The 72,089-nt window shown below is 36.3% G+C and overlaps 2 protein-coding genes across 2 annotated transcripts; one reads left to right on the top strand and one right to left on the bottom strand.

Moving 5' to 3' along the window:
* The first annotated feature begins 29,956 nt into the window (after window positions 1-29,956).
* Window positions 29,957-33,050, top strand: LOC132303541 (cinnamoyl-CoA reductase-like SNL6). The gene is made up of 5 exons (XM_059800839.1): window positions 29,957-30,147; window positions 30,270-30,427; window positions 32,060-32,254; window positions 32,379-32,710; window positions 32,803-33,050. The coding sequence occupies exons 1-5, from the start codon at window positions 30,015-30,017 to the stop codon at window positions 32,897-32,899; spliced, it is 915 nt and encodes a 304-aa protein (XP_059656822.1). The 5' UTR covers window positions 29,957-30,014; the 3' UTR covers window positions 32,900-33,050.
* An 813-nt stretch (window positions 33,051-33,863) lies between these two features.
* LOC132305125 (putative nuclear RNA export factor SDE5) lies at window positions 33,864-42,127 on the bottom strand. Its single transcript, XM_059802804.1, has 4 exons — window positions 41,557-42,127; window positions 39,910-39,935; window positions 39,195-39,272; window positions 33,864-33,983 (listed from the first exon to the last, which is right to left on the bottom strand). The coding sequence occupies exons 1-4, from the start codon at window positions 42,125-42,127 to the stop codon at window positions 33,864-33,866; spliced, it is 795 nt and encodes a 264-aa protein (XP_059658787.1).
* Window positions 42,128-72,089: the final 29,962 nt, after the last annotated feature.

Below are 72,089 nucleotides of genomic sequence, written 5' to 3'. Positions count from 1 at the left end.
TACATTCCACCTCCACTACAAGGCCAAGGTTCCCAAGGTTTTAGATCATCATATCAATCATAAGGAAACCAATTTTCAAATTCTCATTTTCCTAATCAACCATCATATTCCCAAGGAAATGTTAGAAGTCCCACTTTTGAAGAGAAATTTTTGACCGCTTTAGGCACTTTGGAGGCAAACATACAATTGCTTCATTCTCACTCTCAATCCATTGCTAAGCTAGAAACCCAAGTGGGGCAAATAGCTAGTACTTTGAATGCAAGAGAGAAGGGAAAAATGCCTGTGAATGCCCCACAAAAGCAACAATATGTTGTGGAGGCTCATTCCTCATCGGAAGGTCACACAATAGAGCATGTCAATGCGGTGACTACCTTGAGAAGTGGAAAGATTGTGGACAACCAAGTGGGTATGTCTAATGAAGAGAGTGAACCGGTGCAATCACGAGTTGACACCCGTCCCGTTTTATATCATATTCCTCCTTCATTGCATGTGCATGACCATATAAATGAGAATGTGTTGAAAAGTGATTTGAAAAGTGATTTTGAAAAGAAAGATGTGCAAAATGATTTGAAAACTTCTTATGTTGAATAGACTTCAAAGAAAAATTCTGAAAAGGTTTTTGAACCAAAAGCTCCATTTCCTGATGCCTTAAAAGGATCCATTTCAAATGATAAGTAAAAGGCCAAAATCAATGAAATCATGGACGTGTTTAGGCAAGTGAAAGTCAATCTTCCACTTTTGGATGCAATCAAGCTAATTTCGGCTTATGCCAAATTCTTGAAAGACTTGTGCACCCAAAAGCGGAAGAACAAAAGCCAAGCACCTAGAAAAGTGGTCTTAACCGAGCAAGTAAGCTCAATTTTGCAGCGTAACACTCTCCCCAAGTTTAAGGACCCTGGTTCACCTACTACTTCATGCATTATTGGTGATTATATCATTAATCGGGCACTTCTTGACCTAGGAGCTAGTGTTAATCTTCTTCCATACTCGGTATACGTCAAATTAGGCTTAGAAGACTTAAAACCAACGTTGGTAGTTTTACAACTTGCCGACTGATCAATCAAAAAGCCTAAGGGTATCATCGAGGATGTATTGATTAAAATTGATAAATTCTTCTTTCCCGTTGATTTCGTTGTCATTGACACGGAACCGGTCCCAAATCCTAAGAGCCAAATTCCCGTTATCCTTGGCCATTCTTTCTTGGCAACCACGAATGCCAACATCAATTATAGGACAGGGATAATGAAAATCTCATTTGGCCATATGTAAGTAAAGTTGAATATTTTTAATCCAACCCCCAATTCATTTGACAAGCATGAAGAGATTAATGTTGTAGAAAAATGTCATGATCTTAAAAGTGAAGGAATTGAGCTTTTGTGTGAGACTAAGGTTTCAAAAAGTCCATTTTCAACCTTGAAACCAAAGAAAGTTGTTTCAAAATCCTGTTTTGAAAGGGCGTGGAAGCCCAAAGATTGCATTGACCAAGGACCGAAAACATCTTTTAAGCTTAATCCAACAAGTTCCTTAAAAAACCATTTGTTGAGTGGAGTTCAAAGCACTTATCACCCCATTGAGGAGGGGATGCACTACAAGATGTTTGATCCAGGCTAAAAGAGCCCAACGTCTTGCTAGAGACGTTAAAGACTAGCACGACATTTCGTAGGGTGTCATCTATCTTTAATTTAATTTCTTGCGAAGTCTAGATACTTGTTTTTGGTTCATATGCATTGCCAGGAACTGTGATTAGGATTGCATGCACTTTTATGTAGAAATTGAGCATTTTTCATAAGTTTGATCGATCTCAAAGGAGAGTTCGATCGATCGAACTTCTACCTGCATCCAACACTTAGAAAAAATTTCGACCTGCATCCACCTGCATCCAAATCACCTCTCTGCCCCATCGTTCGAACTTATTCTCAGATCGATCATAAGTCCTTAGATCGATCCAAACTTCAAGTTCGATCGATCTTAAGTTCCAACACTTAGACAAATTTTTGAACCCAAAAACCTGCATATTTTTGCTCTCTGTCAGATCGATCGAACATTTTGTTCAAATCGATCTCTGTTCTTCATCTTACCATATTTGACTTTGTTTGACTTTTTAATTTTAAAAATCCAAAAATATTTTTATTTTATTTTATTTTCCAAAAATCCCAAAAAGATTTTATTTTATTTTAAAAATCCAAAAAACTTTTATTTCATTTTTAATTTTCAGTTTTTTTAATTTAATTTAAAAAATATATATATCTTCAGTTCGATTAATCTGAGGTTTCAGTTCGATCGATCAAACTGGTTCAGGAAAGTTTTTAAAAATGAAACCGAGGGTTTCAAGATCGATTTCAAAGATCGATCTAACCCTCTTCCAAACCCTATCCCTCATCACCGCTGCACCCAATCTTCTCCATCTCCGGCGAGCTTCATCTCATCTCGAATCTATCTCTCTCCTCTTGGATTTCGCATCTCACCTCTTCGAGTTTCCACTTATCTCTCTTGATTTCTAGGTGAGATCCGAATCCATCCTTTTGATTCAAGCTTCGATTTGATTTATACTTGCTTTAAATGTTAGATCCATGCTCTTTTAATGTTGAAAATCACCATTGATGAGGCTTGAAGTTTTTTATATATATATGTATATATGTGTATATATGATTGTATATATGCTTGATTTTTGATTTGATTTTGGGAGTATGGGCCTCGTATAGGTGAATAAGATTGTTGATTTGTGTGTTGATGGGCCCACGACCGAGTTCGTGAAGGCCCCATGTTATCCACATCACAGATCTGTGACTGTCCACGTTCTTCGCAGAGTTCGATCGATCGAACATATTTCTTAGGTCGATCTAGTAAGATCGATCGAACTTAGTTTCTCAATTTCTCAGATTGATAGAGTGAGATCGATCTCACAATTTTTGTGATCGATCAAACTTCACAGATTTCATACACACATTCCATGCATCTTATCTTATGTCTATGCTATCTCATTCATGCCCAATGCCTGTGATTTTCCACATTGGATGCATTTCATACTTATATTGATTAGCATGCTTCACATACTGTCACTTGTATAGATTCATGTCATATATGTTTTGTCTATCTTACTTGACATACATCATTCTATTTCGTACTTTAAATTCTTTATTCTGGCACTGACTTCCCTTGCAAGTTTTCAATTATTTTCAGGCCATGGCTAAGCGCAAGACTGTAGCCCGCGGACACTATCACCGCTGGGGCAGGCACACTTTCGATGACGAGGCCGATCCTTCTTATACACAGGATCCTATACAGGAGGAGCCAGCAGAGCTCTCATATGCACAAGAGGAGCTATTAGAGCCTACTCCACCTCAGTCACCTTCTCATGCGGCTGAGGCTGAGCATTCCCCATCTCCTTCTCAGGCTCAAGTTGAGTTTACACCATCTCCATCTCCTTCACCAGCTCAGCCAGCCCAGGAGCTTGACATGCCCGCATCCAGATATACACAGATGTCAGTGGCCCATGAGTCAGTTTTTGACATACATTATTTCTCTAAATCGGTGCTAACCCAATCCGCTTATGATGACATTATCCAGAGGGGCCTTGCAGTTATTCTTGCGCCAGTTACTAGCCCTGTGTATCCGAGGCTCATATAAGTGTTCTTCCAAAACCTCTAGCCATCCCTGCGTACCACGGTAGAGATGATTACCATCATTGATGGCCACCAAATCTCTATCATAGTGGACACATTATCCACATCTTGCCACTGCCCACATTTATGCCCTCCGGAGCTTCAGGAGATATATCCGAGGCTATACAGGCCTTCTTATGCCGACATAACAGTTGCTTTGACAGGCCACTATGCCGCTGGCGAGACATTCGCCACCCACACATATCTTCAAGATGACCTGTGGTTCATTGACTCTGTATTGTTCCGCAACATATACATGGCCGGGCACAAGATTCAGAGGCGAGGAGATTATTTGACAGCCCTATACGTATTCTATACAGGGCACTGGGTGTCTATCCCCGCGCTCATCTGGAGCGTGATGAGGCAGCTCTATGATACCTACATTAGCAAGGAGCGGCCCAAAAGGGTCAAGTTCCTTCTATTTGGCCACCTCATCACCTAGGTCCTACTTGATTAAGGATATTATTTCCAGCCAAGGGAGAGCCCAGAGAAAGGTACCTGCAACTTCCGAAAAAAGGATTGGGACAAGAGCTATAATGCTATTATTGCCCGATTACAGGAGGACGTCGCACAGGCGGCAAAGGATTTAGAGGGCGAGGCCCCAGCAGCAGTAGCAGACCCGGCAGCGGTTGACGCACCAGTTGATCAGGTTGCCGAGCGCATGGACATTGATTTAGAGTGACCTGCAGATGACGCAGAGCAGCATTCTCCAGCTGGGTTGCCAGTACATGAGGAGAAGCAGACTCAGGATTCTCATTCTTTAGATTCTTATGTACCTAAGGCTCCCAGTCAGACCCCCGGCTTTGGAGAGCGCCTTCAGGCTCTTAAGGATGCAGTGGTTGCTATGCGAGCTGATATTACAGTCCTCAGAGCTGATACTGTTGCCCACAGAGCTGATTTTACTGCACTCCGCACAGATATCACGACTATGTTCCGAGATTTATCCAGGGATGTCTGCGAAGCACGCCCTGCCAGTCTTGCCTCGTCCACCTAAGATTCCCAGTTTCTTTTATCTTTTCATATTACATCTCTGTCATTCATACTTCATTTTTGTCACAGTATATTATTTTTTACAACCGGGTCTGTCGGCTTTGACATTTTTATGTCCCTGTACTCTATTTTTTATATATATGCTTTCTTTATGGATGTCATATTTTCATATTCTTATTGTTATCTGTTTGACTCCATCAGGTGCATCACAGTGACTTCAGTGAGAGAACATACTGCCCAAAATTTTCAGGACCACAGTTAATCCCAAGTTTGAGGGGACTATGCCACCCACTTTGGATACTTCAGTCCACGCCATTCTTTGCCTTAATTGCACTGGTATACTCTTTCCCTTTGTTCTCTTTGCACATTGAGGACACTGTGCCATTTAAGTTTGGGGGTAATGGTGCTTTGCAGTATTTGTTTTTAAATTCAAAATTTTGACCATGCTAGCGACGATTTCGATCTTTTGAGGACTATATTGTTTAAAATTTAAAAATTGCTTAACTTGAGAGTCTAATACTCCTTGTATGCCTTGTGGATGCCATTTATGAGTAAATTTTTCAAAAGATTGATATCTTGCTTGCACTTGTGGTCCACATCATCTTGATTTTGTAATTGTTTTGAGATTCACTCTAGTCTTCTACACTAGCACAGGTGCACACTAGCATTCATTTGTGGGGTACATACTTCGTTGATTATTGAATTAGTTATATCCTAATTGAGCTAGTAGTGCATTGAAAGCTTTCATTCTTGATAAAGGTGGATAACAAACCCTTTTCATTGAGTAGCCGGGATTCTAGCCTTATCAAGCACTGAACTTCTCGCGCCGAAAGGTAGAGGGCCCAAGCTCTAGGTTAATAATTGAATAAAAAAAATAAAAAAAATAAAAAAAGAAAAGAAAAGAAAAAGCAATAAAAAAGTGAGGACTTCTCCCAAAAGGTGAGAAGTGGGAAATGATTAGATGGAGGTTGTCTTAATTTATAACCTAGTTGATTTGAGCTTGTAAGTCTGTAGGGGTGTTTGAACGCCTAATGCCCTAAAGCCGTCTGGTTTGGGTGTCATTGACCTAACGCTCGACCTCATGAATCGCTAGAAAGCTTAATATATCAACACATTGTACCATGCTTCTATCTTTGATCCTATAAAAAAAAAATTAAAAAAAAAATAAGCGCACCTAGAACAATAAAGCTTTAATAAAAGGTCCACTTTTTGTCTTGATGATCGGTATTAGATTTGTGTACTAATTTGAGGGTAAGGATGTGATTAATTCTTTAGTTGACTTAGATAGCAATACATTTGATGCCGGTCCACTCAAAAAGGATTCTAGAGTTGTTTTGATTTGCATGATCATTTTCTTGATGTGTGGAGGACCATATTTGCTTGCTTGATGTTGAAATTTTGGGAGATTGCTTGGAAATGTTTGAAAATTTACATACTTGAGGTAGTTTTCTCTTAATGCTTGTTTGCAATATTGGTCCCTCTTTAGAAAGAATGAGCTTAATGTTTGTGGGTATCATTTCTGGAAACCCTCACGAGACTTCACTCGTCTACTAGGGGTAACCTAGGGGTTTAAAAGGCTTGTTGCATATGCTAAGTGCAATCGTGTTCCCTACGAAAGTGGCGTTATCCATTTATTGTTTTATAGTTCATAGTTGTATGGTTGTTCGTTTCATTCCTTTACTTTGTAGTTCATTGCTAGGGACTAGCAATATTTAAGTTTGGGGGTGTGATGAGCGCTGAAAAGTGCGTATTTAAACCCCTTAAGCTTAGTTATTCTAGAACATTTATCTATCTTATTTTACCGTTTTATATTGATTTCGTGTTTTTTCCATTTTCAGGTATTTCTCCCCAAAATAAACTAACTCAGCCAAATAAGAGCATAATTGAAGCAATTCTGGGATTAATCAAAGAAAGGAGCAAAGTGAGCAAAAGGAAGCAAATGGTAGAATTTCAGCAACTTCGATCGATCTCAAGAAAAGTTCGATCGATCCAACTTTCATCGATCTCAGCACTTCAAGATAGATCTGAGCTATGTTTGTCCTTATTCAAAGATCTCAAAAGTTTGATCGATCCAACTTCCTTCTTCGATCGATTGAACATTCTTATCCTTATCCAAATGATTGATCTTATCCAGTTGTATCACCCTACCAACAACTTTTGTCCTTTTCCCAAAAATATCTTCAAAATATCTCAGATTTGTTTTTATCTAAAAAGGCACTGCCATTGATGATCGATCCAACTTCAGTTCGATAGATCTCAGCCATGTTTGATTGATCCATGTCCAAGGTTCGATCGATCGAACTTCCTCTAGTGCGAAAAAGTTTAATTTCTAGCTCACAAAAGTTGTCCTTTATCCAATCATTGGGGAATATTTACTGTACGACCCTAGCTCATTTTGGGTGTCATTTAACCTACCTATATAAGAAAAAGGATTACTTTTTGTAACATGGAACATAGAGGATCATATTGTATTATCTCATATCATACCATACCTTATAAAACTCTTTGGGAGGAAGCAAAGAAGATGAGGAGGCTAGAGACACTATTGGAGACTCTTCATCAACCAAGGAGCAGATTTCTTCCATGGAGTTTGCCCTTGAGTGTTGGAGGACATCATCCATAAGTGGCTAGACATCCTCTTGGGGCTAGAGTTAGCCCTAAACATGCTTTCTACTTCTTGATTTATGTATTTTTGAGGGGATTTGTATTGTAATTTATGTCTTTACACTTTTATATATATAGATCTTGTTTCTTCAATGATTTATATGGTTTAATTCTTCCAATTGATCATTCATTCTATCCATATGTCTATGTATGCTAGAATAGATGTTCATGTGTTTGTCTCTATTTCTTGTGTTATTGATGCATGTCTATGTGTGTTGATACTATAGATCTAGAGATTGTCAAGGCATAGTGCTTACTATCATGTTCTTGTGGTTTATTTGATGGTCCATACTCATTTCTTAATGGATTGTGTCTCTCCCTTAGTTTAATTAGTTTAATTTCATGTCATTAGCTTAGTTGTAGTGTAGTTGTTAAATGGGAGGACAATCCATGCTTGTTGTTGATGTTCCATACTTATGAAAAGCAAGTAACATGTATCTCTAACCTTGTGATGTATTTGGATTTTGAGCTTAAAGAAAAGATTAATGGCTTAATTTGATATGTTGTGTTATCCACCATGTTGTTTAGACAATATATGCTTAATTTTTCATCCATGCTTGTTGAAACAACCACATACACACACTTTATTGTAATACATATTCTTCCCCTCATTAATCATTCATTAAAGGTGTAGAAAAACTATGCTTAGTGGTGATCTCTAAACCCTAAGATCCCTCTCTATCTTTTATTCTCTCTATTGCATTATTGCTTACTTTAGTTTAATTTGCATCTAGTTTAATTCAACCAACCAACCACTATTTTGATCACTCGACTTACTAACCCAAATTTTGATTCCTCAAGCTAGTAGGATAACTCAATCCCTTGAGACAATCCCTTCTCACTCATACTACATAGCATAGGTGTTAAGCGGTTTATAAATTTAAATGATGGTGCCCACTTCACACTAATTTCCAAACTTAAAATTTTGTGCATTGTTTTGTGTGACCTACGAGCCCGACACCAAACACATGATCGAAGCGTATCCTCCATAATCTGATTAACCTTCTCAGTCTGTCCATCAGTCAGAGGATGATAAGCAGTATTAAGGTGTAATTCTGTACCCAAAGCCTGCTGGAAACTCTTCCAAAAGCTTGACACAAAGCTCGAATCCCTGTTCGAGATAATAGACAACAGAATGCCATTCAATTTCACAATCTCGGTAATGTAAAGTCTCTCCAACTGCTCTGAGGTAAAGTCAGTGCGAATAGGCAAGAAGTGAGCTGATTTCGTCAATCTGTCCACGATGACCCAAATGGAATTGTGATCCTTGAAGGAATTTGGCAACCCTTCAACAAAATCCATAGAAATGCTCTCCCATTTCCACTCCAGTATCAGTAATGGCTGTAGAGCTCCTGGCGGCCTCTGATGATCAATCTTGACCATCTGACAAGTACTACATTGAGAGATAAAAATAGTAATGTCTTTCTTCATACCTGCCCACCAAAACTGCTGCTTCATATCTTGATACATCTTGTGTCCTCCTAAATGAACAGAAAACTCAGAATGGTGAGTCTCAATCATCACATCCTTCCTCAAATCATCAGCAGAAGGTACCACCAAATGGCTCTTGTACCTCAAACCTCCATTAGTCCTAATATAGTAGAAAGGAACCTCTCCAGAAGCTATCTCTACAACTTTGTCAATACACTGCTGATCCGTGAGTTATGCCTTCAAAACTTTGTGAATGATAGAATGTGTAACTACCATGCAAGCCATGAAAACATCTGATAATTCATCCACCTTCTTCAACGCATTCCACTTAGTAGTGAATAGAGTGGAAAGACTACCAACAGGTCGGCGACTGAGTGCATCCGTCACCACATTCGCTTTCCCTGGATGGTACTGTATATATAAAAAAAAATGATAGTCTTTCACAAACTCCAACCACCTGCGCTGTCTCATATTCAGCTCCTGCTAAGTGAATAAAAACTGCAAACTCTTGTGATCGCTGAATAATCTGAAGGACTCACCCAACAAATAATGCCTCCAAATACGTAAGGCAAAGACCACAGCTGCCAACTCCAAATCATGTGTTGGATAATTAAGCTCGTGAGGCTTAAGCTTCCGAGATCTATACGAAATCGGTCGCTCCTCCTGCATCAAAACACATCTAAGACCCTGTAAAGAAGCATCCGTGTAAACCAGATACTCTATTTCGCTCTATGGGATAGACAAAACCGGTGCAGAAGTCAACTTAGTCTTCAGCTCATCAAAAGCTTTCTGACAATATTCATCACACACGAACTGTACACCCTTCTTAGTCAGATGAGTGAGTGGTCCCGCTATCTTGGAGAACCCCTGGATAAACCTCTTGTAATATCCTGCCAATTCGAGGAAACTCCAAATCTCAGTAGGTGAAATAGACTGTCCCCACTCAACCACTGCTGAAACCTTGGCTGGATCCACTGCTATTCTCTTTTTTGACACCACAAGACCCAGAAATTTCACCTCCCGCTACCAAAATTCACATTTCTCGAACTTGGCATACAACTGGTGCTCATGAAGTGTCTGTAACACAATCCGTAGATGTCTAGCATGATCGTCCTCAGACCTAGAATAGATCAAGATATCATCATTGAAAACAATGACAAACTGATCCAAATAGACCCTGAAGACTCTGTTCATTAAATCCATAAAGACCGCTGGTGCATTAGTCAACCCGAACGGCATCACACGAAACTCATAAGATCCATATTTGGTGAGAAACGCTGTCCTCGGAACATCCTGCTCCCGAACCCGAAGTTAATGATATCCAGACCGTAAATCAATCTTAGAGAAGTACGTAGCTCCCTTCAACTGATAAAAAAGATCATCAATCCTGGGTAACGGATACTTGTTACGAATAGTAACCTTGTTCAACTCCCTGTAATCTATACACAGCCGAAGTGAACCATTCTTCTTCTTTACAAATAAAACCGGTGATCCCCAAGGTGATGTACTCCTGCGTATAAAACCCTGGCTGAGTAGCTGCTGAATCTGATCCCTCAGCTCTCGTATCTCCACTGGTGTCATCCTATACGGTGCCCTAGCAATAGGTGTAGTGCCTGGAGCTAAGTCTATCACAAAGTCAATCTCTCGACTAGGCGGCAACCCTGGAATCTCCTAAAATACATTCAGGAAATCCTATACAATTGGTATATTATTCAATGATACAGTAGTCCCCTCCTCCATGTCCTCCTCCATATGGAACAAATAGGTGCTAGTGACGCTGCTAGAATACGGCATAGCGATGACGTACATGTCCTGACTAGGTATAGTGAAAACAACTGACATATCACAACAATCAACTTGGGCATGGTAATGCGATAACCAATCCATCCCAAGTATCACATCATAAGTGTGCATATCCAGGACCAAAAGATTGGCTAAAAATCTGAGTCTACCAATATCTAGTGTCACAGGCCCATCACTCTCATGAATAATGGTTGTATTGCCTAACAGTGTAGAAATACCCTGTAGTCTACTGCATACCCGAGTTGTTATCCTAGACAAAGCAACAAAAGATCTAGCTACAAATGAGTGTGTAGCACCCGTATCAAATAAAACACATCCAAGTAAACCATGAATAGGAAACTTACCCTCAACAGCCTGAGGTGCCTGCATATCCTCTGGCATGGTGTACACCCTGCCATAATATAGCTGCTGCGGTGCCTATCCCTGAGGCTGCGGCGGTGCCGGTAGTGCCGGATATGTCTGTCCCTGAATCCGTGGAACCTGTGGAGCTGGTAAAGGCAATAGCGCCCTCTGCCCCTGCTGCACATGTTGTCCTGTCCCTATTTTGCTTTAAGATACTGCTTGGAAGTATGGCCATACTCTCCACAAGTGTAGCAACTACCCTAGAAAGTACCAATTGGCCTCTTCTATCAGTTAGCCTGTGGCTGACCCTGTCCTGCCTGTGGTCCCCCATTCTGCTGTCGCTGAATAGGTGCCACATCCTGGGAACATCTGAACTACCCTTGTGCTTCTTCCAAGGCTGTTGTCCCTGGAACTTGGTCTTGTCATTCTGTCGGTGTCCATTCCCATTCCCTTTCTCAGCTAACTGGTTAGCAGAATCTCTATCACCCCGCTTCTCACCCTTGGCCTATCTGAAGTCCACGGTTAACTGATACTACTGTAGAAAGGCGTCTACCACCTGAGCATACGTAGTATAGGCTGGACTACCTGTAATAGCTTTCTTGATAGACCACATCAGTCCCTTAACAAAACTATTGCGCTTCTTCTCCTCGGTATCCACCTCTTCCGGTGCAAAAAGAGATAAACGCGTGAACTGTTGCCCATACTCTGCCACTGTCATGTTCTCCTACTGCAGATTAAGAAAGTCAATCTTCATAGCTGTCCTGACTGCATAAGGGAAATACTTCTCATCAAAGCGTGCACTGAACTGATCATAAGTCAATGCCATCCTCTCCTCTGTGGTGGTAACCGACTCCCACCACTGTAGTGCATCCCCAACTAGCTTGAAGGTAGCAAGTATCTGCTTTTGCACCTCCGTGCACTGAACCAAGCAAAGATGTCGCTTGATGTCCTGTTTTTACTGGTGAGCTATTTTCGCATCAGTGGAACCCGTGAACTTAGGTGGGCTCCCCTTTGTGAAAGAACTCCTAGCCTTCTCCCAGGTATCAGTCTAAACAACCAATGCTGGTAACGGTGCTGGCTGTACCTGTACCTGAGGCAGATTCTGAAGTGCAGCGGTTACCCCTGCTTCTATAGCCCAAGCAATAAGGTCATTGATGTGAGGAGGAAACTCTGGATCTCCTCCCTAATCCCGAGTCTGCTGAACATACTCCTGCCTTCATAAAACTGGCCATCATCCTAAAACTCTAGCAAATGCTATTCTTCCTGACGCCGCAGGCGTTCCTGTTGCCTACGTACCGCTTCCCTTCGTCGCTGACTATTCCGTCTAGTTCTGGCGTTAACAGACATCAGTACGATTAAACCGGACCGTAAAAGAATACAATGAATCCTAAACTTAAGCTCTAAATAATAAAGAAAATGTTACGCGAAAGTCTTAATACAAAACATCCTAGAGACACTTGAACCTAGAGTGCTCTGATACCAACTGTGATACCCCTCGGATCCGAGACACGGGTTGATCAGGCCCAGGCCCAAACCCAAGGGAAATATCAAACAATTAATATTTAATGAACACATAATACAAGTTGAAATAATACGAAGTAAATAAAAATAGCTAAAAAGAATTCTAATTTAAAATCCTCAAAATAATCTTGCTTAAATCCATTAATCCGAAACCTCCAATTACATAACAACTTGGGAATCCATCTAGTAGACCTCTAATAAAAATCCAAACTATAAAATAAAACAACTGTAATCAAAATCCAAAGTTAATACGATAGTAGTCCTACCTAGTCGGTGGAATGGAAGTCTGTATTCGTTCTGAACAACCAAGCTCTAAACCTAGAACTAACGAGTACATGAAAAATAAAAGAGTGGGTTAGGCCCACATGCAAGTCCTATTCTACTACGATCCAAACATAAACGCGATACGCAGATACATCTTAGATAGACTCAACAATTTCTAGAGTAGTCCATATATGTATAAGTACACACTATAGGATGCTCACTAGCCCAATAGGTTAGTCTCAGCCTGAGTAGAGATACCATGTAAATCGCACATAATGTAGTCATGTGTACCTAAACCTACCAAGGAACAACACCTTTGTCCAGTTATCCATCCTCGGCGATATACGCACCCTAACCATGGTCCTGAGACTCAAGCTCATACTATGGCACCATAATGATATGTATATAAAGTCCGTATACTCCTAATACAAAATATCATCCATCTGTTGTAGTGGTCTGATATAAGTATAACAATTCATTCAGAAACCAGAAAGGTCATTCAATTCTTCATTGATATGACACAAATATGAGTAGGACTGAACCTTTATGGTAAATCCACACCTCAATCCAGAATAGGTAGATTATAATGTTTAAACTAATCCATACTTAGTATGCCACCGTCCCATACCGGTGCATACCATCCTCCATCTAGTATAGTTGACAAATCAATAATAAATACTCATCAATCTTACTCCAAAATAAGAACAAACACAGTCTATTATATGTATGACCAATTTATGCATCCAATTTAAGACTTAGAAATCCCATTCCAGTCCTTTAAATTGACAAAGTAAGACTACGCATTTAACTCTTCCAAACAGTCCATAGATTTATGTAGTTATATAAATTACCACATCAAGCACTCCAATTTAAGCATAAATATTTCAAATAATCAACTATGCTCAAAACAGTGTTACAACATGATTAACAGTATTAAATCATTTAAATACAAATTGGTTAAAACATTCAGTAAGCAATTTAAACTAACTGTCCAACCTTCCACATGTAAGCTTCCTGTTTAATCCTATGTTGTTTCATGCTTCAACATAATTATATTAACATGCTTCCCAGTATTTCTACATGCTTATAACATTTATATAAACCATGATCTACAATCTATACAATTTAAAATTAATCCAAACTGCCCAACAGAACCCCAAACCATCGAAAAACCACAAAACCGAAGGAAAAACTGCCTCCAAAATAAGGGAGCCGGCTCCACCCATGTGGGAGCCGGCTCTCTCATCCGTAGATCCAGCTCCCCCCTTTGGTGAGCCATCTCTTCTCCATTGAGAGCCGTAACGCTTTTCCGGTTGTCTTCTTCGCCTCCGGTGACATGCAAGACCCTCTATACAGTTTTTATTTAACTACCTAGGGTTCTAGTGATGTCCAAAATTAATGATAAACATGCCACCAATCCCAAATATACAAAGGTTATACAAGATTAAAAACCAACGCAAACAGATTTTCAAGCATGAATACCTTTCAATCACAAAACAGTTTTAAATACAATGATTTAAACTTAATTTAGACATGCTTGTATGAATAAAATAAATTCAGTTTTAAGTCCTGGAGACCACCTAAGCATGCACAGAACACAGGCTTGAGGGAAAGAGTAAAATAGAGACTTGCCTTTAAGACTTTAGATTAAAAGCTCTAAATGTCGTCTTTATCAACTCCGGCAACGTCGGTTGTGTTAAATGACCTTTGCTGCTCCTAGTTCAGTCTAGTTGCACACACCAAACTTCCCTCCTTGATTTGGTCTTAGCTTAAGCCCAAAACCCTAACCTTCCTCTCTTATCTCCCTCTGTAATTCTCTGTATCTCACGGTCTCTCTCTTTTACAGAATTTGGCTTATATTTCTAAAACCCTAAACCCCCGTATTGCTTATATTTATAGGTGTATAACAATAACCCTAGTCCATGAATAATTAGAGACTAAGCCCTAATTCCAATACTAGTCGGCCCATGAAACAATCTAAATTGCAACATACGGCGACTTACTATACAAACCTTAAGTCGGCTACATTAAATTGTAAAACCCTAACTGAAAATACATAAAACAATCTAGCAACTAAATAAATTAAATAATTAGCAGTTAAATAATTACCACAGTTAATTGTAATTAAAAATAATACAATTAACACACAATAATTAATCAATGTAAATAAGTCAAATAATACACATAAAACAATTAAATCAATTTTAATTCAAAAATCAATTAATAAAGCAAATAAATAATTAAACAACCAAAATTAGCAATTAACAAACAAAAAGACAACAAAATAACAATTAAAAATGCCGAGACTATCCTTTTCAAATTAGGGGTACTACAACCATATTTGTAGAAAAAACAGATATCTACTATTTGCTTACTTGTAAAAGAAAGTAAATGGACTATATTGTCTAATGAAAGTACCTTTTTAGATGTATTGCATTCCATGGATGCGCAATTGGACGTCCATCAGCTTCAGCCAACCGGTAAGCTCCTTTCCCTACCACCTTTGTGACTCTACAGGGTTCAGCCCAATTGGGTTACAATTTCTTTACATGGGCTGTTTCCTGCTTCAACACCCAATCGCCTACCATAAAGCTTCTGAACCTGACTCGCTTGTTATAACTATTACGCAATTGTTGTTGGTATGAAGCAAGCCTAATTGCTGTTGTATCCCTCTTTTCTTCCAAAAGGTCGAGGCTATGCTTGAGCTGTTGATCATTGCTTCCTTTGAGCACCAAATGTGTCCGAAGAGTAGGAACGGCTCCGAAGAGTAGGAACGCCTACCATAAAGCTTCTGAACCTGACTCGCTTGTTATAACTATTACGCAATTGTTGTTGGTATGAAGCAAGCCTAATTGCTGCAGCATCCCTCTTTTCTTCCAAAAGGTCGAGGCTATGCTCGAACTGTTGATCATTGCTTCCTTTGAGCACCAAATGTGTCCAAAGAGTAGGAACGACTAACTCCGAAGGGATAACAACTTCAAACCCATAGGCCATGGCAAATGGGCTTTCCCCCATCGGCCTTCGTAGGGTGGTTCGATATGCCCAAAGCACCTGAGGTAGATTCTAGTACCACTTTGATTTGAGCTTCTCCAACTTTTTCTTCAGGCAACTGAAAATGGTTTGGTTAGTTATTTCAGCTTGCCCATTCCCCCGCGGATGGCTAACTGCGGCCAACTTCTACCTGATCCCATGCTCGGCGAAGAATTTTCTTGTGCTTCTGTTGTCTAAGTTCGGACCATTAACCTTTTTGTGAAGTAATCGGCGGATTATATTGTTCAATAGAAAACTTTTTACTTGCTCATGGGTCACGCTTGAATAAGCCTCTGCCTCCACCCATTTTGTGAAGTAATCTGTGGCTAACAACACGTATTCCTTTTGCTCCACAGTTTTGGGTAAAGAACCGACCATATCAATCCCCCATTGTGCGAATGGCCATGGGTTCGCCATTGCGTGCAAATCCTCAACAGGCTAATGTTTCATTGGACCATATTGATGGCATTTGTCGCATCTCCTAGCATACCCTTCAGCATTCCGAGCCAAGTATGGCCAGAAATAACCTTGAGTTAGGACCTTATGTGCTAAGGATCTGCTGCCGGAGTGGTTGCCACAATCCCCATCGTGGATTTGCTTCAATATTACGAGGGCCTCAGTGGGGCTTAAACATTTCAGGTAATGACTTGAGAATGACTTCCAATACAATTGATTATTGATGATAGAATATCTGGCTCCAACGAGTCTGAGTTTCCTTGCCTCGGCTTTCTGGTTCAAAAGAGTTCCATGCTTGAGGTAAGCTTCTAGCAGATCCATCCAGCATGGTTCTCGTGGAATATTTGGAATCATTATTATCTCCTGCCGAGGGCTTATGTTAGGTTCGTCCAGGATGTCAATTGTATTATCTGGACCAAATCTTCGTCTGAAGAAGATGCTGCTGTGGCCAACTGATCTGCTTCAGAATTCTCATCACGAGGTACTTTGTGGAATTTGATTTGATCGAATCCTCGTGTAGCACTCTCCACAGCCTCTTTGTATGCTTTCATTCTTTCTTTTTTTGGCTGATATTTGCCTGTCACCTGATTCATAATAAGTTTGGAGTCACTAAAAACCTTTAGACACCTTACCTGGAGCTGGTTTGCCAACCGGAGCCCAGCGAGCAAGGCCTCATACTCGGCTTCATTGTTAGTAGTAGGAAAAATCAGACAAATTGATTGTTGTAGCTTGGTGCCTTCAGGGGTTGTGATAACGACTCTGGCCCCGGCACTAGTTAGGTTCGAGGAGCCGTCTACCCGAAGCTCCCATTGTGGCTCGAGAGGGTCTGGCTCTTCAGGTTTATCTTCATACTCAAGGAGGAAGTCAGCCAATGTCTGTCCTTTGTGTGACACTTTTGGTTCGTAAGATATATCGAAGGAACTGAGTTCAATTGCCCACTTAGTTATTCTTCCGGACAAGTCTGGCTTGGAAATAATAACTTACATGGGATAGTTGGGTAGGACTATAATGCTATGTAACTCAAAATAGTGTCGAAGCTTCCTCTTTGCATACACCAAAGCTAGTATGATCTTCTCTGTTTTGCTGTACCGTGTCTCAGCATCTGTCATCGTCTTATTTGTGTATAAGACTGGGAACTAATTCTTCCCTCCTTCTCTGATCGGTACGGCACTTGTGGCTATGCCAGAGTTTGCTAAATACATGATAAGAGTATCACCAGGCTTCAGAGTAGACAGAATTGGAGGTTCAGCCATGCAGCACTTCCATTGATTGAGAGCCACTTGCTGTTGAGGTCCCCATATATCCTTGTTCTTGGATCTTATTGCATTGAAGAACGGTTTGCACTTATCTGACAATCGCGAGATAAAGTGGCTAAGAGTTGCGATTCGGTCGGTTAGAACTTGTACTTCCCTGTGAGGTTTTGGTTCCTGATTTTGTATAAGGGCCTGAGCTTGAGCCAGGCTTACCTCTATTCCCCTCTTGTTGACAATATGGCCGAGGAACTACCCTAAAGAGACTGCAAAGGAACACTTAGAAGGATTCAGCTTCATGTTATACTTTCTCAAAGTGTCAAAGATTTCTTGGAGGTGCTTAGGATGATCCTCCTTCTTTATACTTATAACCACCATGTTATCAATGTAGGCCTCAACCGTCTTTCTTAGCATCTCGTCGAAGATCTTGTTAACGAGACACTAGTAAGTCGCCCCAGCATTTTTACGTCCTAAGGGCATGACTCTGTAATAGTAGGTGCCTTTATCTGTTATGAAGGTAGTTTTCTCTTCATCCTCTGGATTCATAGGGATTTGGTTATAGCTGGAATACGTATCGAGGAATGTGAGTCTCTTATAACCAGTGGTAGCGTCAACCATCTGATCTATTTTGGGTAGTGGAAAGCTGTCCTTAGGGCAAGCTTTATTGAGATTGGTAAAATCTATGCACACCCTCCATTTTCTATTCTTCTTTTGTACTACCACCACGTTAGAGAGCCATTGTGGATAGTGCACTTCTCAGATGAAGCCTAATTAAAGCAGTTTGTTTACTTCTTCAATAATAATTCAATTGCACTCAGGAGCGAACCTTCTGTGTCTTTGCTTGACTGGCTTGAATACCGGATCCACCTTCAAGCTATGGTATGAGACTGAAGGATTGATTCCTACCATGTTTGAATGATCCCAAGCAAACGCATCTGCGTTCCGTCGAATGACATCAACTAACGCTTCCTTTTCTTTAGCTGTGGGGGAAGAGCCTATATAGGTGACTTTCTGGGGATCGCCGAGGATTACTTTAACAGCCTCGAGAGATTCCTCGGTAGGCTTTGTAGCCTCAGTTTCATCCTCCGTTTTCAGTTACTTAGGCAGAGGGCTCTGTAATTGTTATTTGGATATACCCCCAGGAGTCGCAATTGGTTGGGACTGCTTAACCATCTTCTTTGCTTAATTCTGTGTCAACATGTAGCATTCTTTGGCAGTGACTTGATCTCCCCAAAGATTAATAACCTCCTTATCGTCCGAAGATAAGCATCGCATCACTTGATGAAGGGTAGATGAAACCCCGTTCATTTGGTGGATCCAGCCTCTTCCTATAATGAGATTATAAGAATGGTGGATCTCCGTTAGAATAAAGTTCTCCTTCAGTGTCTTCTTTGTCGTAGTAACGAATAAATCAATCACCCCAAGTGGGTCCACCTTTATGCCATCAAACCCCATCAAGGGACTAGATGTAGGCCGAATTGATGATAACGGGATCTCCAGCTGCTCAAAGACTGCCTTTATGATAATATTGGCGCTACTACCTGGGTCATCAAAACCCTTTTGATCATGCAATTTGCCACCAGAAGGCTGATGACTAGTGGATCCTCGTGGGGGAGTTGAACTCTGGATAAATCTCCATCGCTGAACCCAATACTGATACTGCCCGAAGTGATAGTGTTCACCGAGGATAACTTCCTTAGCTTATGGGCTGCCCTCAGTCTGGATCTATATACTTCTTCTGACTTTTAGTCATTTTCTGATCTCCCATGTATTGCGTGGATGACCTTTACTTGATTACCTTCTACTTTCTGAGGATTGACATCCTGAGGCTTCACGTAGTCCTTCGTTGTAAGGTAGTCTACCAACTCACCCCTGACTATCATGTTCTCCACCTGCCGCCTAAGGGATCTACAATCATTGGTTGTATGCCCATAATCTCTATGGTAGGCGTAATGCTTACTCTTGTCCCTCTGCTCCAATGGTTGCCTCATTGGCTGAGGAGCTGCGAATCTTATCTTATTTTCTTAAAATAGCCAAGCCAAGGTTGTGCGAAGAGGTGTGAACTTTTCCTCTGTCGTTTGCTTCTTCTCAGGCACCTGAGTGATCGGTGCTAAGGCATACTAGCTTTTTTGACTTCTTGGATTTGAAAATTTTTCCCGAGGCTTATTCTCCACTGTGACAAGGGTGGCATGTTGTTCTCGGTGGGCTACATTCTCCTCAAGGCAGATGTAGATCTGTGCCCTAGCATTGAGAGTCTGCATATCCGGAGGGGAATATTTAACTAAGGAGGTATGGAACTTGGTTCCCTGAATCATTGCAAGCTTGAACGCTTCTATTGCAGTCGCAGGATGGCAATCTGCTATTTCCAAGGCCTCCATGTTAAATATGGACAAGAAATCCTGTAACGTTTCTCCTTTCTTTTGCCTAATGGTGAAGAGGCTAACGATACTCTTCTTTTACTTCTTGTTTCCGCAATACTGTGCTAGGAACATAGTGCACAGAGTTTCGTAGTCCGGGATGAATTTGTGTGGCCTATTTCTGAACCACTCCAATGCAGCTCCTGTTAGGCTAGTCGGAAAAAACCTTACATATGAATGGATAGTTGTGATTGTCCAGAGCTTCCTTTTTTGCATAGTGATTGAGGTGACGAGAAGGATCTCCCGTACTATCGAACTGGGTAAAGGAAGGCATAGTGAATTTCTTAGGTCTGTCAACAAGGTATATATCATCGGTGAACAGAGTCTTCACTAGAGAGTTCTTATGCTCTCTGGCCATCTCGGCGGGCGTCTGAATGCTCAGGAGTCTTTTTCATCAAAGGCCTCATATACTCCTGCGCCATCTGGAATGCCATTAAACCATACCGTAAGCTTACGGCTGGACTCGGCCTATTCGTCCTGTGTGCAACGAGGAAGATTATCCGAGGCAACCGCCTCGGTCCTTGTCCTCTACTCTTGCTGAACTTCGTTAGACTGAGCTTCATTGGGACGTGCCCTATTGGCTTAAGGCTCATTAACTAGAGGAAGGTTTTGATTGAGGGGAGGTGCTGCCGCATCACCTGGTGGTGGCTGTGGTGTCAACTGTGCCATCGCCGTTCGAAGGGTGTCATTTTGCTGTTGAAGCAATGCAATCTGGGCTACGCTGGCTTCGTTTGCCTGACGAAGCATTTCGAATTGGTGCAAGAATTCTTCTCGCATCTTTTGCATTAACTCCATCTGCCGATCAGCCGCTGCTGCAGATCCTCCGTTTGATATTCCAGATCGTAATAACAAAATTGATTTGAAACAAAAGCGAGAGTATATTTCTATACGGTTCCCACAGACGGCGCCAAAGTGTAGGTGCAAAATTTCTCTCTATTAAAATAAATAAAAAGAAAATTACAACTCACTCAAAACAAGCAATTATAATACTCAGAGAAAAGCGTATATTGCTCGATGCCTTTTATTAGAGGTCTAGGCCTCTAATTATACACAAAAAGGTGATAGAATTATGATAGAACTCGCATTGCTTTCCCTCCAATACATTCCATATACAATCCTCTTTCTTATAATGTTGTTTCCTTTTATACTTCTTTCCATGCCAGACTTCCCTTTTTATAGAACTTCCTTGTATAGAATTTACCTTCTATGATGAATCCTTTAATTGGCAGAACTCGTTCATTCTTAAATAGCCTGGGCTGAATGCATCTTGAACCGGCTGGGCTTGAATAATGGGCTGGAAAATCAGGACCAGCAATCTTGATAGAAAGGAAGAATCAACTTGGGCTCGTTCTGGATTGGGCTTTTCTAATTTGGGCTTGATACGGATTGGGCCTTCGCAATATAAAGGATATAAATTTATAGTGAGATGATGTGGACGATCTTTATTGGAGGTGGATTTTTCCCTCCACACCACGCTTTTACAAGATTATTGCAGTGCCTCCACTATTGGAGTTCAGCGGTGGAATTCTCTGGTGGTTGTTTAATGGTGCCATTAACGAAACCTTCTTTGTTCTTGATGTTGAGAGCTATAAGCATGGCACGGCTCCATGTGCTATAATTTTCTTCATTCAGCAACTGTGTGACGAGTACAAGCCCAGATTGATCGGAATGATGAAGGTAAAGAGGATCATTTGGATTATCAAACTTGCTGCCCTTAGGCTTGGCTGAGTTTTGAGTTTTGCCCATTCCTGCCATGTGTATCAGCTAAAAGAAAGTAGGCAATTTCTCGTGTGTAAAGGAAAAAAAAAAAAATTCAATAGCGTGGTTGCTTTGATACTATGTAAAAAGGAATGAATTTTTCTATATTTGTTCATTAATAATATGGGAATATATATACAATACAATAAGTAATTTAGATCCTAAATTAGTGCACATACACTATAAATGCCCATTTACAAAAATGGAAACGAATCAGGTAGCAATCCCAGTTCTTGTGCAACTTCAGATTTAGTTGACTTTACATTCCTCAACATAACAAATAAGGAAGCAATCCCAGTTCTTGTGCAATCCCAGATTTAGTTGACTTTACATTCCTTAGCAAGAAGGAATATAAGCGTAAAATATTATATGAAAATTTGATGTTAACCTATATTTAAATAGAGCTTTTCTTGTATATTTATTTATTAGTCAGAGTTAACTTTTCTCGTAAATCTATTTTTGTTAGAGTTAGATCTATCTTTTACATCTCTCCCACATTCCCAACACCTTCAATTGATAGGGCTAAGGGTTGTTTTTTTTTTTATTTTTTTTTCCTTTTTCTCATTGGTGGAAAATATGAAAAATAAATATTAAAAACTTGTGAATACTACAAATTTCGATTGGGGCAGTTTTGTGTCACTTATGAGTTTATATTGGTTTGTATATTGTTTTTCATATTGAATAAAAGTTAAATGTTTGATTGATGTAGATAGACTAGGATTTCATATTAAGGTTTGGTATGGAGAGTTGTGGGGGGAAGAGAGGAGGGGGGAAGGGAGAAAAGACAGTCGTGTGAAAAGAGGGATTTTAAAAATTTTAAACATGGATAGAAAAAAAAAAAAAAAAATTGGATTTAGATTTAACCTGTAAGAAATTGGATAATAACCATTATTTAAAATTATAAAAATTTGGATATGTGTCTAAATTGTATTGAGGCACATCAACTGGGAGGATAAAGTTCATCTTGTAGTCCAAAACATGGTCTAAGTATACCATATACTATAGTATTACTATTTAAACATTATGTAAAAATATAAGTGTGTGTGTATATATATATATATATATATATATATATATATATATATATATATATAATCACTATTATAAAACATTAATCTATATATATATATATATATATATATAATTTCTTATAATATATAGTTTTATATAATAAAATAAAACTATACAAAAATAAAAGAATCTGATTATAAGTCGAGGTTATAATTTGATTCTATGTCATTAAGACAGATTAGCCCCTCTACGGTGCTAACGGATTCAGTGGCGTCTATCTCCCACGTATAAAGATTTTTCTTCCTTCGGTAGTAGCACTGCAAACCAAAGAAATGGGCGAACCGACTCAATGTAGTACTCTCTCTCTCTGAAGTAGACTCGAACTCGAACTCGAATATAGAGACTAAGACTCGAACCCACCGATTAAAGATCGAACCCACAAGAAGAGAGAAGGAGGAAGAGAATTCAGAAATAGAGAAGAATGATTTCTGAATGGTGTGCTTTACAAATGAACCCAGGGGGGGGTTTATATAGGCATCAAGGTACCTCTTCAGAAAGGTGCAACCATTGGTTCATAATGGTTCAGAAAAAATTGAAAGGTGGTTTGATTTTAAATTCAAATTGAAGCACTGGTTCGAACCAGGTGCACTATGTATGAAGCAAAGTACACTGAACTTTGACTCAGGCTCACACCCTTCACTCTACCAAGACCCAATTTACTGAACACCCCTGGCTTTGTGACTCCCCCGTCCAATAGGTCTTGACTTCAAACTTACTCCTTAAACCTTGTAGAAGGATTGCTGGTAGATCAACAACACTTCGCAAAGCTCTTTGATCCATTCAAGGTGTGTTCTAAACATCTTTCTTCTTCAAATCTGAATTTGTTGTAAAAACAATGAATTCTGCTTTTCAGAATTTCTGAATCTTTAATTATGCTCCAATTTCGATGAGATAGAAAACAACACTACTAAATCACTCTTGTGTTTATGTTGTGTTTATGTGTGTGCTCTTAAAAAAAATTAGAAAAATTAGATTGATTTTCTAAATAAAAATCTCACAAAGATGGTTCTCAATTATATCTGAATTTTGTATGCAAAAGGCCGTGAAATCCTAATTAAGAAAACATGTTTTTATAGACTTTCAAAAACCTAGATATGCCTAGAAAATAAAATAAATTCGTGCATAGGATTTTGGAAGGAAGTCTAGACCAAAAAGGAATCAAAACAAATTAGGAAACTAAAGTTACCTAAGCAGATCTAAAGCCTTGAACCAGTTCCGGATTTGGCTACCGGTTCTCAATGGACAGAAACAAATCTTCAAAATTCCAAAACTTCGTAAGTGTTTTCACACACTCACATACCTTTCTAAAGCATTGTTCTCAGGATCCCGAAGTGTATTAAAGTATGAACACTTGAACTCCTTCAATTCCGCATCCGATCATCAATCTTAAAATTCTAAACCGAAATTTTACAACTGGATCGGACTTATTTTGACAACGAAATTAGCCAATTACAAATATATATTTTTCACAATCTCCCCAATATATATATCTATATCACATAAACAACAAAAAAAAATAGTCTTTCAAACACACTATCATTGCCATCTCCCACCCACTACCTACTAAACTTTGGCACAAACTTGTCTGGTTCAAACATTTTGTTCCAAAGCACTCTTTTTGCTTATGGATTGCAGTTCAAGAAGGGTTTTCTACTCGAGATAAACCATCAATGAAATTCAGAATGCAACCAAAATGTATGTGTTTTGTGCCTAAATGATGCAGAGAGTCATGAACACATATTCCATCAATAATGCTCATACACGAAATCAATTTGGGGAAAATTACAACAAAAATGTGGGTTCTCTTCAAACCCTAATTCATGGCAAGGATTCCTAATATGGGCATCCTCGAACTGGAAACAAAAAGCAAAATTGAGTAAGATTTTTACTAGCTTGGAAGCTCACGCTGGCAAGTTTTGTCTGCCATATATGGAGAGAACGCAACAATAGGCTCTTCCGCAACAAAAGTTTGCCTCTGGCTCAGACCTTCAATGCAGTCATCAACTCAGTGAGGTTCAACCACTTATGCACCCACCATAGCCAACTCTGTTTTTATGAACTTGTTGATGAATCCTGCCTATGTTTATGGGCTGAGTAGGCGATTCAGGTAGGCCATCTTTTGGACAATATGGATTGTGCCCAGTTTGTGGGCTTTCGTTTTTGCTGTTAAAGGATTAATCATATGCGTAAATGGCCCATATATGTAATTAGTTCTTCTTATGTATTTTTATTCTCACTTATTTACACAAAAAAATAAATAAATAAATAAAATAAAATAAAAATTCTCACAGAAATTCTAGAGGGATTATAGATAATAATTTAAAGACCGAATTCGACCGAATTCAATTTACAATTGTTTGTTCAATTGGTTGTCTTGTGGCCCAAATGTCAAATTCCAGTTAATATCCTCCTTAGGAATAGCTGGACTGACAACAGATATGCTACAGTCCCTTTAGTCATCTCCAACAACCAATGAAAATGCCTAGACACTTGGACATTCTGGTCCATCAAGTGTTCAACATATCCACTATGCCACCTCCCACTCCTCACCAAGACAATTTAGTTCAATGGACCCATCCCCTAACTATTCTCTCTTATCACCCACATGCACCTCTCTCCATTCGCAGTATCGGTCATAGTCATGATATCAGTTGCAGTTTAACAAACTCGAACAAAGTCAGTATAAACTAATCGATACGAATAGCATATCAGACTTGAAAAATGATCGCGTATCGACCAACCGACCGATACTTTGTGTATCGGACGATACGGCAAACCATACTCTCCATTCACCCATGGTACCCTGGCATAGCCTGATCAAATTAAGTGTTTGCATGATTTGGTTTGGATTTGGGTTCATTAAAAAAATCAACCTAATTATCATAATCATTCTCTAAAAGTTGGAATATTCAAACATATATGATGATGGAATCAACAGTTTTGAATAGATTTACAGATTGGGCTTTAATGTACAACGAATCTTCATATTTGAATTTTTATATACATAATCCATGCTTCCCAATCAATCTCTAAACAATTTTAATTTTCTTATTTATTTATTGTTATTTAAATACTCACTCACATTTCACGTTTCAAGAATTATCCATTCCACAGCTCAAAACTCTCACCTCTCTTTTGATCGAGGAAGGAGAGGTTATAAAATTTATAAACAACTTTGAACTTATAAAATTTTATACATAAAATGTCACAACCCGCTCCAAGCCATGTATATAAAAGGAATATGACTAAAAATGATCTCAAATGACTCAAAGAAAAATGTGGTAGTTAGTCAAATTTTTTAAATGAACAACTAATATGAAACATATAGATAGTAAAAATTAGGTCGATCACATAAATTCTTTCCTTTTATATACTATATCTCTCTTAAATCTAGATTTTTTTGAGTTGTTTTTAATTACTTAATTCAGAGTGAGTTTTGGTTAGCCTCTTTGTTACTTGGCTTTTACACAAACAACTCTTCCTTATAAATAGATATTTAGTGATTAAATAACCTTTAATCATTATTTATCTTTTACCTCTTCTAATAATTCCTATCATCCTTATTTTATGATTTATATATATATATATATAACCTTTAAGGTCAATGAAAGGTACTTCAAATTCAATGTATCTAAATCAATCTAAAAATTTGAAAAGGATTATTATATAATAAAGAAATCTACAGTGAACCCCATTAGATATAAAACTATGTAAATCTTAATTTATACGTTGTTTTTAAGAGCAATGAAAGATACTTTAAATTTAATATATCTAAATCAATATAAAAATTTGAAAAGAATATAATATATAAAGAATAATATAGCGAACCTCATTAGAGGGCACAATTTTCATATGGGGGATTGATTCGCGTGAAGATCGCAAATAATAATTAAAGTGCAATCATAGCATTGCAGACCATCGTATTGAGTTGTCTCATTGTGGTTGGGAATTAGGGACTCACACACTCACGATAGATAATTGACTCTTCATTTTCGTCAAAAGTGAAAATTTTAATTATTAATATATATATATATAATAATTAAAATTTTCACTTTTGACTATATATATATATATATATATATTGTGTTACATATATTATTAAATCAAATAAAAATATCCACTCATTTTGGTTTCATTCAGATTGATATATGTATATTTAGATGTCTAAATTAAAATCAAATTTATTCTAACAGTTTCACTGTTTTGGAACCAAAATTGAAAGGCTTAAAACATTGCACATTATTAATGACTATAACTAAACCCTAGTCACTTTGTAATTTACATAATTTTTAGTAAGGAGTATCGCTTTCACGCTGAGAGAGGGACTAAACTCTAGTCTCCTCTTAATTTACACTGTTCGAATTTTTACTATTTGTGATTTAATTTTGTCTTTTTCACGTTCTTATTCTCGCTCCCGTTTTATGTGACTTAAGTCAAAAATTTCTTTTTAATTTTCTTTTGCTTATATTTTTCTCAATATTGTGTATACCAGCAAAAACCTATTTATGAAATAAGAACCATTAAAAGAGATGATCCCACTAATAAAGTTAATTTGATATTGTACCAAAAGCATGGGCTGTGATGATCAGATGGTGAGAGAATTCCTATCATATTTAATATACGAAAGGGTTATAATAATGGTTACACAGTAACGATATATATATATAAATAAATAATACATTTTTTAAGCTTAGTTTGAAGATCAAATTAAAATTAGATCTGCAATAAACTTTATTAATTGCTAATAGTTTGTACGTTTCTCTCATCTGCTTCTTCTGAACTGCAATTTATGTGAATTTGACTTTTAAAGAAAGGAGGTTACTACTTTACCATGTAATTTGGAAACAAGAATTTAAATAATATCGGCGGATGGACCATTGCTGTCATCAAATTATTGAGTGAATATTCTATTTTATAATTTTCTTTCCATTATTTACATTTATATATTTATCTTCTTGTCTCTATAGTTTTACAATAATTCCATGTAATGCAGAAAAATGAGGAAGAAATCATTTTGTTCCCAAACATACGGATATATAGATGTGTCTCGTTGATATCTTTGGTGTTAAAGACATACTCATACATTTACTTTATTACCCCTCTTTTTTTTTTTTTTTTTTTAAAAAAAAAATTTTAAACAAAAAATGAATAGGGATGACCAAAATTTCCACCCCCTTTTATACATTCACTTTATTATCACCTTCTCCTCCCCCTTTTTTTTTTAAGGAAAAATAAATAGGGATGGCAAAAATCCATATTATTGATGATGGTTTTAGGGAACCGATTATGCAAATAGTGACGAGATAGGAGTTGTTTTGAAAAAATCGATGAGTTTTGTGTCGATTTTGGTGTGGCCCTACCCTGTTTGGGACAGTTTTGGAAAACTAATTATGTAAATGGAGAACAAAAATAGGGGCTGTTTTGAAAAACCCGACCAATTTTAGAGCATTTATGGAGTGAAAAAATCAAACAAAAATGGAGAATGAGATTCCCATCACAAACCACCTCATTGTTGTCCTAGGAATGAAACTCCACTTTAAGAGCGAAGATGACATCATTCAACACGATATTAGAAACATGATATAGAGTCTAAGCGTATCAATCTCATTAAAGTAATATTTCGATTTATTTATTTCTTATTTTATATAGAATGGATTTACCTGGACCAATACATGAACACATCATAAAATACTTTTGAGATTTTCATAACAAAATTTCCCTTATCAAACCACATAAATTTAGAAAGAAAAAAACAAAAAATGCATAAATACTCCATGTATAGATAGGTTCATAAGCTGGAGTCCCCAATTATCATCAATAGACTTCAAGTACTCTAACTATCAATTGTTAACAATATTGAAATTAAAATGCATAAATAAAGCAGTCAAACCAACTTTAAATCAGGTAAGAAGTGGTGAGACTTTAATCTAGTAAGTCTCATTTTAATCTGTATAATTCATATGACAAGATTAAATTAAGTGTAAGTATTGAAACCTTCGGTGATATCAATAGTCAAGTGGTTGGTGATCCGCCCTAAACCCTACTTCCCTGTACGAGGTCAGAAATTCAAGGAAGAAAAAAAAAAAACAGTGTGTAATAAAAACAATACATGTAGATATAAAAAGTAGATGTCAAATTGATGATGTGAATAATTGTACCAACTCTTTTACACAGATGTAAAAAGCTTTACAGTTGTACAGTGTAAGCCTATGTCGGTTTCAGAAAATTGAAGATGAGTTTCTTCTTATGTTTGTTTATGTCCTCACCTGCCATTGGACCACTTCTTATTATATATATATTTCGAGTTTTGTTTTATAAGAAATTAACCAAGTGGTAGCGAGGGATCTTCTAGACTTCTACTAGCAATTACTCCCAATTAGGTGTTTCTTGTGGTGCTGTGGATATCCTCCTCCCAACAACACACGTCCCCACCAAACCCCTCCTATCAATCAATTAATACTTCTTAAATGCATGCTCTTTAGCCCCGATCTTCCGTCCTGTACAACATTGTATTAGTATAGTTTACAATTATATAGTATAACGGATTCGAATGAATATTAATACAAATCGATCGAATCAATCGATTATTGATAATTTGTAATGATATCGAACATTTAAAAAAGAGTTACGAATTGATCAATACGACAAACTATGATTAAAGTAGTAATTTAAGATCGAATTCATGTCATATGATCCACCGTATCGAATTCAGTTATTAAATCATTATTAATTGTGTTATAAAATATTTTAACACAATTATATCTATTTTTAATACATTAAATTAATATATTTTATTTAAATTAATGTGTTAAAAAAGAAAATACTCCTTCCGTCTTAATTTAAGTATTACTTTTAAAAAATAATAATTTTTAAGGGAACATGTGAAATATATATTGTCTTCATAAAAAGTTACTAATTTTCTCTTTAAATTTTGAATATTCAAATTTAAAATTTTAGACATATAGAGAAATATGTGATATATACTACTTGAAAAGAAAAAAAAAAAAAAATTTGAACAATTATTTTGAGACAAATAAAAAAAAGGAAAGTATAACACTTTCTTTGAGATGAAAGAAATAAATAACTATTATAATGAACACAAAATGACACGGAAAAGTCTACGGTACCCTGAAAACATAAATCGGATATTATAGGCTTTCTCGAATTGTACAGGAGAGAATCCAGATGTATTCTCTCTGTGTCTAGCTGACGCGCACAGCTAACAACCACTTCCCAACCATTTACTAGGCACGCCATCTAAATGCTATAGCTCTCCTTCCCCTTTTAAATACAAACTCAGTAATCTAACTTTCTCAGCCTCAAACGTCTCCTCTCTCTAAAACTTTTTCTCTCTCATGGCGCCAGCTTCTCTGAACCACAACACCAAAACAGTATGTGTCATGGATGCTTCAGGACCCTTGGGGTCAAACCTCGTCCAGAAGCTGCTCCAAAGAGGCTACACAGTGCATGCCACGGTTCAAGATCATGGTTTGCTCGTACCCTTTATTGTTTATCGATCTTATTTATTATATATATTAATTATATATATTTATTGCACTGATTATATATATATATATATATATATATATATATATTGGGTTTTTTTGCAGTTGAATATCAACCATTCAATGGTCTCTCTTATGATAGCAAGAAGCTGAAGATTTTTCGTTCTGACCCTTTTGACTACCACAGCATAATTGATGCATTGAAGGGCTGTTCTGGGTTGTTTTATACATTTGAGCCTCCTCAAGACCAACCCAACTACGATGTACGTTCATACATACATACATATATATATATATACTTGTAATTAGTTTTGTGAATGAATAATTAATTTTCCCCTATATTTGAATACTAATTTGAACGGAAATACATGAGTGAGGTCTAACATGTCTTGTATCTTCAATCATTGAATTAGAGTTTATGAAGGTTTGCTCATGAGTCGATGGATGACAAACTTTTATTAAAACGATATAATTTTGGTGCACAACTTTCTACGAGAAATTCCTCTTGCCATCGTGAATTAAAGCACTTTTATTATACTTTGTATTTTAACTAAAATATATTAAAGAACTTTACACATTTTTTTATTTTTCTCTCTCTCTATATATATATACCAATAACATGGAACGATCTAAGAAGTTGTGTGAGGGGCAGCAAAAGTGATTTTTTTTTTATTTTTCTCTTTGTAATATCCAGGGAAGGGAAGTAACATAAAATTTTCCTAAGTATATAATTCAAAAAATATATATATTAAAGATACATAATAGTAAAAAAATTCAGCGGGAGCATCGATCCGTCCTTGATCAATAATAATATAAATCAAAGTACAATAAAAAAAATTGAATGAAATATTGCACTATTTGTTAATTCCACTTATATCATTTATGTCTAGCGTCTTATGCAACCGAATATAACATGCGCGTAAAAAAAAATAAAAAATAATAATAATAATAATAATTGTCAGTATCAATATAATATAATAAATTTTTTGGTTAGGATTATGATATATAGAAGTGCTAGTTTTAGAGGGAACATTATCCTAAATCCTAATTAATGACAAGTGCCCTAAAGTCTCACGAGCTGGCAGAAAACAGTTGCACCAAATCATTTGTGCTAGTTGTCTCATAATTGTCTCCATATTGGCTTCTATATCTCGACTAACTTTATGTCTCTTTCGCTAGGAACAAGTTTGTCTTTGTGCAAATTCTCGCTTACCTATCAGTATTATGAGATCGGTATAAGTAGGCGGGAGTTTACCATATAGTTATAAATTCAAAAAGTGAATAGTTACGAAATTTTGATGTTATAAAAAAAAAAAAAATACAGAGTTTGTCTTACTGTTTTAGGTTGGTATATTTATTTTATTTTATTTTATTGGTAAGGTATATTTATTTAGGGTGGAATATTTATTGCTTCTTGATTCCAACCTGCTGGGGTTGCTCTCTTTCTCAGTCTGATATTGACCATAATATATAAAATTATCAATTAACGTAAGCATAGATGTGCACTCATGAGTTTTTCTCCAAGTCCTAGACCTTTTTTGTCATTTTTTAATAGGATGGTTTTTCTTTATTTTATTTTATTTTTTTACTTTTATATTTTTATTAGTGCAGTCAATAAATGGTTGAAAATTTCAAAACTAATTTTTCAAACCGATGTGATGGCAAAAAGAGATTTTAACCTTTTATGCAATGAAGGGGACTCGCACTAGAATATAATTTAAACGTTGTCCTTTTTGTTATTTGAAATATCAGCAATTTGTAAAAATTATTTAAGTTTAACCAAATAATTTTAAAATATAAGATTGAAAGTTTTTGTTCCTAAAATTAGACATTTAATTGTAATATTTTGAAGAAAAAAAAGTCATTTATTTTAATAATAGTGATTTATTTTTCAGGAATTTATGACCGAAGTGGAGGTAAGGGCAGCACACAATGTATTGGAAGCGTGTGCCCGAACAGACTCCATTTATAAGGTGGTATTTACGTCCTCAGCAACCGCCGTTGTTTGGAGCAACGATCGTAACTCATCATCACCATCAGATCTAGACGAGAGACATTGGAGTGATATCAATTTTTGTCGCAAATACAAGGTAATATATATACAATATAATCTTAATTTTATTATATTGTATATATTTTTATATAAATTCCATTTTTTTGCACAACCATTTCTGTATATTGATTTACAATTTTGCCCCTGGATTGTGTGGGCAGTTGTGGCATGCTCTCTCCAAGACACTAGCAGAGAAGACTGCCTGGGCCTTGGCAATGGACCGAGGGGTGAGTATGGTGTGTGTCAATGCAGGATTGCCGATGGTCACTGACCGTTCGGTCACCACCTCGTATCTGAAAGGAGCAGCCGAGATGTACGAGGACGGTTTGTTCGTGACCGTCGATCTCAATTTCTTGGTGGATGCCCACATTTGTGCCTACGAAGACATCTCATCGTACGGACGATATCTGTGTTTTAATCAAGTAGTTGATCGCACTGATGATGCGGTCAAGCTTGCCAAAATGCTGAACCTTGCATCCCCACAACCTCGTAGGTCAGTCGTTGATCAGTATTGAATTTGGTGGTATATATATAAATATATATATATGCTTACATTGTAAATTTGCCCTTTGTTATACTCTACAGTTACGACCAGGATAAGAGGATAATCCAGCAGAGGATAAGCAACAAGAAACTGAACAAATTAATGGTTGATTTTGAGAGTGGGCCCCAGGAGGACTGATTCACAGCCGAACATCAAAGTGTAAACATAAATCATCCAGCTGTTTTGATCTTTGACAAATAGTCAAAGTCTTTTGTAACACTTCAATGTTGCCCCTAAGTTTGTTAATCATAGATAAAAAATAAACATTACTTGCATTGTTTATGCGTCATTGTCTAGTTTAATGTTTATCAATGATTATGAGTCCTACCCAATACTCCAAAGAGTGTCGGGCCCTACACTTATTGTGGTGTCAGGGCCATCAGTCCATATCTGCTTAGTTAGAACTGTATTCATTAATTGCATTCTTATCCAAGTTGAGTGTAGATGTTAGCTACAATAATAGAGACCAAACTAATACTACTAAGTTAGGATGATAGAACATTTTGTGTTGGGTTCACAAATTGAAATTAAATATTTATTATCATAGTTCACGAGTTATTCTTAAATATTCTCGATTAGGGTTGTAAATGAGTCGGGTAGTGGGTTGTTTGGACTTTACTCGAGTTAGGTTCAAAATGTTGACTCCGAAACCCCAAGCAAATACTGCTGTCCCACGTTGATATAAGTTCACATAGCTCTAAAGTATTGCAACCCAAGTTGCGAACAACTCAAAAAAAATTCAAACAATTTTTACTAGGGATTTGGTCCAGCGGTAAGGAGAGGGCCTTGAATCTAATATGACTAGGGTTCAACTCCCCAACGCTACATTATAGTTCCTGACTAACCTTGTGCTGTAGCTGTGGGGCTGGTTGCAGTATCCCCAGTTTGTTATCTTAGGGTGGGTTCAAAGGGACCTGACCAAGGGAGTTCTGGGTATCCAAAAAAAAATTACCAACTCCCTGGGTAATTGACACGCATCATCATCATCATCATCATCATCCTTGCTTTAGTTCTCTCTCAAAGTTTTTTATTTACGTGCCATTTCACCTACCATATTTAACTTTTTAAAATCGCTCTTAATAACATCATTACAGGTGATCTGTTACTCCTTTTTAGCAAAGCTCAAACGTTTTGGGTTGATTTCATCTATTCGGATCACAATTACCCAACCATCCACTTCCTCAGTCCATTTAATGGATTCTCTCTCCAGAAGCTTCAAAACCTGCAAAAGAATTTCAGAATTATATCAATTTTCCCCTTCTTTCAAGTACTCAGCTGAACAAGTGAGGATGATGCAAACATGTACCATCAAACTACATTGAACAAAATATGGGGAGAGCGAAATAACCATGGCAAATGCATAGGTATAACATGGTTCCAAGACACCAATTTTTAGACATATACCTAATAGTGGGTCCAATGGAGAAGACAAAAACATTTCTCTTGTTCACCTTAGGTTCCTCTGCCGAAACTTTCTGAATATGCAGCTTTGTTACATTGATGGGTTTAATTTGTGTAAAACCCAAACTGAACTTGCTACATTATTCCACTATAACACGTAAAGAAAAATGCTTCCAATGCTTCAGTAATGTCTTTCCATCTATTTATATGTAAAATATGCTTATCGGGAACCCAGACAAACACCAGCACCCACCACCGGTACCAGAGAATTTAAGAAATGTCACAGAAATATGATAATATGTGGTTTGCCTAACATTAACATTGGAGATGATGATGTTAAGATGAAATAAAAGAACATGTGGTTTGACTAGGACTACGTCCTTAAATAGGGCAGAATAGAAAAACATAATTCATATAGCCAACCTCTCAAGTGGTCGAGAAAAAGCTTTATTGAGTTGAGTTTTACGGTGGGAAATTTACAGACTTGACAAAAAATCTGCTCAATTTCTTAATACTTAATTAACGTGAGTAGAGTTAGTAAGTAATAATATGATAACATGTTTGACTGGGGCTGTGATCTTAACTATAGTCCCCAAGTGGCCAAAAATAGTGATAGAGAAAGTTCCAGTTAAAAACCATCATACCAGTCATTTCCGGGCCTGTCTTTTGGCATCTTCAGCCGATGGTAGATCCGATAACAAGAAAGTTTGAAATTGTGCAAGTAAGTGTGTCACTATGTGCTTAATACAAACTCTTATTTTTGTTTTTTTATAAAAGACGGTGTCCTCCCTCCCTTTGGAAAGCGAGACTAATTCTTTTAGATACCCATAATCACCCGTAAACCACGGGTAAATCCACAGAGGTTTTTGACACCCCCATAAATTAAACAGAATACCTCTGGGTCATGCTCAGAGACCTTATGCCAACTCAGTTACTCCGTGGAAGTTTTCATAATATAAATTGTTTATAGATGACACATGGCAAAATAAAGGTAACTTGTCAATTGTCATTGCTATGTAGTTGATTACAAACTGTCTAGATGCTAAACTCCATTCACATGGTTTATAAGATATCTCTAGCCCACCAATTAAGGTGATATATATCCACTCCACATGAGTAAAATAACCAAGGAGAAAACAGAGGAATTCTTATTTATTTATTTATTATTATTATATTATTATTTTTTGTGGGGAAAGGATAATAAAGTGTAATACTAAAAAAATAACAATTACTATGGAATTGTTTTCAAATCTAAGCATTAATATCAGTACAGAAAAAACATAGAAATTATACCTCTTCTAGAAGTTTGTATGCTCGTTGTATGCTCGTGCATGAGCAAATGCGTCAACAGCCTGCGAAGCAGTTGAAGTCTGAAAGTATTACATTATTATCACGTTAATACAAATGATTGAATAATAACACTAAAAATATTAAATCTGAAATAAATGACCACAGTAGAAAGTTTCTGAAAGGACTTACAGCTTTATAGTATTCTTTCATTGTAATCCAATACTCTTTAGCAGCTTTGCGTAGCGCCTGATAACCATCCTCTTTATCTTCATTTTATAGTCAGAGACGCATGCATATGTACCAGAAAGCATTCACTTTAGCAGGAAAAAGAAGTATAAAAGGGAAGTACATAAACATTTAACTTACTCATGCAAAATTAAGCCATAAACCAAATGGCATCTACTTAATAATGAGTTATCAGTATTAGCGTCACATTGTATTTACTTTATAATACATGTATACAATTTATTTATAACTTATGAATTATAATTATAAACGACAACTGAAAGATAGAAAGGACGAAGGAATATCATATATGTGTGCGTATGTAGATTTGTATATTTCCATACAGCTTAATAGATCATGGTGACTCCTCTCTTATTCCAGTACTCTCTCTTTAAAACCTTCATACACTCGTGTCCTTAACCTTTTCTCCCAAGTATGGTTATATATATTATGTAAACCTTTATGCTATGTTTGGGACTGGAATTGGAGGAAATTTAGTTAAAACTTTAAACTAAATTTGTTTCAATTCCAAATCTAATCCGCTGATTTGATACTCCCAAACGCAACATAAATTTATTTCTCTAAGGTAACACTTCTTTCCACACTACAAGAAATTTGATGCTCCCAAAAGTAACATAAATTTATTTCTCTAAGGTAATACTTCTTTCCACACTACAAGAAAGTTGTATCAAGCGTACGAGATTCATTCATTACACAAGAGTGTCAAAGACATGATGTCCCTGTGTCCAAAATTAAAAGTTAAAAATTTAAATTTTGAACAAGTCAAATGATGTGCCGGATACATGTTCAGGACTGTTTTTTTTTTTTTTTTTTTTTTTTTTTTTTTTTTTTTTTTGATAAATATATGTTCAGGAATGTTTGGGAAGTGTCAATGTCAAACATGTGTCCAACACGGACAACTCTGCAGGAATATCCATGTTTCTTAGCTTATATAAGAAGATTTTTCACTCCGAAGGCATACAAAGAGGAAATTAGCAAAAAGTACTATTATAATTTTATCAGTATGAAAAGGGCCAATATTAGATTATAATGTCGTTATATGCTACCCTTTCCTAAAACAATTAACTATTAGAAGAACCCCAATTTGGTAGAAGGAAGGGTTCATGAACAGAAACATCACAGGCTTCCAGCACTCATGATATGGGGCTAGTTTACTGATTCAAGGTATTGATATATTCAGTGCCTATGCACCTCTTACAACAATTTAATACGAAGAAACTTCCTTTCAAGTTAATATGTTTATATAAATTATACAAATTAACTCATATTAGTTTTCACGAGAATTACGAAATTCACCCTTTTTTTTCCTAAGGTTACGAAATTCACCCACACCAGAGAATAGTACTTTTTTACTTCTCTTCATTTTTTACTTTAATCCTTTTTTTGCCGAGAGAGAGAGAGAGAGACTCCCAGAAAACCGTGTTAAAATCCAAGACATGCAGAAAAGTCAAAGAACAAGCATCTAGTGATCGTATTCTCTATATTCTTTGCAATATCTACACATCTTCAAGGGAGAAATACATTTTCTAATAGTTATTAACACAAACTCGAAGTGAGCTAGTAGTACATGCTAGAAATGAATTTACAAACACGAAAGGATGTCTGGAATTCAAGGCAAGTAATTTACAAGAGACCTTTTTTCCTTAGCAAACCTGGATCCCAGAAATGAGCTAGTAGTACATGCTAGAAATGAAACACATACCTTCGAGCCGAATTTACGTGGTCCGATTTTTCTTGACATAAAGGAGATTCCAGGTCTGAACATTTCTCCATAGGCTGCTATGAGAGCTTAAATCAGATCTATAAAACAAGTATAAACATCAAGATAAAAAACAATGCCTATATCGTACACATGGTATCCAATGCATTTGCTCTAAATACTTGATTCATTTAATTGTTTATCTGAATTCAACAAATTTACTTGGCATATTCATAAATAATTTCCAAACAGCCTACACAGATCCTTTCACTTCCACCGACTCTAGGGACACAAATTTTATACACCATAGGTCATCTTACTCATTTTCACTGCCTTACCCATGTTCCTTGTGACCTCTTATTCTTGTAGTACCCTCAACTGTCTCTCGTTGTTGCACATTATCTCCCATCTGATCTGATTTTCTAATTCATCTTCATGCAATGGTAACTCTTAACTTTTCAAGATTCACTCATTTCCTAATCTATTTGTATTTCAGCCATCCATATCAATGTCTTCTTTTCAACTTCGACTACTAATATGTGGCAAAAATTTAGCAACTTCCATTTTTACAATGTTACATTCCTGAAACTGTATAGTTGGAAATTTCTACGAATGAAAATCAACACAACTTTTTAAAGAAGCCACAAGGATACAGTGAGATTTTGTTGAGTATATATGACCAAAAGATTACAAATTCAAAGCTTTCAAATACATGAATGCACCACTATGTTCATACATTCAATCTATCAAAGCAACTGCAGAATGCATATATTACCATCCAATGGTAGCTGACATCATACAAAATAGCAGATATAGATATTACAACCAAAACCCTACAATTTATAATGGAAAACACCGATTCCAATAAAGAACATTTACCTAATGATATTATTCCACTGCATGTGTTACCTTAGAGACCTTACAGGAAAAAAAAAAAAAAAAAGATGGATAAAGAAAAATAATACTGGAATGAGGACCTTATTAAATTCAATTGTAGTATTGATCTAATTAGCATTAGATAGCCTTGGATTCTCTCAAGATACAGATTACATAGAACCTATTGTCTCAATTCTCTAACAACCACCCTAAAGAATGGCAATGATAGAGAAGTGAGCACCATAAGAATAAAAAGGAAATAGAAAGACCAGGGTGTGCCCCACAAGGGGAATGACGGTGGCTTCACTCTCTCTCTCTCTCTCTCTCTCTCTCTCTCTCTCTGCCTCTCACCCTATATACATTATGCACATTCAGCTTTCAGTTTTTATCATATTTTGATTGTTGAAAGCTATAAAAATCTCCAGATATTAATATTAAAGTAAATGGAACTCAAGAAATTCGACAAATCCAATGTAACTATCCTTAAAAAATTATGTATATAACTCAATCTAGGTATTTCCTCTCTTTTCTCTTTTTGATAGAACATTCATATTAATAATCAAGCATCAACTTTAGTGTATCTCCTCCACCTCCCAAAGAGGAGGTTGAGCATCCAAAACCTAATTCAGACAAAGTGGACGTGTGAGTGTGACTTACCCTTGTGAATGTGACTTACCCATAAGGAACAAACAAACATATCAAACATTGATACCAATTCATAAATGATCGTAGCAGTTCGACTCAATTTTTATATTTTCCACATCAATCTTGAACATCAAGTTTCTTTGCAAATGCATAAACATAAGAGCTAGTCACTGGACCAACACAGAAGTAAGGATTGATATTACATTCAGCCTTTTTTAATCTGCAAAAAGATCAAAAATTATTTATTGGTACTTGAATGTTTAGGACTACTCTTACTTTTTGAGCACCTACGCTTAGAACATCTTCACTCTTCTCCAAAGAGGATGCTGTTAGATCGACAAGTTTCTCCATGCTCTAATGAACACCAAAAGACAAAAGATCAACAGTTAGTTAAAGGTAAACAAAATATCATATGACAAAGTTGGCCAATTTTTTGTTTTCTAGCAGTGGAAGATATCAGTCCTGCTTTTCCTATAGATGCTTATTATGTAAATTATGTTACATTAAAGCATCCACCTGTTCCAGAAGCACTAAGAGTAGTCCTGTTAGGGTTACCTCATCTGTATGACACTTTTACAAAAAATAAAAACCATTCACAATGGAAGTACGTTGAAAAATAAGATACTGCTACAGAGTGCACACACTTTTGCATGCTTGTGCACGGCATGCATTTTGGCTTGTCGCACCCATGTGCCACACATGCAAGAGCAAAAGAATGTGTACTAACTACTAAACCAAATTAAAAAAACATCTGAAAAACAGATGACATTGGAGACATTGTATGCGAACAAAAAAAAATTCAACGGAAAAGACACCTTAGCCTAGAAAGTCATACACCTTAACAAGTTGAATCAGAAGGCCAATTACTAGTAAAATACTTAAACTTACCAAAGCCCAAATACCACGAGGGCCAAAAAAAAAAGAGGAAAGATAATTATTAAGTTGAGGGCAAAATTGAGTACCTGAAATCTTAAAATGAATGTGCACTTACCTTTTTTACATCATACCCACATACCCCTGCAAAAAATCAAGACAATTTATGATTACATATGATATCAACCTCATCGAGTGAACTTAATATGGAAAACAAGAACATTGCAGTTATAATCTGAAGAATGAGAGGAAGAGGCAAGTACCATCTTAAGTTTGATTATGTTCACGTATTAAGCAAGTGATGTAAAGGTTTAACTACAATAACCAAAGCAAACAATTGAGAAAGTAACACCTAGGGCATACAAGAATACAGAGGATGAAATTTGATTGATAGTACGAAATCCGAAGAGAAATTAAAAGGAGACACTGCTCATCTGCATTGAAAATTTGTGGTGATGATTGCATCATAAAGTAAGAATAATAAAAATTCAACACTACTTGAATCGGAATCGTATTGATGAAATGAAACCAATTATGAAACCTTCAAAAATAAAAAAATAAAAAATAAATAACAGAGCATATGAACACAATTTTATGGAGATGTCGGCATTTCAATTGAATAGAATTCTGGGGCATTCTTAATTTTGAGGCAAGTATGAAGTAAATATTGGCACAAGATGTTATGCATTAACCAGGGTTGTTAAAATCGGGATTCAAAGTAGAATCATTTTGGATTCTGTAGAATCGGATCGTAAATCGTAAGATTCTACCAAATTAATAAAAATACAATTCAAACTAACTTTTTCAACAGAAATTATTTTCAAAATAAATAAAAAATAAGCCAAACACACAAATATATATATATATCTATATATATATATATATATATAAAAGAATAAGTTCATATAAAATTATTAACAAATTCTTTTAAAATTTAATTTATTTAGTTTTTGGAATGTAATACAAATTTTATATAAATGTAAATATTACATTGGGCTTCAAAAACTTAAAGTTTGCAAAGCCCGTTTGGCCCAGTTGTATAATAGAACAAATAGAGCCCAAGAGAAGTACAAGCCCAAGACCAATATTTTTTAGGCAAGTCTCAACTTGCCCATCTGTTGAGAGTGAAATTCCCCAGCCAGCGCAGACGAACTGAAGAGACCAAAATTCCCCTGTTGCAATTCCATAGCGGCAGCTCCTATCGTCTTTTTCAGGTAAGCTCTCTTAGCCTCTTGTTCCCTCTCTCCTCCTCCTCTGCTTCTTCTTCACCAAAACCCTAGCATTCTTTTTGTCCTCGGCATCTTTCCTCTTCTCGGAGTTGTGCTAGAGGACGCGAAAGAGATAGAATTGTTGCACTGTGATAATCGATTTAGGGTTTCTTCACAACTCTTAAACCCAAAACAAGGCCATAATCATGGATAATTCAGAATCGTTGGGATCGTATAGAATCATACGATTCCACGGTTTTACGTACGATTCCGGCGATTCAACTCACGATTCTGCCAAAGCCACGATTTTCCTGCGATTCGGATCAATTTGGGCATTTGGATCGTAAAATCTCACGATTCTATGAGTTGGAATCGCGATTTTAACAACCATGGCATTAACTACTACCAAAAGACACTTCTGATAATAGATTTCAAGTCATAAATCACATTTATTTCGTAAATACCAGTCACATGCTCAACCACAGAGAAGCTGAAACTAAATTGTAATGCTGGCAGCACTAGTAAGTTTAGATGACACACGAGTTAAGGGTGTTTACCAAGAACTTCTCGAATTACATCCATGCCAAGTTGAAAGCCATCTCCAAGCGTTGCAAACAGAAATTTCTCAACATCCTTGTGCATAGTTTCATCCCTTGCTGCAATGTATGGTGGAATTTTTTCATCCCAAATCTCAGAGATGGGCAAATCCTCTGAATTTAATTTCAACGGTTTGTTCAGTTCATACGATTCATTTTCCATAGGCTTGGGCATAGCATACTCCTTTCCAATCACAACTGCAACAGTACCCATTGACACTGAACATTTTTTTGGCTTTGATTCCATAGAACTTCTTTCTGCAAAATTTGGCCTGTCCAAGATATTGTCGGATGACTCTTCCGAAGATGCACTTAAACCCTTCGATTCATTCTTGGATGAAAAAGTAGAATTGCTTTCGTGCATATTACAAAGTATTTCGCCAGCCGTGTATACATTGCGTCCTGCTTGACAATAAGCGGAGGCAATGTCCTCCAGCGAAACCATGGAGCCAAAGGCTTCAAGCAACTGTTCCAAATCCCTTTTTTCATCATCATAATATGAAGTGCTTGAGGGAAGTCCTTCCGTTTTCATCCTTCACAACATAAGAGAGAGAAACATCTTTAATAAATTTGTGAATCAAGCAGCACAAAGGGATGCTCACCCAAACACTTGCATGCTGTTTTTTAATTAATAGTTTACAAATAAATCATAAATCATGATAATCTAGTACTGTAGTATGTGGATAGAGAAAAAAATCTTGTAACTTTATAAGTAAATATTGGAAATGAGAAGCTATTTATACAATAAGCTAAATATGGCTAGCATGAATAACAAATGCAAAACAGCAGCACAAAAAATAAATAAAAAATGAAGAAGATTTGGGAAGAGACGTGATAGTATGGGTAACCAAGAATATTGTGTTATGCAAAAAAACATAGTGCAGCCAATTCAAAAGCAATTGACATAGGGCTCTGTCGAGTTCGTTTGGAGGAACCTAGTATCATGGAAGCAAGGATGGGATTAAGAAACCCCAGTATGCGGTAGAAGCCAAACACATTAATTAGACAGCTGAAACACTTATTCAACTCCAATGATGGAATGTTTGGTTGATCTGGTGAGTATGAAATTATATATTAACAAGCCTGTCAAATTGGCCCAGTTATCATAGATCAACTTGCTCCTCTTGTTTCGGTTGTGGTTTTGTGGAGTCTGATTAGGTAATTATTTTTTAAGAAGATTTAATTATATGGAAACTTCAAGAGTACTGAATTTTGGGGAAAAATTCAGTTTCCTAATCTGTTTTAACTTCCTTATTGGTTTAAGGAAAATTCAGTTTCCTAATCTGAGTTAACTTCCTTATTAGTTTTGGATTCTACAAGAGGCAAATTCTTGTAGGAAAAGTTTAGGAACTCTATAAATAGGGTGAGAAAGTTAGAGAAAAATTTGTGCCAATACAAGAGAGAGCAATTGAGAGAGATTGAGAGAGAATTCTCCTTGTAATTCTTCATTTTTTTCATAGTGAATTTGTTCGGTGTGCTCCATGGACGTAGCCTTAAATTTTGGGTGAATCATGTATATCTTGTGTTCTTGTGTGTGAACTTTTTTTTTCTTTGTGATTGCTTAATTATTCCTCGAACAACGTGCATTGTTATTTTACGTTTCTGCCACAACAACTGGAATCAAATTCGGTTGATTGTGTAGTGCAACTCTAACAATTGGTATCAGAGCCTTTGGTTGAGAACCTAGGGTACAAAAGATGTTTGACGAAATTCCGAAAGTCTTTCGATCAGATCTGTCCGTTCGATTGGGAGTAATGGCATCAGAAGATAAGACATCCACCTCCATGATCAAGAAGTTGTTCAACATGAAGATGGTCGAAGGTGGTAAGTTCAGCGAACATCTAAATGCGTTCAACGAGATAGTTGGGCAATTAGAGTCTGTTGATATCGACTTCAAAGATGAGGTCCGAGCACTGCTAATTCTAGGGCAGTTACCCGAGAGTTGGAGTGGCACAGTTACAGCGATCAGTAGCTCTGCAGGGAAGACTAAGTTGAAGTTTGATGAAGTTGTGAGCATGATTCTGACTGAAGAAATTAGAAAGCAAACAGTAAGGGTTTCCACCAGTGGTTCGGCGTTGAATGTTGAAAGCAGAGGCAAGGGTTTAAACAAGAAGAAGGGCAACAATAATAGAAACAGAGGCAGATCCAAATCAAGGAATGGAAGGACACAGTCTCAAAATTTCAGGAATTCCACAGATCTCAACGACGTTGAGTGTTAGAATTGTGGAAAGAAGGGACATTACCGTGTTGATTGCAGACTTCCAAAGAAGGGAACCGAAAGAAAAACTAAAGCAAACTTTGTCTCAGAAGAATCAGATGATGCATTGATATGCTCTTTTGAGAGCAAGGCCGAGTCATGGGTTTTAGATTCTAGCACATCGTTTCATGGCACCTCAAATAAAGAGCTATTTAATAGCTATGAACCGAGTAACCTTGGCAAGGTGTATCTTGGTGATGACTAGCCTTGCAGCATCGTTGGTAAGGGTGAAGTGCAAATCAAGTTGAATGGGTCAGCTTAGAAGTTAAAGGATGTGAGACACATCCCTAACTTGAGGAAGAATCCGATTTCGGTGGGACAATTGTCAGATGAAGGTTTTGTTACAACTTTCAATGGAGACTCGTGGAAAGTTTCTAGAGGCGCTATGACCATTACACGTGGTAATAAATCTAGCACTCTCTACACAACTACTAGTGCTTGTGGGTCTATAGCAGTTGCAGAAAATAAAGAAGATCATAACCTTTGGCACCAGAGACTAGGTCATATGAGTGAAAGAGGGCTCAAGATTATGCACTCAAATGGGAAACTACTAGGCATACGTGAAATTGATATTGACTTCTGTGAGAGTTGCGTGATGGGCAAGCAAAAGAGGGTCAGTTTCAAGAAGAGTGGCAGAGATCTCAGAAAGGAGAAACTTGACTTAGTTCACACAGATGTTTGGGGACCAACCACTGTTTCATCCATTGGCGGAAAATCTTACTTCGTGACTTTCATTGATGATCACACGAGGAAGGTATGGGTTTATTTTTTGAAGCACAAATCTGAGGTATTTGATGTGTTTAAGAAATGGAAGGCCATGGTGGAGAATAAGACAGGTTTGAAGATCAAGAGGTTGAGATCAGACAATGGTGGTGAGTATGAAGACACTGGGTTCAAGAAGTTCTGTTTTGATAATGGGATCAGACTAGAAAGGACTGTGTAAGGAACCCCACAGCAGAATGGGGTGGCAGAACGGATGAACCGAACATTGACAGAAAGAGCCAGAACCATGTGCATACATTCGGGTCTACCCAAACAGTTTTGGGCAGAAGCGGTCAATATAGCATCTTACCTAATTAATCGTGAACCATCGGTGCCTTTAGAGCATCGAATACTAGAAGAGGTATGGAGTGGCAAAGAGGTAAATCTTTCATGGTTGAAAGTTTTTGGTTGTATTGCATATGCGCATATTAGTGACCATGCTAGGGGAAAGCTCGACCTAAGTCACTAAAATGCATATTCGTTGGATATGGCGGAGATGAGTTTGGTTATCGACTCTGGGATAATCAGAACAAAAAAATCATCAGAAGTAGAGATGTGATTTTCAACGAGAAGGTGATGTACAGGGATAGAGATGCAGCACAGTTAACTAGTCCTATACAGAGTAAGCCTGAGTTTATTGAGTTGGATGATGATCCAGAGAGCATTGATGCAGAGCAGACAGATGAGGGTTCTTGGCCAAAACTCACAGAACATAGTTCACCGCAGATTCCAACTCCTATGCCTGCACCTAAAAGGTCTACACGACCTCATGTACCGAATAGGAAATATTTGGATTATATGTTGCTCACAGATGATGGTGAGCCTGAATGCTATGATGAAGCATGTCAGGTTGAAGATGCTAGCAAGTGGGAGCTTGCAATGGAAGATGAGATGAAATCCCTTATCTCCAACAAAATATGGGAACTAGCCAAGTTGCCCATGGGGAAGAAAGCTCTTCACAACAAATAGGTGTATAGGGTAAAAGAGGAACACGATGGTTACAAGAGATATAAGGCAAGAGTGGTGGTCAAAGGCTTTCAGTAAAAGCAAGGTGTGATACCCCTTGGATCCAAGACACGGGTTGATCAGGCCCAGACCCAAACCCGAGGGAATATCCAACAATTAATATTTTAAAGTGAACACAGAATATAAGATAAATTTAAGAAATAATAGTTTAAGCTGAAAGAAATCTAAAATATAAAATCCTTTAAAATTAAATACTTAAAATCCCAGATAATAATAATCTAATTCCAAAACCTCAAAGGGTACAACTTGGGAATCCATCCTGTGGACCCCTAATAAGAAAACCAAACTAAACTGAAAAGCTAAGAGAAAACCATATGAATAGAGCTCCTATGTCGTCGGAAGAATGAGTGGTCGCCTTTGCTCTGCACGAATAAGCTCAAACCTGGAACTGACGTACACCTAAAAAATAGGAGTGGGTCAGACCCACAAACAAGTTCTATCCTACTACAATCCAAACAGAGACTCGATACGCATATACACTCTAACCAACTCAATAATAACTATATAATCCATGTCTATATATATATATATATATATATATCCACACTATGGACTCTCACTGGACTATGATACGGGTCTCAACCTGAGTAGAAGGTAACATGCAAAACGCACCTGAGTGGGCATGACTACCTAAGCCTAACATGATACACCTCAACCAGCATAGCCAGCTACGCGTTCTATTGCATATACGCTCCCTAACCATTGACTCTAAGACTCAAGCTCAAGTCACGGTATCATAATAATATATTTAAAATCCGTTCCTATCCATCCATAGGAAATTCAGTAAGTCGTTCAGCTTATTCAACCACACAGACTTATATAAGAGATTCAGTAAGTCGTTCAGCTTATTCAACCGCACAGACTTAAATATAAGGAGAATTATGATTTTTATAATCCGTACCCTTATTCCAAAATAGGTAGGATTTAGCACTTTGGGCTAATCTAAACCTAGTATGTCACCGTCCCATACCGATGCATACAATCTAATTCATCCAACAATTGATAGAACAAATAACAATTATAACTATCAACTAATCCATAAAATCCACAATTGATAATAGAAATATTAAAACATAAGCACCAATTGTTCCATTTCAAGCCTGTTAAAATTTCATAAATTAACAGTCTTGATCAAAACCACTCCGCACAATACATTAATTGATTTTACAGATTATACATGTAAACCAATTACCTCCAAGCAAGCATAACAGAATATAAGAGTTCACATGCTTAGTTTTATAACACTGTAACATAATTAACTGTCAAACCATTACTAAGAATTGCTATCCTAAGATTTAAGCAATTTAAAGTACTATTCATCCAGAAACAGTAAACCACTTTAATTCCAAATAAGCATATTATAATATAAATATTCACACGCTTATTTAATATCACAAGAACCTGATTAATAGAGAAATTTACTCAAAGAATTTCTATTTAAGATTTTAAGAAATTTTAAAATCCTTTCCATCCAAAAACAGTAAACTAGTTTAATAAACAATTGTCTACGGTTCAAGCCCGAGCATCCGTTGATTTATTTTTCATTAATCCACTCTCTGAAGGGTTAATAAGACTTAGAACACCTCAAAATACCCAAGTATAGCTTCCTCCATAATCTGAAAATCCCAAAATCCAAGTTCCGTAGCCAAACAGGTCTCAGAAAAACCAAAAACTGGAACCCAACTGAAAGAGCCTGCTCTTCTTTGCTAAGAGCCGGCTCTCCTAGTCTTGGAGCCGGTTCCAAGTCCCCTAAGAGCCGGCTCTTTGATTTTAAGAGCCTGCTCTTTGTTTCCAAAGAGCCTGCTCTTTAAACTTTGAGCCGTCTCTCTTCCTGTGTCTTCATCGTTTTCAAATCTGGTGAGTTTCTGATGAACTGACCTTCATCCCTAGGGTTCCTAAGTGTTTAAATTAGATTCCAGTGTGATCAAGAAATATTTTAATTCCTTATTCAATCAACGATATCAATTAAATCTGAATTGTGACATGAAGAATTTAAACTGGGATAATTTTCCATTCATGAACGTGCTGTTCAAGTGATCACCCACGCGAACTATATTCAGTTTAATATTTTCCCTAAGGTGTTCCAGAACTAATTTAAAGGTTTTAATCATCATCTATCATCAATTAAACCATGGGATAAGCAAGAAAATTAAAACCAACAAATAACAGTTCATAAAACACATACTGCTAGAAAAACATACAAACATGCGAACCAGTTCAATTTTTAGTGTTTCATTTACCCCTGGAGTTGTATTAGACGTGCAATGAACACGAGCCAAAGGAAAAGAGCTAGGATTAGAACTTGCCTTTGAGACTTTTCTTCAAAATCTCTACGTCGTCTTCAAAAGTTCCGGCGATTCCTACTGAAATCCCTCCTCTGTTCTTTCTCTACCTCCACAGACGTGAATAGGGTTCTAAAACCCTAGGCCTAACTTTATTATGTTTATTTATGTGGTGGCCCTAGTTTTTAGGCCAGCGTGTCTTGTGATAAACAGAAGATTGACCCGATAACAGATCCGAATGCGGAAGCAAAAACAGAAAACAAGACTCTAAGAAGTCAAAGTGACCTTCCATGAGGTCGTGGAACTCAATGAGAATTAATGCGGAAGCAGCAGATAGAAAATATGATGAATAAGCCCCCAGGGGTAAAATGGTCTTTTTACATGGAAATGACGTCCCTAGAATGTATATCATTCCCAAAATACATCCGCAACTTCCCATGAAGTCACGGAACTCAAAAGAAAGTAGCGGAAGCAAATCACAAGAAAGTCACGGAATTACTTTCTACTCAAAAGAAAGTAGAATATGGATTCGGGTGCCACTGAGCACATCGCTAGAAAGACAATGAAAAACTAATTAATATGGACTCAAGAATCGCATAATTCGGAGTCCGGATGGAAGAGAAAAGTCAAAACAAAGTTTTAACGCCGTCAGGCCGTGAATAGTAACCTAGGCAAAATACTGAAGTTCGTGTGCCGTTTTGAGGTTCTAAACGATGTTTTCTGGAAAAACACGAAAAAGAAGCCCTCCTTAAAATAATTTTTTCAAGCTGGCCATATGAAAATAAAAATTTATTTTTGACGTCAAATTCCCAAAATGCCCTTACAACAGACTTTTTCAAATACTGTAGGTGCGCATAGGAAATCAGATTTGACGCGGGGTTTTTGGGTCCGAGATGACATTTTATGGAAAAATGTTGTGAAGAAACCCCCCCTAAAATCATGTTTTCTATGTGATCATGTCAAGACTGGAATTTATTTTTTAAAGAAAATTCCCGAAATGCCCCTAGATCAGAACTGAACAAGAAGGCAAGAGTCGCTACAGTGACTGTCCTGATCTGAGAGCGGAAACGAGCTAGAAGATAAATTTTTCTGGAGAAACACGAAAAGAAACCCCTCCCAAAATTGAGTTTTCTGCCTGACTAGCGAGAGAATTCAAAAAAAACTCACTGTAAAATGCCCCTCCATGAAATCTGATCATGAGGGTCCAAAAAGCTACTAAATGAAAAACAGAAAGTTGAACTTTGCAATAGATTTTCGGCACCAAGATGACATTTTCTGGAAAAATACGAAAAAGAAACCCCCCTAAAATCACGTTTTCTAAGTGACCATATGAAGACCGAAAATTATTTCCTGAAGAAGAACCCCAAAGTGCCCCTAAACCAGATTATGCAACAAAATGTCAAAATGAATCCCTAGGAGGCTCAATTCACAAAGTAAAGGGTTTTTCCCGGAAATGATCTTACACGCAGACGTAACTTACCTAATTGGACGTGCTACAATGGTTCACGGCTTAAAAATACCACCGATGCAAAATTTGACCCCCCAACGGCCAAAAGGGGGAAAATGCACATGAAATGGAAAATTTGAAATTTAAAATTGACAAATGATTTCAAATTACCGTTTGGCCCTTTGCCACACTTCATACATGATTAATGAGACCGAGTGGAGGTGCCCGAACACACTTTACATCACCCGATTTGAAAATGAACCCTTTAAGGCTCGGTTTCTACTATTTAGCCCAAAAATGCAATATGTGAACTAAAATGCAAAAATGAAAACTAAATGGTGTTTGGCCATTGGCCACACCTCACATATGGTAAATGAATGCTAAAAGATGAATTACATACACAATGTACACACCGGTGCGAAAATGACATATCAAAACCCTAGTTTTCATACTTTTCTCATTAAAGGCAAAATTCAACATTCATGAATATTCATGGATTTCAAATAAAGTTTGGCCCTTAGCCACAAATTATATACATAGAATGAATACCAAAAAGTGTGCTTAAGCACATAATACAAGTTTGGAATCAAATATACACATTTAACAAAATGGCTACAAATGGCATTTCAAGTCAACCTTCACAAGAATGGAAATCTTCAAGTCCACAAATCATCCAAGCATAATGAGAATCTCAAAATTGATTCCTGTACCTGAAAAATGTCCCCACTACGTGGGTGAGTAACATAAAACTACTTGTAGGAGATGAGCATGCATCGACCTAGCATTTTACAATTTTATCACTTTATGGTGAAATATGTTAAAGGGGTTCATGCCACCTAATGTCTATATCAAAATGAGACTCAGGAAGCATCCTAAGTTACCTTAGAGTGTTTTTAGCATAAATCACATTATTCATGCATTTCAACAACATAGAAACATGTTATACAAAACAACAAGATATAGATTCTCAAAGTCATCAACTTGAAACCTAAAATACAAAAACAACAAGAGTGGGTCATGCCACCTAACGTCTATGTTCAAAATGAATCCATGGGATCATTCCTAAATTACATTTGAACATCAAAATACAAATCATGATATCGATACAATTTACCAACATTGGAACTTCCAATACAACGCATAAAGCATGATTTCTCAAAGTTAACATCTTCCAACTTAAATGGTAAATCAAACAAAGAACAACAAGTTACGATATCATCTAGTTATCAACTGGAAAAGAAATGCGAAATCAACCAAAGTGGATACTTGGACGTCACGCCGGATCAGACCGACACCATAGTTACTTTAGGGTTACTAGCCCACGGGTAACCTCCCTATGTGTGCACTGGACTATATAGAGGGACAATCCCCTGTACTAGAACCAAGTCCTAGCCGTAGCCAAACAACGACATCCCCAAGTTTCCAAAATCAACAAGTTGTGCAACAATGTATATATCAACATGTACATACAAGATATCAACTATCTACCAAGCACAACCAAATTTGGAAATATATACAATACATGTACTAAGTCCACAACTACTATGGCATGACAAATGTCGAATCTTCAGTGTGCGATTCGTTACACGCTATAACAATATCTTTCAACATTGAAAACATAAGCTCATGAATTTAAATATAACAACAATGTTATCAAATGCTCAAATGTAACCAAGTGAATACACAACAAGTCCAAGTCCATGATTTAAACATAGAAATAACTTCCAAGACGCAATTAAATCCATGGAGCAATTAGATAGAATTTAATTAAATAAACACAATTAAATTCTCTAGATCCCAATTCAATTCCAAATAACCTCAAATTAATACATATTAAAGAACATAGCATGGTCATCACCTATATCTATTCTAAAACTCAATTAGGTTGTTGGAGCAATAAAGTGGAATTTTAATTAAATCATGCTAATTTAAATCCCAAGGTTCTAAAGCAACTTCAAATGGCCCCAAATTACTATATGCTAGTAAATAAGTCATGATCATTACAAATATCAAGTTAAAAACTTAATTAAGCCAATGGAACCATTAAATAGATTTTAATTAATCCTTTTAATTAAAATCTCTAGATTTTCAAACTCATCTAAATGTTCTCAAATTAATATATGTTAGGGAACATGCCAAGGCCAATTGTAATATTATATTACAAACTTATTTCATGCAAGTTACATCTATGTAAATTTTATTTTCACCAAAGATAAATATTAAATAAAAGTTTCAATTCTCATTTAAATGATTCCAATTTAATATATGTTAACAAGTATACCAAGGCCTAAATTACTAGCATACCACACTTTAATTCCAAGTTGTATATCATCATGAGGATTAAATCTCAAACAAAGAAATTAATTCAATGAAAGGTTTCAAAACCTAATCAAATATTCTAGATTTAATATATGTGAAAGTATATGGCATGCACATCAAGAATATCAAGTCAGAATTTCAAAGAAATGAATAGTGCACTTGGAGCAAATTAATTAATCAAATTAATTAATAATTATTAGATTTCAAAATATCTCCGATTACTTTCAATTTCACATATGTTGAAGAGTGTATTAAAACCTAACATAATATGCTAACACATATTGATTTCAACCTAGATAAGGCTACATGAATTAAATATTTACTCAAGAAAAATATTAAATAAAATCTTCTTTACTTGTCCAAAAATTCTCAATTTAATATATGTCAATGACCATATCAAGGGGTAATATAATTCCACGCCACATGTTTAAACAAAGCTGTAATCAACCGGGAAAATCAAATCCTTCACAAGAAAAAATAAATAATAAAATATCTAGATTTGTTACTAAAGCATGTAAATAAGTTGCATAAACATCACTAGCATGCAATATAACAAGAATAATAACCTATAACACCCCTTACCTCAATTTGAGATGGAAATCTCAAATCCCTACCGAATCGAAACGGCTCCGAATCCGATAATACTTCGGGGTTTTGTCGGGGACAATGCCGTGAACAAGAATCCCTAAGAAGCCCTATGAAAATCACAACTTGAATTCAAACCCGAACTCAAGAAATGGTCAGAAATGGATTCTAATAAGGGGGAAAGAAGCGCGTAGTCAAGACAAACACAAAACGCAAAGGCACTATGACTTTATAACAAAGGGAAGGAGGTTTAAATGAGAGGGGATGGGTGGCAGCCCCCTTGGGCTGCCATGGGAGCTCCAATTCGTGCATGAAGGGAGGAGAAAGTGAGTTTTTAATTTTATAACCCCCTATTTATAGTAAAACCCTAAAAGTACCTCGAAAGGGCCCCGTTGGGTCCAGAAAAGTGGAATTTAAGCAGACGCACTCAAACGGAAAAACTCCATGAACAAAAAAGATTTAAAATGAGAAAATATGAACAACAGAAGAAACAACGTCAAAAACTGAGTCCCGAGTAGAGAGATATGCCCCGAACAAGTTCGGCGGCAACTAGGGTCAGAAACTCTGAAACTGGAGAAAAACGACCAGAAAGAAATTACAAGAGTACAAAACTCGACAAAATGTGAAAATGAATTCCATACGAGGATTCAGGCTCCAGATGAGGCATTTTGCAATAACTTTCGTTAATTGCACAATAGCCCCTACAAAAAGGGTTAACTGCAAAACTACCCCAAAATGAAAATATCTTCCAAAAGATATTTTCTTAGATACCCCTAAAAGAAAATATTTTCAAAAAATATTTATGAAAAATACCTCAAGAAAAGAAAAAGATTCTGAAGAATTGTGCATCCATGCCCTTATGGACACCGGGAGCAACTAAAGTACTTTCTTGCAAAAGTAAAGATACGTATTTCATGGAAACCACTTAGGATGAAGGCACGTGAAGTCAAAAACCAACTCCAAGCATGAAAAGTGAGGTTGTGCCAAAAATTGACACATGGGGAAATGACAGAATAAGGAAAATGACGAAATAGGGAAAATGACGAAATAGGGAAAATGCCCGAAAAGTGAAAATGTGGAAATAACTCGGTCCTCAAAGGAAGTTGTCAATCCATACAAAAGAGTCTCGGAAACCAATTCGAAGCACTCGAGATGACACTAAGCGACGAGAAACAGAACTCAGAAGGGAAAATTAAACCGAAAAAATTTAATCGTAAAATTTCAGAAAAAAGGGAAAGGAAGGAAAATGATCGGGTCGTTACAATTTATAGAGTTATTCAAAACCTAAATTAATTCAAGCCCTTACAGAATCCTAGTCGGCCCAAAGAAAACTTAATTAAAACCTACGTCGGCTACATACGTGACTTCTAAAAACAAAAACCTTAATTATATTTTCATAACTAATAATTAATTAAAACATTTAATAATCAATTCAACTAAAAGAAAACAATAAATTCTACTAAAGAAAATATAATGCAAACAAATCAAACAATTTAATTTAATACAACAATTAAACAAGTCATGTAACTTAAACACACAATTAAACAAGTAATAAGCAATTCAAATAAACAATTAAATAATTTAAAATTCAATTAAAGCAAATCAAACAATTTACAATTAATTCTCAATTAAATCAAAACAAATTCACCATTAAATAAATAAAAACGCAACTTAAACAATTAAATAAATTCCAGGTCTATCATTTTAAATTAGGGGTATTACACAAGGCATTAACTACACAGACATTTTTTCTTCGGTTGTGAAACTGAGTACCATTCGCTCAGTTCTTAGCATTGTTGTAGTAGAGGGGTTGCACCTTGAGCAGTTAGATGTCGAAACTGCTTTCCTCCATGGTGACCTTGAGGAGGAGATTTACATGCAACAACTGGAGGGTTTCTCAGTCAAAGGGAAAGAGAAACTAGTGTGCAAGTTGAAGAAAAACTTATATGGTTTGAAGCAAGCCCCGAGGTAGTGGTACAAAAAGTTTGATGGTTTTATGAAGCGACATGGCTACAACAAGTGCAACGCTGACCATTGCTGATACTTCAAGAGGTTTAAGTCAAGTTTCATTATCTTTCTACTTTATGTTGATGACATGTTAGTGGCAGGTTCTGATTTTGAAGAAATCAGCAAATTGAAGAAGCAGTTGTCTAGTGAATTCGAGATGAAGGATCTTGGTGCAGCGAAGCAGATTCTTGGGATGAGGATTAGCAGAGACAAACAGAAAGGTACTTTGCAGTTGTCTCAGGCTGAGTACGTTGAACGGGTTCTGAAGAGGTTCAACATGAATAATGCTAAGGCGGTGAGTACTCTCTTAGCTAATCACTTCCGATTATCTCAAGATCAGTGTCCGAAGACAGAAGATGAGAAAAACTTCATGGCTAAAATTCCATATGCCTCAGCTATTGGAAGTTTGATGTATGCCATGGTGTGCACAAGACCAGACATTGCATATGCAGTGGGAGCAGTAAGCAGGTTCATGAAGGATCCGGGCAAGCTATAGTGGGAAGCAGTAAAGTGGATATTGAGATATCTACGGGGTACCACAAACAGATGCCTATGTTTCAAAAGGGGCGATGTAACGGCCTAAGGTTTTTCAACCCTGTGTGTCAGTGAGGAACCGAAAGATGACCCGATAATGGATCCGAATTGCGGAAGCAAAAGATAAAATGACATCCCTAGGGACACAACATGTTTCTAGGACACCAAAAAGACCCTCAATGAGATCACGAAACCCAAAGAAAACAAATGCGGAAACAAGATTTCAAAAATGGACAAAAAGGAACCCAAGGGTAAAATGGTCATTTCCATCCTAAAAGTGAGTACTACCAAGGACACCGTTGGAAAGAAAATGAAAAATAAATGAATTTAGACTCAAGAATCACTTGATTCGGAGTCCGGATAGCAAAGATATCAAGTCTTGAAGTCGAAGGAAGAAAAACCCTATCCCAGTTCAAGCCAAAAACTGACACCCCTCCACTAAAATTTGAATAACTTGAGCTACCAAAGGAATCTGAAAACTCTAATTGGTACCATTGGAAATTTTATTTTGATGCGGTCAGTTTAGACTCAAGAACGGACCAATTCGGAGTTAAAACGAGGAAGATACGACAACTTGAAGTTGGAGGTGCAGTGCTGAACCAAGACACACAAACACACCCTATGGACAGTACTTTGAGTGCTCGAACTAGCACTTCAAGTGCTCGAATAGTACATGCCTAAGGCCAAAACTTTCTGCCCAAACTTCGAGCGCTCGAACTCCCCTTTAGAGCGCTCGAACTCCTATAGCTGCACTTGAAATGCAACCTTGAAATGCAATTTTGAGGACTTTTTGGGCCTTTTTTGGAAAAAAAGTTGTGAAGTAACCCCCCTTAAAATCATGTTTTCTGGTCAACTATGTCAAGGCTAACATTTATTTTCCAAGTGAAATACAAAAAATGCCCTTAAGGTCTCATTTAGCAAAAATATGCAAATGAATGCTACTCTAAGTGTTCATTTTATCAAGAATGGTGTTGTGTGCCAAAGTGAACATGCACACATATGTAAAAAGAGTAAATACATATGTTCCAATAGCTCATGGTCACATAACATGTCATATACAAAATACAACCTGTCAAACCTCGAATTCTCATCATTTCATAAGACAACTATGGGATTAAACTAGCATACATGTGATATAAATGTACATGGCACTTGGCCTCATGTTATGCATACAAAATAGACATCTTCAAGTGTTCTTAGATATACATTACACATCAAGGAAGCCATCTTAGCTTCTACAATACCATACATCCATGGTATACAAAATTTAACATCCAAGAGGAAGGCATGCTAAACAAGTGCATGTCAATATACAAAAATGCTTCAAATAACTCAAAATCTTCTAAGGATGATGAGCATCCAAGAACATGGTTTCTTTACCTGAAAAACAACCCAAACCACTAGGGTGAGTAATCAAGTTACTCGTAGGAGAAACATATGCGTGTACCCTAAAGTTTCAATATCATTGTAAGATTAATATAGACGAATACAAGGGAGCATTCCACTTAACGTCTATGTTCAAGGTGTTCTAAGGGATCATCTTAAACTTAATGCAATGATTCTATTACAACACAATATTAAAAGGATGTACTTAACAACATCAAACCGCATATAACAAAATTTACAAGTTACAAATAGTATTAATTGTCAACTTGGAAATGAATGTGAAATAAAAAATAATAATGGAATCCTTGGACAACTAAGCTCGGAATTCTGCCGAGACCTCAACGGTTATTCCGGGCATTAACCCGCAGGGAAGACCACCCTAAGTGCGCACTATCTCAATTGGGGAGAACTCATACCTCCCGCACTAGAGCCAAACTCTAGCCATGTTACTAGTAACCATGTCCCAAGAGAATCTAAAATATATATATCAAGTTCAAAACTTATATATATATAACAAGGCATATAAACCACCTTCCATGCACAAGTACTTTGAAACCATACAAACTATGTCTTAGGGTTCCAACTCTAGAATGGCATGATAGATGACAAGTTCTTAACATGATATAATTCACAAAACAATATCATTAACTTATCAATTTAAGCATGTCTCAACAATAAGCCATATATACTAAATGTTAGCATTTTAGCAAATAGCTTCTAAAACAATCATAATTATCAATAGTAATCTACTAAAATGTAGGATTTCCATCACAATAGCATAGTAACTCAAATCATTAAGAATTCTATACAACTTCAACAATCCTACTCAAGATATATACACAACATACATGCTTGATCAATGAAATCCTAAGTTAATCATAAGGATTTCCTATAGTATGCAATACTACAATTCTAAAAGCATGTATACAATATATATTAAACCCCAAAGGATTTCAAAACACTTAGAAAATAAACATACTACTACCCCTACCTCAATAGAGAATTGTATCTCTATAATCCAAGCTACCAAGCACAAAATGGAAAACAAGTTTAGGGTTCTTAAAGAGGAGAATGAGAGGAAAATTTTCTCTCCCAAGGTTTTTAGTCTAAGGTGTATGGAAGTGAGCCAAATTGAAGGGGTAAGCTATGAACTAAGCTTTCCTCCAATGGTGGATTTGTTAGGGTTCATGTGAGATAATGAAATGAAGAAAGTAAAGTGTAAAAATGGTGAGTGGAAAGGCTAGAGATCCTCCACTCACTATGTGCTCTTGCACTACCTCTCACACACACACAATGCAAGGCTAGTTCATGGCCTTACACTTGTCACTAATCCAATGCCTCTTCCAAGACTTAATCCTAAGCTTACACTTGTCAACAACCCAATGGTTACATGTGCACCAATCTAAGGACAACACATGGATGAATCTCCACCCACCAAATGTCAAGAGGTCATGGTGCCAAGTCTCTTCACCTAAATACCAACAAATGGCTCCATGAGAGTGTGACACTTGTCACACTTTCTAAAAATTGCAAAATGGTCCTTTTTCAAAATATCTTCTAAAATAAATTGCAAAAAGGTCCCTCAAATGAAAAATAATAATTTTGCATAATTACACTAAAATCCCAAAAGTTATTAATAATTACACTAAAGTAAGCATTCATGCCCTTTATGAAAAATAAAAGCAACTAGCATGCTTTTCAACAAAAGTGAAAATACCAATGTCATGGAAATCAAGTATCATGAATGCATGCAAAACTGGAATCAAATCCGAACACCCGAAGTGAGGTTAAGTGAGGAAAAATGATAAACGAGTAAATGACGAAATAAGAAAAAGGCGAAAAAAGAAAATCACCAAAAATGAAAAATGAGGAAAAAGTCCGGGTCATTACAGGCGAAGTGAAGCTACATGGCTATGTAGATTCAGACTTTGCTGGCGAGGTGGACCACAAAAGAAGTACCACCGGGTATGTGTTCATGGTAGGTACAACTGCAGTTAGTTGGGTTTCGCAAATACAGAGGATTGTAGCGTTATCTACTGCAGAGGCAGAGTATGTGGCGATGACAGAGTTGGGATTCGAACAAGAGAAGAATGTTTTGCACAGTGATAGTCAGAGTGCGATACATTTGGCAAAGAATTCAACATTTCATTCAAGGACCAAGCATATAGGACTTCGGTATCACTTTAACGGATCTTTGTTAGAAGATGGGGTGTTGACACTTGAGAAAATACTTGGCGCCAAGAATCCTGCTGACATGTTGACCAAGACAGTGATCATGGAGAAACTGAAGTTGTGCACAACTTCAGTCGGTTTTCTAGCTTGAAGATAGAGAGAAGCGCACCGACATGCATAGGACATGCATGAGAAGAAGATGGAATGGGTTTACAAGTGCTCCAGCCTCCAAGTGGGAGATTGTTGTGGTTTTGTGGAGTCTGATTAGGTAATTATTTTTTAGGAAGATTTAATTATATGAAAACTTCAAGAGTACTGAATTTTAGGGAAAAATTCAGTTTCCTAATCTGTTTTAACTTCCTTATTGGTTTAAGGAAAATTCAGTTTCCTAATCTGATTTAACTTCCTTATTGGTTTTGGATTCTACAAGAGGCCAATTCTTGTAGGAAAAGTTTAGGAACTCTATAAATAGGGTGAGAAAGTTAGAGAAAATTTTGTGCCAATACAAGAGAGAGCAATTGAGAGAGATTGAGAGAGAATTCTCCTTGTAATTCTTCATCTTTTTCATAGTGAATTTGTTCGGTGTGCTCCATAGACGTAGCCCTAAGATTTGGGTGAACCATGTATATCTTGTGTTCTTGTGTGTGATTTTTTTTTTCTTTGTAATTGCTTGATTATTCCTTGAACAACGTGCATTGTTATTTTGCGTTTCTGCCACAATAACTGGAATCAAATTCGGTTGATTGTATAGTGCAACTCTAACAATTTCCAGAATTGCCAACTAGTCATAGGAGAACATTAAAAGAGAACAAACAATGCTGGAGTCATTTGCCTGTTGTCATAGAGAGAATTCAAGTAATATTCTCAAGCATACTCACTGCATGACAAAATTGCACAAAAAAATCAAAATGTGACACATACTCGAGAAAGGGCAATAAATGTATCCATTTCTACTGACAAAAGACATTAATGCAGGAGACATCATCCCAAATTCATCTTGATTTAGGATGAGAAACAAAGATTTGACTGAAGCGAATTTAAAGTTCCAACTATACACATTTTCTATCTTAATTACCTGAAAATGTTGTTAGTAGAAGGCAACGATGCATGCTGCATTGATAAATGGTTCTTAAATTTTAATAGTCCAACTACAATGAAGCTTGTCATCCCCATTGCATATTGCATAAAAATGTATATAAACTTTAGTGGATTGCAAACATTTGTTAATCTCCCCATTCCTATAACAAGAAAACTCTTGCAATATAAATCATATAATCATTCTATATACAGCATCAAGCAACAAAGGAAATGTATTCTCAACTAATGTACTAGATCTTATTTATTTCAGAATCGAATATAAAAATAAAAAATAAACTCTACTAAACAAAACAAAGCCTAATTACAACTTCCTCAGACATATGACTGTTCTCAAAACAATCGGAATATTCTTCCATGGTTTTTCTAATTGGCTGCAAACAAGAACTCAAAGACAGAGAAATATTAACCATTAAACTATCAAACTAAAACATCTAAATGTTAACAAAGATCTTAAGATAATAATTTATAGGGCAAACCCTTAATGGGACAACTTTAGAAGCACAAGCATACAACACAGAGCATGTTACTCAACTACCTCTATGTTCATTTCCGGTATAACCATAAGGAACCTGGCCTCACTATCTTCACATTAAACATCAGGCAATACAATTTTGAGTAGCAAACAATTTGATTACGGGGAGTTCAAAATTGAGAACACTGCAAGTGCATAATCATTTTATAGACACCTAAAACGAAAGCAATTGAGTACCAAACAATTTGATTACAGGGAGTTCAAAATTGAACACACTGTGAGTGCGTAATCATTATAGACACCTAAAATAAAAGCAATAATCAATCATTGTTCACTCTTTTACTAAGTGATAGCAGGCCCTTGATCATTAAACTGGCATTAGAAAAGGAAACTGAGATGCATTATTCTATATAAATCACAGATTACCAAAGATAATTCACACTAACTACTACTTGTACTAGTGCAGTACACATGAGACATGACCACAGGAGACAGAAAAACAGAGATATAGCATTAGAAAGAAACAAAAACAAAAAAAAGAAGAAAAAAACAGAAAACAAAAGATTGAGAGACATATCAAAGAGATAGAAAGAGAAATGCATGTACGTGTCAACATACCTGTATATGTTTATGTATGTATCTGTGTATGGAAGAGAAAGTCAATAGTCATAAAGAGCATGACGTTTAAGAGATATATACAACCAATGAATGCATTAGAGAGACCTAGAATTGAAATGATCGAAGTAGTGTTGAAATTCACTGAAATTTAAGAGAGAGAGCTATTCCTGAGAATGAAATGCGCGTGAACTTGTCTATATAGATACACACACATATACACACACATCCATATATATCAGGGGCGGCTCGTATGTAACTCGGGCCCTTAGGGCAAAAAAAAAAAAAAAAAAAATTGGCCTTTTCATATCATAATATGTGATATATTAATTATTAAATAACAATTATTTAAAAATCATCATAGCCTTAAAAAATATGGGTAAAAATAGTTACGAGACTCATAACTCACAAACAAATATACAAATATATGACTCATAACTCACAAACAAATATACAAATATATGAAAAATATAGATATATACAAATTTATAATAACAAAAATTAGTAAAACTAAAAAATAATTAAATAAAAAGAACCTGATTTAGAAATTTGAAAATTCTTCAATAAAAGAAAAGTGCGTTCAAATTGAGATTTGAGACTAATGAATATTGAGTCAAGAAGGAAGAAAATTATAAAGTTGTAATGAGAGAAGACTGAGAAAGGAGATGACTTGTAATTTGTTAAATTGCTGAGAGAGGAGAGAATGAACATGAGGATTAGGAATAAGGAAAAATAAAATAAATTAAAATCTAAAAAAAGAGAATCTGGCCATAATACAAGACTAATTCCTCTCGTCGTTGTAACTATGCTTCTTCCTCTCCCCATATATAAAAAAAGTGTATAAGATAGACAAAGAAAAAATATATTATTTAAGAATATAAATATTTGGCCCATATTAAGTGTGTGTAATGATTAGGGTTTGGTTTACTCAACAACCGTGAATGAGGAGGAGAGAGAAATTGTGAAAAAAATGAGATATTTTGGAAGATAAATAATTTCTCTCTTGAATGAAAAGGCATGAATGAATAAGGAGAGATAAAACAAAAAAAAAAAAAAAAAAAGAGTTATTTTAGGAGATAAATTTTTTAGAATTAATGTTCAACTAGGAAACAATTATAAAATATTATATACAAGGTAACTATAATATTTTGGGGCCTTTTTATTGGTTGGGGCCTTAGGCGACCGCCTAACTCGCCTAAGGCTCGAGACACTTTTCGCGACTTCTTAGGGAACTTAAATAAATTAAACTCAAAACTCTCATATCCTTTCAAAGATTTAATTTTTATACAATAAAATGGTCTTGTGACAAATCATTATAGAAACAAGATTCATGTATAAATCAAATGTTAAGACAAGAATTACAACACAAATCCCCTCAAAATACAAAGTATCAAGGTTTAGAAAGCATGCTTAGGGCTAATTCTAGCCACCCCTGATATATATGGGGAGAGGAAGAAGCATAGTTACAACGACCTTGATGTTAAGAGTGTGTTTAAAATCACAAAGAGAGACGATACATTCAAAAAAAACTAAAATTGAAATGTGATCAAAATCAGTGATGAAATTCAAGGAAATTTCACACATTAATCGTTGTTTCAAACACTAATTAATCGATTTATGTCTCGTAACAAAAAGATTAATCGATTGATTTTAACAATTAATCAATGCAAGTGAAGAAGATTGATGATAGCTTCACTGGTCTACCTATCTCCTGGCCTTGGATCATAACTTTAAACCCTAGGTTTCAAGATTGATAAAAGAGAAGAAAGGAAGAGCAATGGGACTGAGCGCGCTCTCTCTGCCAACAAGTATGGACAAAAATCACCGCCACTACACCTCTCAATGCAAGTGGTCCAGTGAGGATGTAATGGTTGTGATGGTGCCACCTATTCATGTTTTACCACATCATCATCTAGCCATTGTCAAGTAAGCCAGAAGGTAAAAAAATTACTCGGCACGCTAATTTTTACTATACACAAATACCATATACAAATAAACTTACACTACCCATTTCTTTTCCTCTCTTTTCTCTCTCTCAAACTTATCTTTTCAAAATCAAACATCAAAACCTGTTCTCAAACCCCTCACGCACACTAGTCCATCCATGGCAGTCACACTTTCAGCATGGTAAAGAGAACGTGTACGTGGCGAATATGGCAAGTCGTATGAAGGGATGTTGGAGTTTATGGAAAAGATCTCGGCGACGGTGGACTGGTGGAGGAGCGCTACCTCCTATCCGTTGCCTACAAGAACGTGATCGATGCAAGAGGAGAGCCTTTGCAACGAGACCACATCTCCATGATCGGAAACTATATATCCAAGGTTGAGTCTCAGCTCTCCTCAATCTGCGATGGTTTTCTCAAGTTCTTTAATTTGGGCATTAACCTTCAGCTTTGCTGGGACTCCATAGTTTTTCACCTGAAGATTGAGAGCGATTATCATCATTATCTCGCTAAGTTCAAGGCCGGTTCAGAACTCAAGGAGGCCACTGAGAGCATACTCAATGACTACAAATCAATTTAGGTCAAATGTAATTTGATCCAATTTGTTTTCCTGATGAATAACGTTCAAGGTGTAAATTGATTTTTTATTTTTATTTTCATGGAATTACTTATAAGAATATAATAAGTTTACTAAGCTCGGCCGTGAAATATTTATTAAGATATGGTCTATTCTTAATCATTCTTTCATTTTTTAGGGAAATGTTGTTATGGAGCACATTTCACATTAATAAAATTAATTTTAGATGTAATCCCCATTGCCTAAATAAAATTTTGGTTTGATTTAACTCTATGAAGGCTTATCTTGATAAGTCACACAATTGCACAAACTCAGATTTGCCATTATGCTCTATCACACAACTTCAATTATATTTTATGCTACCATTTTTTTTTCTTATCATCTAAACTTGTGTTAATCTTTGTCAGTATTATCCTCAACATGTCATCTAAACTTGTGTTAATCTTTGTCAGTATTATCCTCAACATGGACATAGGTGTAGTTATAGTCAACTCCTGATCAATGAATAACAGAAATCAGGACAAAACTTCTAATTTATGAAATGAATATATATATATATATATATATATATATATATATATATATATATATATATATATATATATTGGGTTCTAAAAAATAAAAAGATCATTTAGAACATGCATCTTTACCTACCAAAGAAAAGGTTAACTTTTGCTAAGCAAACAGTTAGATCATTGCAATTTCATAACTACCATCACAACTAAAATTCAATTAGTGTAGGAACATATTTATAACATAAATCACAACTCATTTCATTTAATATATATGGGATTCATAAAATTAACTGAAGTCAAATTAAAAAATATGCATGTGTAACACCATAACGATTTCATAATTAGTATTTACCATCACAATTAAACTTCATATAGTGTAGGAACACATTTTGTAACAAATATCACAACTTATTTCATTCAAGGGGAAACCACTTACGTGTCTCATCATAATGATTTCATAGCTATCATCATAATTAAATTTCATATAGAGTAAGAACACATTTCTAACATAAGTCATAACTTATCAGTTTCAAGCAATCCTTAGTTGGTATGAGACCTTCCTCCTTATGCTTATTATTTTAAGTTAATGTGCGCTTCCCTCTTTGGTATCAGAGCCATTTGTTGGTTATTTGAATAATCTATTCACTGTTTCTTTTCTCTTCCTTATATTGATTTGTTGATTCAGTTCTTTTCTCTTCCTGAGCGGTGCAGCATGAATGGATAAGCGCGTGGATAGGATTTAGATACCACTAAGAGAGAAGCATGAAGATAGTCTGTTTTAACCAGTCAACCTATCAAGCATAGTGTGAGTTAAGCAAACATGAATAGGTTATTTAGATCTTCCTCTTCTGTGAGCTCTAGATCCAGAGCCAGTACTAGTCTTCCTCCAGTTCCAAACATAGTTAATGAAGAAGATTACCGAGTTGAAGATGTTAGTCTAGATTTTAATGATTGGAACATCCCTAGGATTCCAACCAGAGAAATCTACAAAACCAGTTTCTTTAAGTCAACCTTCCTTAGTGATTACGCAGTCAAAACCGTAGAACAAATTTATTCATTGTCTAAGGAACATGAAAAATGTCAGTTATTCACAGCTCAAGCAATCAAAAGTCACAAAGATCATGGGTACAACTTTATACACATAGGTCTAGTCCAAGTTGCAGTCAACCTATTCACTAATGTTGGTCTTAATACCTCAGTCCTCTTAGCCCTTCGTGACGCTAGATTCTTAGACTACAATGATAGTCTTCTGGGAATAGTTGAAACAAGTCTCTGTAATGGTTCAGTTCATTTCAATTATTGCCCTAATCTTACTCTCAGTCTCACTGACCCCCATCTACTAAAAGCTTTAACCTTTAATGTTAAAACTTCTGGTTACAAGATGCTCCCTGGATCACAACCCTTAGGTCTGATCTACCGGATCTATTACAAAACCAGAAAAACCAACCTTAATGTCAATGCCCTTAAGAAAGATATCAAAGGTCATACCTTACGAATTGAAAGTAGTACTCCAGATGCTAATATTCAACTCAAGAAAACTATAGCCTGGAAAGACATTTCTTTACCCAATGAATGGTTTCTTGAAAATGAAAACCATCCAGTTAAAATATAAAATGATGTTAGTAACCTTGATAGAGTTCAGGAATTTATTGACGGAACAGTCAGAATAAGCTTTGATGAACAACGCCTTCTGACTCGATCTTGTCCCTCTACTTCTTCCATTAGATCTGATGCACATCTAATGGACAGAGAAAGTGAAATTCCTTCTCTAGAAAGAAAAAATTCTAGATTCCATCCACAACCAGAGGACACCAAGTTAAAAGGAATTCAAATCCAAGAACAAGTTGTTCACCCTTGCTATGTTCCTCCTAAACATAAATTTGAGCCTACCTTTCCTACTCATTCTGATCTCATAGGCGAATTTAACACAATAAACCCTCAGTTAACTACCATTAGTAAACCTTGTAGATATAATCTTTCAAAATTACATGATGAATACTCTTCCCCCAGTAATAAAGAAAAGCGAAAATCCTTTCGCAAAAATCATATTGTCAAAGAGTAACAACAGGTCCTCCGTCATTGGCAAAGATTTATGACAGAGCATCAACTGGAAATCAAATTTTTTGATTATCTAGAAAACTGTTATAACCAAGTCAATGTCCTCACAAAAGTTACTTGGAAAACCTTTGATACAACCACAGTCTCCTCTTCCCATCCTCTTTTGGAGAATGTAATTCTTAATCATATGGGAACTGAAATCACTGCTTCTCCTTTAAAAACCAGTACCTCAGCTGATTCTAATACCAGAAAAATAATTGAACAAAATAATTACACCAACCAATTTTTACACACCATTGGTAACCAACTCGACAAGATTGAGCTCTCTCTAACTCAGTCTCCAAAACCTGCAGTCATGCCTTCTATTACTCATCCCATAGAAACACCCATTATTTCCATGCCCACAAACATGAAAGGTCTTCCACCTGCCTTACTAGACCCTTCTGTTATCAATCAAATTGAATCTATTCTCAAGTCCCTCAAAAGAGGTAAAGCCAAAGTCAAAGAAGAAAAAGATGAGAAAATTCTCACTGTCATGAATTATCCTAATAGTTCTGATAGTTCTTCTTCTACTAATACTAGTTACCCTTCTGATATTCAGAAAATTGAAACTGCTTTCTCCAATTTTGAACTTAATCGTCTTACCAACAAAAGAGTCAACCTTACCAGTCTTACCAAAAATTGGTATCCTAGACCCACTCTTCCAGACCTCCAATTTGAGGAAAATAATATTCAAAATCAATTCTCTGTTTCTTCAGATAAACTCTATGAATTGAATATAGATGGATTATCTGAACAAGAGATTCTTAATAAACTTAGTCATATATCTATGGTAGCCAATAATTATGTCACTACCCATAATCTAAGTCAACCAGAAATTGTTAATCTGCTCACTTCGGGTTTCTCAGGAATATTGAAGTCCTGGTGGGAAAAACATCTCACTGAAGAATCTCGTAATAACATTAAAAATGTTGTTCAAAGAGATAATAATGGTCTTCCTATCTTTGATGAAGCTATAAGACGTGGTATCCCTGATGGAGTTAACACATTAGTATATACCATAGTTGACCATTTCATTGGTACTCCAAGAAATATCACCTCCAGAATACATGACCAACTTACCAATCTCACTTGCCCAACCATGAGTGATTTTCGGTGTTATAAAGATGTATTCTTATCCAGAGTCATGCTTAAAGATGATAGTAACAAACCATTCTAGAAAGAAAAATTCATTAATGGTTTACCCAATCTCTTTACCCATAAGATTAGAGATACTCTTAGTAAAGCCACAGGTAGTATTGATTATAATAACCTCACTTATGACAATATCATTAGCTTAATCCAAAAGGAAGGATTAAGGATGTGTATTGACATGAAAATAAGTAACCAGTTACAAGATGATAGGAAAAGAGCCAAATACAAAATGGGAACCTTTTGTGAACAATATGGTCTTCCCCCTATAGCCCCCTCAAGACAAAACCTCAAACCTCATAGGAAAGGTTACAAAGTTTATCATAGAAATTACAAAAATGGAAAACCAGTATTTCCCAAAAATGAGTATTATTCTCAAAGGTCTAAACCTAAGAAGAAATCTAGTAAAAAGACTTTTAAGAAAAATACCCCCACTACCACAGATGTTAGTAAAGTCAAATATTGCAAATGTGGTCGACTAGGTCACTTTGCAAAAGATTGCTATGCAAAGAAAAAGATCCGTCAGTTACAAATCTCTAATGAAGATAAAGAATCCATCTACCAAATTCTCTAGTTAAAAGATACTGATGATAGTAGTAGTGATCCTGAAAATAATTCTTCCTCTCAATCATCTGATAATTCTCTTAGTTCTCCTAACATCACCTTAGGATGTAAAGATAGTTGTTGCAATCCGAATAAGTCACTTAATGTTCTCACAAAAAAATGATGAACAAGAGCATCTACTTATTGATTTAATTAGTAAAGTAGATGACCCTGAGTTAAAAACCTTATATCTTAAAAAACTTAAGGTATTATTAGGCAACTCAGAACCTGAACCTCCAACAGTCGGTAAACCCAATTTTAGTCTATATAAAACTTTAGAAAGGTTTAATAATAAGCCTAGAGAAGTCACCATTCAAGACCTTTAAGCAGAAATTAACGTAATTAAATCTGAAATTAAAAATCTCAAGTCAGAACACCAAGTTATGAAAAATAATATTGAGGAGTTAAACGTGAATCCTGCCTTTTCCCTCACAGGAAAAGAATCATCTGATGAAGAAGCCTCTGATCATTCAGAGGCCTCTAAACAGTCAAGATGTTCAAAATCTTCTAAAAAACTCCAAACTTTAAGTTACATTTCATTTCAAAAAATGGTCATGAACTGATCGCTGCTTGGCTCTGATACCAAAATATAAGTAATGAAGATTGTCGTTACAAAGTGATGATCTACGCCATGATATGCTCTGAGGTGGCGTATAACACGAAACAGGATCACTTTGTGCTTGGAAGTGAAATGACTGGTTTCGGCCTGCCTTGGCCTCATCAGGGGAACGGCTCCAGTCCCCGACCAGTGTTGCAGAAGAAAAGAAAGTCACAAGGCTGGCACCCAAGGAGGAACAGCCTGGTTTGGGCTCTCACCTATCCCATTCAATCCCACCTCAGAATTTTTCCCTGGACCCAAACCCATTCCCTCCCCAAAACACTGAAAGAAGGGAGCATCCCCTTTATAGGACGCGGCATGTCACATCAAGAAAAAGCTTTCACCATGTGGGTAAAAGCTATTTGTCCTTTTCTCCACCGACAGTAAAAAGCAAAAGCTAAAGCTAAAGATGCTTTTCACTTTAGTCAACACCTTCATTATTGCTTTGTCATCATGAAGATGATTATGACAAGAGCAACTGTCATGCCTGACATCAGCATCGATGAAGCATTCATCTATCCGGTTACCTCGTAGTGCGTAACAGTCAACCATAGACCCTTCTCTGCATTCATCCGCTCATGCCGCACCGCTCAGGCCCATCTCGGGACTTATTGTTTGGATATAGGACTTACTGTTTCGATCCGGACTCACGAGTCGAGTCAGTGGTTCGATAGATACAAAACTCCACCTTTGTCGGTAGCCATAAAACTTACTATCTTCACGGCTGAAATGGGCATGAACTGATCGCTGCTTGGCTCTCATACCAAAATATAAATAATGAAGATCGTCATTACAAAGTGATGATCTACGCCATGATATGCTTTGAGGTGGCGTATAAACAGTAATACTAGTGGCGACTTTATACACATAGGTCTAGTAATACTGAGGATTGCTTGTGGTAATCACCCTCAACATACCCAATAATCCTGTTAAATTTGAAAATGTCCCACCATTTGATATAGTGGTGATGGATGACTATGTTGTCCTTGATATCATATTGCCATTTAAATATCCATGGAACTTTGTATTTGCTGCAAAATAACAGAAGGACTGGAAATTGGGAACCATGTTTGCTAACTTTGTGGACAGTAGAAAAGTATTTGACTTCTTCTATAAGGGAGAGAGGGAGGATCTCAGGAATAGCACCATGAAGGGACCACCATCTCAGGAACCAGGTAGGGATTTGACTTTTGAATTGACTGTCAAAATTAAAAAACCATGAATGAGTAAATGACTCATTTTGGTATAGGAGCACAGATGACCAGGCTGTCATGTAATCATAATAGGTAAATTGGATAGTATGATTAGGTAATGGTTGTGGTAGAGAAGGATGACTGCTCTATTCTTCCATGGAAATTATCCGACAGATGTATAGGGAATGGTAAATGACTTTAGTAGAATCATGTTTATCATAAGTAGTTTTGACTGTGATGGAGTTGGTATTGTACAGGATATCTCTGTAAAACCGAAGAGTTTTAAGAGGATGGCTTGGAGCATAGTGTAGGTTACTTGGGAAATAGGAACGAGCTAATTCAATTGGGTCTTTGATGTGACTTAGGTGTGGCTCAATATAGAACAAGGAATTAGGGGTTTTTTCTACATAGGGACTTGGAGGTTTCTTTGTGGTTGTGACTTAAAATTGGGATTGGGTTTGATATTTTACTTGAACTTGAAAGGGGTCTGGTGGAAGATTGACCAGGGCTGACTTAAAGGTTGATGGGGAGGCAAGAGGTTAAAATCTATTGGTGACTGCTAGTGCAGAAGATTGTGCCTGTGACTGGGATTTGGTGACTGGGGCTTTGTCGGAGCAAATATCAAATGGTTTAACTAGTTGGGGCCTCAGGGGAGGCTGTTGGTCTGCCATCAGATTTCTGCAAGAATTCCCTTGTGAGAAAATCTGGAATAGAATTGTTACTTCCCTTGATATATTCTATATCAAAATCAATTATACTTAAAATAGCTTACCATCGGGCAAAAATCTGTTTGGAAGCAATATTTTCAACATCTTTTTCTAAAACATATTTTGTACTTTGACAATCAACTCTGACTAAAAAATTTTGATTTAAAATATCATCTTGAAATTTACTGATACATAAAACAATAGATAAAATCTCTTTTTTAAAAGTACTATAATTACTTTGTGCTTTTGTCCAAACACTAGAATGGAATCGAACTAATTGTTCAGGTGCATTTGGACTGACTCGTTGCTTGAGGATGCCACCATAACCAATGTCAGAGGCATCAGTCTCAATTATTTTGAAAGAATCAGTGGTTGGAATGCCAAGATAAGGCAATAACTTGACATAATGCTTAATGGATTTAACTATATCAGTATAGACAGAGGTCCATGGAGGAGGGTTACTTTGAAGACGAACAAAGAGGGGCTTACATTGCTTGCAGAGATCTTTGTAAAAGTCAACAATGTAATTTAGAGACCTTAAGAAGTGCTGGAGTTGTGACTTTTCTAAAATCTAGTCTGGGAATTTATCTGCAAATTGAAGAGACCTATCAATAGGACGAATCTGGCCTTGATAGATATGGTAACCTAGAAACCTGATATTGGTTTGAAATAACTTGATTTTGTAGTAGAAATAACAAGACCATTCTTTTGAATTGTTGCTAGAAACGATTTCAAATGTTTCCAGTGTTCATCAATTGACTTGGAATAGATAAGAACATCATCAATATAAACAATGGAAAAAAGACTATAAGGATTGAAAATATCATTCATGATATTTTGGAATTCACTAGGAGCATTTTTCAATCCAAAGGGCATTACTTTCCATTCATAATGACCAAATGGAGTAGTGAAGGCAGTTTTGTACCTATCTTTCTTTCGAAGGCGAATCTGCCAAAATCCTAACTTCATATCAAATTTGGAGAAAATAACTGCTTGACTGAGGCGACTAATAAGATCTTTTTTATTGGGAATAGGGTACCTAATCCATTCTAAGACCTTATTTAGAGGCTTGTAATTGATAACTAGACGAGGAACACCTCTTTCTAGTTCAGAGTTTTTCTGGACATAGAAAGCTGGACATGACTAAGGAGATTTGCTCTTTCTAATGATCTTTTTACATAAAAGATCAAAGATTTCTTGTTTGCAAGATTTCATGACTTCAGGGCTCATTTGGATAGGCCTTGCTTTAGTGGGAATGTGCCTTCTCTTAAAGCCTTTAATGTAAGGTAACTTCACAGAATGTCTTTTTCTGTGCTAAAAAGCAGTTGGAAGATCAGAACAAACTGTATTTTTAATTTGTTGTTGAAAATCTTGAATTTTTGTTTGGAGCACTAGATCAGCTAACTGATCATCAATGCGTTTGTAATTAACTTCTTTTTAAAAAAATATTAACTATTGAGTTTTACTTTGAAGCAGATTTATGGATTTAGATACAGAGGAATCAATTACAGATTTTAATTCTTTTGTAGAAGGAGGTCTAAAGAACTTGAACTGAACTTCATGTCCAAAAGGTCGAGTAACTAATCCTTCATTATCAGTAGTAAAGGGATAGAGGAGGTAGATGAATGGAACTCCTAAAATTAGCTTATTAGTCATATTTTTTACCAAGACAAAGGATGTCTTAAAACATACATTGTTTTGGCAAATATGAGCTTTAAATAACTTGTATTTTATGTCCATTTTACTTCCATTAGTTGAGCTTAGCCTTTCAGAAGTTTTCTCATAGTATTTAGTTGGTATGAGACCTTCTTGAATGCAATTAAGATCAGCTCATGTATCAATCAAAGCAATGACTACAAGTTTGAGATCTTTGTTGATGATAAGGGTAACTTTAGCATACCATTTTTGAAATGAAATGTGACTTAAAGTTTGGAGTTTTTTAGAAGATTCTAAACATCTTGACTATTTCGAGGCCTCTGAATGATTAGAGGCTTCTTCATCAGATGATTCTTTTCCAGTAAGGGAAAATGCAGGATTCACGTTTAACTCCTGAATATTATTTTTCATAACTTGGTGTTCTGACTTGAGATTTTTAATTTCAGATTTAATTACGTTAATTTCTGCTTGAAGGTCTTGAATGGTGACTT

This window comes from Cornus florida, unplaced genomic scaffold (genome assembly GCF_030987335.1).
Source record: "Cornus florida cultivar Cherokee Brave unplaced genomic scaffold, ASM3098733v1 CherokeeBrave_3.0.0_Hap2_Chr04, whole genome shotgun sequence".
Taxonomy (NCBI): domain Eukaryota; kingdom Viridiplantae; phylum Streptophyta; class Magnoliopsida; order Cornales; family Cornaceae; genus Cornus; species Cornus florida.
The sequence above is the reverse complement of the archived record's forward strand: the minus strand, read 5'-3'. Positions and strand labels throughout refer to the sequence as shown.

Excerpts from the sequence above, each read along its gene's own strand:
- LOC132305125 (XM_059802804.1), bottom strand. The coding sequence starts at position 42,127 with ATGAAAACGGAAGGACTTCCCTCAAGCACTTCATATTATGATGATGAA. Across the intron at positions 39,273-39,909 it reads GTGGGTATGATGTAAAAAAG|AGCATGGAGAAACTTGTCGA; the intron begins GTAAGTGCACAT and ends GGTGTTCATTAG. Across the intron at positions 33,984-39,194 it reads TAAGCGTAGGTGCTCAAAAA|GTTTTGAAGCTTCTGGAGAG; the intron begins GTAAGAGTAGTC and ends ATTCTTTTGCAG.
- LOC132303541 (XM_059800839.1), top strand. The coding sequence starts at position 30,015 with ATGGCGCCAGCTTCTCTGAACCACAACACCAAAACAGTATGTGTCATG. Across the intron at positions 30,428-32,059 it reads AAGACCAACCCAACTACGAT|GAATTTATGACCGAAGTGGA; the intron begins GTACGTTCATAC and ends TTTATTTTTCAG. Across the intron at positions 32,711-32,802 it reads GCATCCCCACAACCTCGTAG|TTACGACCAGGATAAGAGGA; the intron begins GTCAGTCGTTGA and ends TATACTCTACAG.